General features: G+C 48.6%; 2 protein-coding genes across 7 annotated transcripts; both read right to left on the bottom strand.

The window, feature by feature from the left end:
- Positions 1-12,035: 12,035 nt before the first annotated feature.
- Positions 12,036-31,306, bottom strand: prrx1b (paired related homeobox 1b). Of its 3 annotated transcripts, XM_086224955.1 has the most exons (5): positions 30,587-31,306; positions 23,750-23,925; positions 19,195-19,376; positions 15,387-15,452; positions 12,036-12,833 (listed from the first exon to the last, which is right to left on the bottom strand). In XM_086224955.1, the coding sequence occupies exons 1-5, from the start codon at positions 30,831-30,833 to the stop codon at positions 12,701-12,703; spliced, it is 804 nt and encodes a 267-aa protein (XP_086081081.1). In that variant the 5' UTR covers positions 30,834-31,306; the 3' UTR covers positions 12,036-12,700. The 3 variants fall into 3 exon arrangements, with proteins under 3 accessions (XP_086081081.1, XP_086081082.1, XP_086081083.1); XM_086224956.1 differs by lacking the exon at positions 15,387-15,452 and having other exon boundaries at positions 30,587-31,303; XM_086224957.1 differs by lacking the exon at positions 15,387-15,452 and having other exon boundaries at positions 12,764-12,894; positions 30,587-31,304.
- A 12,147-nt stretch (positions 31,307-43,453) lies between these two features.
- Positions 43,454-55,310, bottom strand: gorab (golgin, rab6-interacting). 4 transcript variants are annotated; one of them, XM_086225150.1, is made up of 6 exons: positions 55,166-55,310; positions 50,760-50,993; positions 50,360-50,681; positions 49,256-49,357; positions 49,015-49,155; positions 43,454-44,425 (listed from the first exon to the last, which is right to left on the bottom strand). In XM_086225150.1, exons 2-6 carry the CDS (start codon positions 50,812-50,814, stop codon positions 44,017-44,019), a joined length of 1,029 nt encoding a protein of 342 aa, XP_086081276.1. In that variant the 5' UTR covers positions 50,815-50,993; positions 55,166-55,310; the 3' UTR covers positions 43,454-44,016. The 4 variants fall into 4 exon arrangements, with proteins under 4 accessions (XP_086081276.1, XP_086081275.1, XP_086081278.1 ...); XM_086225149.1 differs by having other exon boundaries at positions 43,455-44,425; positions 50,360-50,684; positions 55,166-55,309; XM_086225152.1 differs by having other exon boundaries at positions 43,458-44,425; positions 50,369-50,681; positions 55,166-55,305.
- Between the last annotated feature and the right edge of the window lie 13,061 nt (positions 55,311-68,371).

Below are 68,371 nucleotides of genomic sequence, written 5' to 3'. Positions count from 1 at the left end.
GCCCCCCATCAAGAAGGTTGTGGGTGGAGCCCCGGCTGCAGCACGGGGTCTTTCTGGGTGAGTCTCCATGTTCTCCCTGTTCCTGCTGGGTTCTCTCTGGTATTCCAGCTTCCTCCACAGTCCAAAGACATCAAGAGGGACCAGGTTAATCCAGACTCTAAATTGACCGTAGGCGTGGCTGGGAGAGCCAATGGTTGTCTGTCTCTATGTGTTGGCCCTGCCATGGACTGGTGACCTGTCCAGGGGGAAGGCTGCTGGGATAGGCTCCACCCCCCCCCCCACCCTGAACAGGGGAAGAGGTGGAAGATGGAGGGATGGAGGGAGGGATGATGGAGGGATGGATGGATGGAGGGATGGATCCCCCTGCCATAGTGAAATGGTGTGTGCGTATGCACTTGTGGGTACCAGTCACCGTGGAACCAGTCACCATGGAACCAGTCACCGTGGAACCAGTCATCGTGGAACCAGTCACCGTGGAACCAGTCATCGTGGAACCAGTCACCGTGGAACCAGTCACCATGGAACCAGTCACCGTGGAAACAGTCCACTCCACAGGCCAAACGCTGGTTCTACTGGCTCATCCGCAATGCCGGACCTCCCTTCATTCCTCCTGCCAACATGACGCTTCTCTGGGTCCTGTGTTGTTCTCTTTTCATATCTTGTGATTTATTCAACTAAACTCAGGTCATTTCTTGTCCTCCTCCTTTCTCTTTTATATTCCTCACAGCGAGGCCCCCCTCAAGATGAGCCAAACACTGCTTTCATGTCCCCTGGTGGCCGAATGCTGAAACTGCACCCTACTGCTGTTATTCTTAGTTCACTGTCATTCTTGGCATCGTGGAGTTTCTATAAAAGACTGCCAGCCCCCCCCCCCCCCCCCGTGTGTGTGTGTGTGTGTGTGTGTGTGTGTGTGTGTGTGTGTGTGAGGACTTGAATTACTCAAATACTTGTGTGTATGAGATGACGCGTCAGGACACATGTGGGTTCAATGTGTTTTCGGCCTGAGTGATGGAATCAGCCTGCAGACCCAGCAGCTGGTCCTGGTGACGACTCCACATCCACGCTGGTGTTGGTGTAGCTCTCGCGGACACTCGGCGCCATAATAAACTCGGTTCTGACCCTGAAAGTTGCTGTATACAAGTGTTCTATTTTAAAAGATGAGAAGAAAGTTTGTGCAGAAGCAACAGTTCTGGGATCATGTGAAAGACAACTGTTTGTGTTGTTGTGGAATGTTACCATGCCAACCAGCTCGGCCCAACTTACCATATCATGATACAACTTTGAACATCGAGAGGAGGAAGTGAGTCACCGCGACGTCCGGCCTGGTCCTCCCCTGAACACACAGCAGATGGCGGAAAGTGCCTGACATCATGCCTTAGCATGCTACCTGCTAACAACAGTCAAAAGGTGAGTCAGACCAGGAATGCTGGTGCCATTGGAATAGAACCAGTAAAAGACCAGTGTTCTCCTGGAGTGTTCTCTCTCTCTGAGGAAGAACGTTTAAAACAAACCACACAGCTGTTCTCTGGTTCCTGTGGAACTAAAGTTTTAAATTAAATCAAATGATTCACCGCAAGCTCACAGAAACCTCGGGTAGCTTGCTAGCAGTTATCCCATGCTAATGCTAGCTGTTCCTGCTAGCTTAAATAAATTTAGGTTTCTCCTGAAATGAATGATGTCATACCTGACGTGCTCCAGGAGACGTCTGGGAGTGAACGGAGTGACTCAGCATCAGTCGCTGGGACGCTGCAACACTGGCTAACTTAGCCCGGGACGTTTTAATCTAATTCTTTAAACTTTTTTTAAATGCAGCTGATTTTTATTCGGAAGTTTGGCACAGCTAATCTGTGAGATGAGGTTTATCCACATGTCTGATCAGTCTCTGGTCAGGGTTGATGATGAAATTTGACATTTGAGAAGCAGTTGAAGATAAATCAATCATCTTTCGTAGGATATTTAAAGAAGTAGATCGCCTTGATGTGACACGTTTGACTCCAAGCAGTGGGTCAGAGTTGTTTGGATGAACTGCCGTGTTTTCCTTTCTCTCCTCTGCCTTTCGTCCCTGCCTCATTTCTACCACTCCTCTCATTCCTGCTGTCTCTATAGATTTGAAAATCTGTGCTTGCTTAAAAGAAAAAAGTTCCTCCACAGCATAATGAGCGGAGCGGGGAAAATAAAGATGAAGAAGAGTCGTTCCTCCGGGGAAGTGAGGCGTCAGCGAGATTTCATTTGGCCTGGTGATGAGTCAAAAGAAGAAGAAAAACAGAATTCCACAGATAGAACGCTGCGGAGCTCACGGGTTGCGTGTCCAAGACCAGGACAGTATTTAATGATAAGTCGCTGGTCATAATTCATGAGAGCATCGCCTCAAATCAAATCTATCATGTTGCGCTGCCAAGTCGACGTCTGTCATGGAAACTCAGACTTGTAATTACGGGACAAACTGCTGCATCAGAGCTTTTTATGGCAGAACATGAAGCTCAGTTTAGCTCAGCGTGTCGTTCTGAAGCCCTGCGTCTCAGGAGGGACGAACGAGGGAAGAATTACGTGGTCAACACAGATAGAGAACAAGGCCGCGCTGAGGCGACGCCCACCCACGGGTTGTATAACAGGAAGGACGTCACCGCTGGTTCCTGATTCATGTTTTGAAGCCTCGATCGCTCCGGCTTGCCTCCCTACAGCAGGGGTTTCCCATCGATTTTTAACGTTTTAATGCTCAATTTTTAGGCTATGACGAGCATCAGCTTACTTATTAATAAAGTAATCTGTCTGTTACCTGTTTATTAAGCTGGTGTGTCACTGCCTTAACGATCTGTATCGGACCCACCCAGAACCAGCGGTCTGAGACGCTGCATGCGGGTCAGGCCCAGCAGAGGCAGCTCACACATCGGTGGCGTTATTGTTGTGAGAAGTGATCAAAAGTGTTGCTCCATGTGACCCGGGTCGACGTGGACAGCCATGTGAGAGAAGGAAGAAGAGGAAGAAGAAGAAGACAAGCAGACTGCAACCCTCTCAGCAGCTGGGAGCTTAGCAGGCGGAGAACATTCAGAAGAACCTGAGCAGAGTATAGAACCACAACAACCCTGAGACACATTCAAAGTGGGGGCGCCAGGCTGGAGCAGCCGCCACGACCACCGGCTCGGTTGGATGTTCCTACTGACACAATGGTGTGTGTGTGTGTGCGCGTGTGTGCGTGTGTGTGTATGGTTGCTGCACCAGCACCTGCTCAGACTGGAGGGGGAACTCCTTGCTGTCAGGTGACAGGAAATGGCTGGTGGAGGAGGTATGGCCAGGTCTCGCTCGGAAAAGAGATCACCTGATCTCAAGTGACTACCTGGTAAAATAAAGGTTAAAAAAAAAGCGGTGGTCCGCGGCCGGGCATCAACCATGGGGACGGTAGGAAACAGGTGTTTGCAGTTGGGGAGTAAAGGCAAAGCAAACCCTGATTTTTGAATGTGAGGATTTCTTTGCCAAGAAAGGACAAATCATTCACGCCGACTGAAGTCAGGACTAACAGGCCCAACATGATAAATCTGAGTTCATTCACCACAACTAACGTGATGTCGTGCTCAACCAATGTTTCGCCAAGATTAGGCAAGACTTTTGCCTCGTCAGAGGTGCAAACTATGACTTTTCCCTTAAACCGGACTAAATGGCAACAGAAAAGACTCAGTAAGTAGAGAAACAGAAGTCTGCAAGAAAAAAGCCACAGGCAGGATTCAAACCTGAGTCTCCAGACAGGGAGGAGTCCCCATCAGCCACCTTCCCTGGAGCCATCAGTGCTGCTGTTTGTCCTTGTTAGCAGATTTCACACAGAAACTCTGAGCAAAACATTTCTGTTGTAGGCGGCAAAAATTGACCTCCGATAAAGAATTTATCGTAGTTGAAGGTTTTGGTTTCATGCCTGAAATACAGAATAAGCAGGAAGCTGAGCTGACGTTAGCTTGGTACCGCTAACCATTGCATTTACACTCCAAAAATCATCGCATCGCGTCCACTTTTGTTCACCAGAGCGGATTTTCTGATTCAATCATCCTAAGTCACATGGAACAATCCCATTGGCTGCTGGTGGGGGAACCAGGAGATGACCACTTCCTGTTGCTGGAGGAACCAGGACATGACCACTTCCTGTTGCTGGAGGAACCAGGAGATGACCACTTCCTGTTGGACTACAATATACCACATCCCTTACATGGTCACTTCCTGTTGGACTACAAAAACATGTCTATACATGTCAAAACATGTAATGACAGCATTAGCATTGCTAATGTAATTTTAGCACAACATTATTAAAACCTTCTTTTATTTGGAACGGGAGACAAATTCACGGGGGAGCGTTTGTATCCCGAAGAAAACCAGAGACGACAAAATCATGAAAAGCTCCTTCCTTCCTGGATGTTGAGCATAAATCCCGATTAATTCCCCGCCACGAGCCTGAGACTGAACACAGTGATTGTATTCCAGCGTGGCTCTCAGTCTTAATCAGCACCTCCAGAGAATCCCGCCAAGACCTCTCACTCAAGAGTAAAACCCCAACGGCTGATTGGAGGGAAAAGAGCGGCTCTGTAGGAGCAGTGATGGTAGGAGGTGATAACTGGAGCGGCGTCAGAGGAGCCTGTCCACGCCATCTATCTCTCACGAGTGACTCACGCTCACTAATCAGGTATTAGTTTGAACGCCATTGTTTAATAAGGACAACACAAACATTTCCTCTTGGCGAGGAGCCCATCAGGCGCCTGCCACTTACACTAAATGGATAATTGGGAAAAATAAACTGTGGGGTCCACTCGCTGCAGGCCAACCAGACCTGTGAGTATGTGTGTGTGTGAGTGTGAGTGTGTGTGAGTGAGAGAAAAAGAATTGGAGGGGCGAGCGCATGGCCACCACTGGGGGGAAAATTGAAGGCAGATTTTCCACGGCAGGCGTTGGCTCCAAATTGCTCGTTTTGGACGGGGAATTTGCTCTGGCACGAGATGTGACAATGATATTCATTTCAGAGCTCGCCCCCATTTGTACCGAGCTCACACACACACACACACACACACACATACACGCACATACACACACACACACACACACACACACACACACACACACACGCACACACGCAAGCCTCTGCTCAACCAAAACTATTACAGAAAACTCAAACTGCCTTCAAAGGAGAAAGAGAAACATTCCTTGTAGCCTCAAGTTTAGGCGCTGATCAAAAAGCCCAGGCATTAACTGAAGCCTCTCTGCTCTCTCACACTCCTCCATCGCCTGCTCAGGCATCAGACCTGCAACATGCACCCACATTCAGCTGCCGTGATCCAAGCCCGGTGTCGCGTTTCTCCAAATAATCATCTCCGATCGGGCCAATATGGAGCCCATTAGCTCCACGAGAGATGGCTGAGTGGTTCTGCCTCTGTCAGCAGTGGAACATGGGCTGTTGAGGAGGAAAAAGTCCGATGAAGACACACGAACAGAGGGTTTGTGTGAGAGAGCTGCAACGTTCGCAACAGGACCTTTCAACGTTGAGAGAAGCTCGAGTTGATGTCTCAGCCAAGACATGAAAAATAGAGCCGGAATGCAAATGGAACCAACCTCAGATCCCAACGTCAGCGTCGTGTCATGGCCGCACCTCGTAATTTCCCCCAAATTAACAAGGGCGGAAACCTCAAACAGTTTGATCACTTTTTATAACAATTAGACACCCTGGGAACAAAACCTTCAACGAAAACTTGAATATGGCACAGTACAACTTTCAGAGTGATTTTAGAAGAAAAAATTGACAAATATTTACTGAAAACTACAGAGATTTAAAAAAAATGTTGCTTTGGTTACGTGACTGTTTTCTCAGAGAATCCCTCCAGAATCCACTGAGGAGCATTTTCTGGAACGAGATCCCGTTTTCCTTGATTTCAGTGCAGCTTCACATCTCCTGAATGTTTTGGAGACACATATCTTCAACAACACACCTCTGACAGAGTGATGCAGGATTCTGGGGAGTGGAGGGTTTACCTGCTGTCTCCTGCAGATGTATGGACCCTCAGTGTCCAGCAGGGGGCGAAAGACAGCTGCTAATTGAGTCCTGCATGCCAACAACCAGCCAGGGACTGAGAACCACCTGAGACCGGTGCAGCTGGTTCTGGGGACAACTGGGTCCATGTCCTCAACGTGAGCTGAAATAACTGAGACGGAGAGAATATCAGCCCTGAGAAAAGGAGTAAATTCTATTCAGTAAAATACTTCTTTAAAACTAAAGCAACGGTTTCAGTTTACTTCTTATCCAACTGAACAGATGTACATCCCTGATGGACACGAATGGGTTTGGCTCAAAGGTGAACGGAACAGTCCAAGTCATCTTTTGAGATTTAGAAAACTATAATAAATTGGGGTTTTATAAACTTTTGTGGAAACTTTAAGCACTCTTCTACACAAATTGGTGTCTTTGAGGTAGTACTTGATACCATCTTCAAAACATACGTTGCACATCATGTAATTTTATCAGAAAAAATCATCTTTGAGGTGGAAAGATGGCGAAACGCAACTGGAACCTTCTCAGAACTGGAGTGAACTTCATCAACTCCATACAGGCTCCCTGAAAACTAGCAGTGCTACACTTCTACTCCTTCTCAAAGTGTACTACTCCATCGATGAAAGATATATTTCTATAACTTAAAAAGTGTCACTTCTGGTAGTGTAGTTTAATTCAGAGTACTGCAGTAGTGGAGAGTAAGTTTGTCCCCTCATGTACTACTGAGGAACTACTTGAATTTTAATTTTATGCCGGCTGACTTCACAGTATTACTCACAATCATGTAGTAGCAGTATAAACCGGTGAAGTATTCTCTCCATTTATTCAGCAGCACTACTTGGACTTTATTGTTCTAAGAAGGAACCGTACTGAGCTCCAACTCAGCGCCGCATCAAACCGACCCACACGCTGCATGTTCCCACCCTCCAGCAAGGTCTCACCCACTCTGCGTCACATTCCACACATCTGAACATTAATTTTAGTAAATTTCAAGTGATCTGATATGACATCAAAGGTCAGAGGAAAAAGTCACAGAGGCACAATTTAGTCCCAAGCAGATTTCTAGTCGTAGGAGGACGTGTGTAGTACGTCTGCGGTCCAAGTAAACTGACTGTGTTTGAGCAGGGACTCTGCCGCCCCGGCGGTCGTGACGCTGTTGAGAGCCGACACCTTGAACGCCTTTTACTGCGTCGGTCGTGACAGAAACCGTTGAAATGGCAGAGCGAGACAAAAATAAGCTGGGCTGGAGGAACGGTGGAATATCATTCCCTCTGCTCGGGGAATGTTCTGCTCTCGAGGCTTCTCGCATATTTCCCAGGTCGGACACGTGCTCGGCTCCGAGAGGCAGAACTTCCTGTAAGAGGCTGAAAACTTCTCCAAATACTTAAAATAGTTCATGTGCCATGAGGGAGAATGAACTCCGGCGATGATTATACACGGACGATTTCTCAGAGCTCACGTCATGTCAGTCACCATAATTGTTGTTTTGGTTGTTGCCCTACTGGGCCTCAGCAGGACCCAGAGAATTAGGATGCTAATTCATCCAGGACCACGACGCTCGCAACAGCCATTTAAGTGCAGCCAGCAGCGTTTATCACTCCGTAATTAAGTTGCTTCCAGGACGAGACAAACCTATCTTTGTCACCGCGTTACGTGCAGCATGGGAAAATATAGCATGTGACATTTAGGGCCCTGACATCGTGTTCCCTGCATCTCCTCACAACGACCTCTCTGAACGCTGCGAGAGCAGGAGGAGATTTGGGCGACGTGTGACTGCGGCTCATCCTCGCGGGGGTCCGGAGGTGGTGTGGGTCAGGTGGGAGGACATGTCACCCGGACAGATCATTGACGAACACGCAAACCAAACAAAAGTAACCATTTAACCAAATTGTTGCTCCGGTCAACAACTAAACTAAGTACATTTGTGTTGCTGAATACCACAAAAGCGATCCGGCCCCCTGTCATACTGGTGGAACGGTTCCACGCGGATCAGTGGGCCACTTCTGCTTCCATACAGGCAAGTCAAGACACACCAGACGTCCTCCGCCACCGCGACGCCACCGGCACTGAGCTTCAGTTGCAGGTTCAGAGGGTTGCTCTTGCTGGCTTGGACTCCTGGTCCCACCGCTACGTGCTCGCGTCCCCCAAACTCTTTTATCCTGATGTCCTCTTCGTTTTATTTCTATTCAAGGCCACAGGTGGTGGCAGCGGGACCAGGCATCACTGTCAGGCTGCACTGGTCATCTTCCCCCCAGCCACCGAGTCATGGGGGGGGACCGGACGGGTCAGTTACCAGCAGATCATGGGGGGGGGCTGGACCAGTTCCTCCTGAACCCTCACACACCGCCAGGGCGTCCTCCCTCCCTCCCATCTGCAGTCTTTGTTTCATCGTGAGAAGAGACCCGAGGAGGAACCGAGGTTTTTACTCGAGTGAATCATCCGCATCATGGCGGTCGGCAGGAAGTTTGTAAAACTGTTCCCAGAAAAACAAAAAGGAGACGTTTACAGGCGCAGTGGTGATGCTGGAGTCGCATCCCAAAGTCACACAAGTGAAACCATTTTGCTGAGTACCCGTCAAGGACCCCCCCCGGGTCCCTGGATCTCATGTTGAGAACCCCTGCTTTAAAGTTTACAAGCTTCTTAGAATTCAAGGACCTTGGAGGCCATTAAACTGTTGTGAAATGTTGCGTATACTTTCAGAAATACTACATGTAAATCAGAGCGGGCGAGCAGCGTTTTATGGGGAGGGGAGGCCAGATTCCCTCACTTCCTGAGGAGGAGGAAGGTGGAGGGCGCTCGGTCCATATGGTCATCAACCTTGAGGTGGCAGTTTGAAGTTAATTATGTTTCCTTTACAATCCAACACCAGGGTGTATCCACGCCGCATCTGTGTTTAGGAAAAGAGTGCAATAATAGTGACTTAATCACACAAACAGTGCAACCTCTCCGTCAACTTGACTTTGCGTGGAAACGCCACATCTCGAGGCATTCGTTTGGTCGCTCACCCAAACCGCACACTGCTAACAGCTGTGCAGTATTTCACTCCGAGATTTTCTTTCTCTTTCTGTGCCGTTTCCAAAACCACTCATTAATAAAGTATTTGTGATCATGTGGCACTGACAGCAAGACAAAGATCACTGCGGGCGGAGGAGGAGGGCAGGGAGAGGGGGGAGAGTGGCGAGGGCCGGGGAGGGGGGGGGTTAAGAAGAAAAAACTCAAAGAGGAACGGGACAAAGAGGAAAAAGAGGTGGATGTTTTAAGGGAGAAGGGTTCCCGCTCTCTTGCATGCAGACTCCCCGCCCCTTCCTCGCTCTTACTGTCTCCGCTGTAATGAGCTCCAGATGTGCTGCTGAGGATGGGGGTGGGAGCGTGGGGGGGGTGGGGGGGGGTGAGGGCAGAGGGGGACGGGGTGGAGGGGGTGCCTTGCATGTCATGTGCTCAGGCGAGGAGAGACGCTGTCCAAGGGGACGCTGTCATCCCTGATGGAGTGGCTGGCCGGGGCCTGGGGGCAAAGATTGGGGGGGGGGGGGGGAGTGAAAGGGTGGGGGGTCAAAAAGATCTCCACATCTGGAATCACTTCAGGTCAGCCGAGGGCCGGGCCGTGAAAGGTGAGACCGGGCGCCTGGCAGGGGAGAGGGGGAGCGGGTCTGACACTGGACATACCAGAGTCAGAGATCAGCCGTCAGGAAAACAAGCAGCAGCCCAGAAGAAAACCCAGAGAGAAAACAGGAGTACACACACACACACACACACACACACACACACACACACACAACCTTGCTGTGACTGCCACTCAAGTCAAACACAACCTCAAACTCCTTCAATCCTTCATTTTTAAAAACCAGTGCTGCAGTTTCAAACGAGAGCTACTTCTGGAGTGGGAGCGCTGGGTTGAGGTGAACAGCTGCCGGCAGCGCGGAGGAAGGATGGCGAGCACCACGAACTGCTGCTCTCAGATCAGACCAGGGATCGCAGCAGAGCTCCGGTCTGCTTCCTCTTCACCATCAGCCACGCTTGAGGAGCTTCTCCCGTCGTGAGCGTCCAGCTGTCAGAGTAACGGAGTAAAGCTGCACGTAAAAGTCTTCCACCAATGAAAGGAGGTCGTTAATACGGCGGCACCACAACGCTGACCCAAAACAAAATGAAGCAGGAAGCTGAGGAACAACAGGACGCTTGACGGCAGCGCAGAGCAACGTTTTTGTTCTCCTGATTGTTGCAATCATGCAGAATTTGTCACCAAATTAAAACCATCTTGGAGGGAGAGACTACAAACCAGGTCTCCAGCTTCTCCTTGGGTTATAAACTTCTGCTCATGTGGCAGCACCCTCCCCTCCAACGCTCCCAAAAATGACAGAGGCAACGACTGAAGGGAAGTGAAAGTGCTTTAAAACGGGACGTAAAGGAAGCTGGCGACCAGCCGAATGTTAGATGGTGGTAAAAAGAACATCTTTGAATCTGTTCTCCTGAACTGAATGTGCTACTTTTAAGCAGAATTTGCCTCAAAGTGAAACTTGACATTTTTTAAGGGGGGTTCGGTCAGTGAGCAACAAGCAGGTCAAGTTTAGTTTGTGAGCTGTAAACATGTCACGTCTGCTCGTGCGGCAGCAGCTTCCCCTCAAACGCAGCATCCCAAGACTGGGAAAAGTTTGTTTAAAAAACAAAGGACAATCAAGGCAGGAGAGTAAAGAGAAGCTGAACAGCAGCAGGAAGCGAAGAAACGATGGCAAACTGCGCATTCGGAAGACGTTTGTCCTGAAATACGGGATTTACTTTTATAAGGAATTTGCCACAAAGTCCAACTGTTTTCATGGGAGTTTGGACAACGACAAAACACAAAGCAGGTCTTGTTGCTTTCTGAGTTGTGGCAGCACTTTCCCCTCAAAGGCTCCCAAAAATGAGAGGACCAGCTTTCAGGACTGTAGTGAAGGAGAAGAGCTTGAAAAACAAGATGAGGAGGAGGTTAAAATGCAGAACAAACGGCAGTTTAATCGAGACAAAGAACAGCGAGAAGTTGGACGACCGGAAACAGACGATTTCGAAGAGTTTTAAAACCTGAATTAACTGAAAAACAGAGAATTTGACAGGAAACAGAATTCAAGTCGACATCTCTTGAAGGCAGTTTGGTTCCATGACAAAGAAACGAACCGGGTTTCTTGTTTTGTTTTCCCGAGTTGTAAAAATGTAACTTCAGCAAATAAGATTTTCAGGAGACCTTCAACTCCACAACCACCAAACTGAAACGCAAAGCGCTTGAAAAATAAAATGACATAGGAACTAAAATGTTTCAAGGAAGTATCTTTAATGCAGAATTTGGTGGAACACCGACTTGGAGGCCATATTTTTCGAGGGAGTTTGGTTCCACGGCAGGGAAACACAGCAGGTTCCTTGTTTTCTTGCCTCGGTTGTAAACGTCTAACGTCTGCAAACGACATTTCCAGCAGACGCACGTGGCAGCAGCGTCGCCTCGGCTCCAGCCGCCTCATGCGAGCCCGCTTTCACAACTTGTGTGCGGCGCACGAGGACGAGTGTCGACATGTGTTTGTGGACGGCGAAGGTTATTAGGGGCCAAGGAGAAGAAACACCTTGTGTGACAGCCGCAGAGTTAAACGAGGCCCCGGGGCCCTCCATATTAAGGAGAGGATTTCCCTGCTCATAAATATCCCGTTTTTAAGATGGAAATTTCAGGTTGCAGTAATCAGGAAGAAGGAAAACACAGAAGGCAGGAAGAGCTTGAGGTTTCTCTGAAGGAGAATCTGTTCTCGAGTTGTAAATCTCTGGTTTATGGGGCTCGCTCCAGCGCAGAGATCACGTTGCTCTCCAACTATAAACACACTTATTTCTTAGAGTTAATGAAGCAGAATCTATCTGACTGCGTTTGAGCAGCCGTATTTTATTGTTCTGATGATTTAAAAGTCCGACAACCACAAAGATCCGCTGGGTTTGTTTGAGGACACTCAGAGGGAGGAGAACATTCTGTCTCGTGGGCGCTGGGGAGTTGGACACTTGCTTCAAACACGCATTGCTTCAAATGCGTTTTTATTCATATACAATTTTCTGTTACAAATAAAGGATATCATAGGAAATTACGAGAATCTACTGGTGTTGGATTCAGACATACATGAGCCTCTCCTGTATATTGGACTATTACATGAAAATCAAAATGCGTTGAAAATGTTTGCTTGTCAGTGGTATAAAGAAAAAACAAAAAATATCTTTTTTTAATTGCATAAATGTCAGTAACCGCCCCGTTTTACATGGATGAGGAAGTCTGTCGGTTTGTAGTTGATTTTAAAGAAGAAAAAAAGTTGATTGATCCCAAATTTCTTGGTGTGATTTTGTCCAACACCACAGCCAAAGGGCAGAAGGAATTCCACATAGTCCGTACATGAGTCTCCGTGCTGTCGCAAATCTTTTCAGATAAAAAAATAAAGGCAAAAAAAAAAGATCTTTTAAAAAAACTCGGCCTCCATTTCAGTCACAGTCACAAATGTAAAACTATGCGGATATTCGGTTACAGCGTCCAATCGGGTACAAACAAACAACAGCTCCGGCGGCGTGGAGACAAATCCTCCCGTCACTGGATGTCCAACGTTTTGCATATAAGGAGAGGAAGCTCCAGGTAAGGTGAGATGATCCCAGCGGCGCTCCCTCCTCTCCCCCCTCCCCTCCCCCTTCCCTCCCCGCTCAGTTGACCGTGGGCACCTGGTTCAAGCTGTACTCCTTAGCTTTGAGCCGCAGGTTAGCGATGCTGTTGGCCATGTTCATTCCCTGGGACGTGTTGGTGTTGGAGCAGGTGGGGGGGTAGGTCGCCATGGCGCTGCGAGACAAGAGGACGAGAGAGGTTACGTCACCTGCAGAAGCATCAGAATGAGCTGCAGCTGCGGAAAGACAGAAATGACGTGAAAATATTCAGAACAAAGTTTTACTGCAAATAGAATATTTACAAATGTACTCGTGCAAGTCCAAAACTTTCCTTCGTGTATCCACAACTCTTATTTTGGATACGTTTTCATTCAGGCTTATGAGGGCTCGTGTCAGGGGCAGAGGTCGTCCCGTTCAGTTCAGTTCGCTAAGATGTGAACCTCTACGAATGAGAGGCACCGACCTGAGACCAGGCTGCTTATGCATGAACATTCATCCACGATGACGGTCGCATGTTTCCAGTCTGGTTCAGGCGCTCAGGCATGTAGCGTGTGCATGTAATCTTGGTCGGAGCGAACTGAGCTAACCAGGAAGTAGCAGCGACCCGTTTAACGGCGATCGCTGCAGAGACCCAGAGGACCTCTGAGGCCATCGGAGGCGTTTGTGTCTCTGGTATCAGAATCAGAACCACTGGAGCTGTTGGCCAGTGTCCATGGTCAGAACGGAAGTGTGTGTCACAGCCAAAGCCACGCCCACTAGGTGAAGCCCCGCCTACTTGATGCAAAAGTTTGGATTTGCATGAACACACTTGATCATGAATGTATTTCACCTGCAGTAGACATCTTTTAGTGTAGTATTCTTATTGTTAACCCTCCTGTGTGCTTCAGCAGTACAAATACTACAGTAACTCTACCTGAAGGATCACAGCCAGTGTTTTTTTGCAAGTTTTACCTCAACGGCACTCCAGTACTTCAGTAAGTTCAAGCGTCTTACTGCCTTTTTGTTTTGAGTGTCTCATGTTGAACGACACACACAGCCCTGTCACAAGTCCCGTCCTGAGTGCTTTGCTCCCCGCGTGTGTTGACTGGGACGGCGGCAGCTGGCGCTCCAACCTGATCTCAACCTAATCTGACAGATGTTGGCGGCCGGCTCGGCGTGATGGCTGCATCAATCTGACCAATCTTCCTTGTACTCGTGTCTGCGACTGAACAGTGTTGTATTAAAACCTTAAAACACAACACGAGAAATGTCTTTAAAGCGGCGTGTTCCTGACATGCACTCCTCACGGCGGCGCCGGTGCCCAGCCTGCAAACGCAGCTTGCAGGTTTGCTCCTACACAGACGCACAGGCTCCATCGGAGCTGTCAGTCACTCCTCCCGTCTGTTTCTCAGGTCCATCAGGCGGTGATCGATGCGTCCGGGGTGCGTCTCCTCGTCAGGTCGCAGTCATCGTACATTTGTAGTCATTGGACTTTTAACAGGTTGGTATTTTCAACTCTTTTCCTTTGCCAGGACTGCCTGACCTGTTCCATGATCACATTCTCACACAAATCTTCTCTGGCGCGTTGTTGCTCTTTGTTCTGGATGCTCTCTGGCTTCTGTCATAAGCTGGTTCAGGGCTGTTGGCGTGGACGAGCTTCGCTTAGCTCATCATCTTCCTGTCAGACTTCGTTGTCATGGCGTCGCCCTGCTCTTGTTTCTGATCAGGCGCAGGGCGACGCCCCCTCTCTTCCATTCCGTCCGTCTGTGTCGGTTCTTTCCAGCTTGGACGTTAACGAGCATCCAGGATCACTTTGTTGGAGCACATAAATGATTTGCAGGTGCTGAGAACATTTGTCTGCACCAAACAACAAAAATGATCCGCACACTTTTATGTCGTTCCAGATTCTTCATCCTTTTGTTGTCAACATGAAAAACAACTGAATGTGGGGAAGAACTGGGACGTCCCACTTCTTTAAGGAGAGTTTCATTCATCTGTGATCAACAAGTCCTGCAACCCAAGCGGCCGCCTGACTTCCGATGCTCCGATAGGAGCCACAAACACGTTTCCCTCACGTCCTCGGCGGCGGCGGAAGAGTCGCCAGGCACTGCAGCTTCCAAAAAGGTTGTAGAATCGTGTTTTAAGACGCGGCGGCGCTCGGTGGAGGTCCGGTTAGGGTTCACTGCTGTCATGTTTAGGTGACAATTTTGGTGCAGTGTAAGTTTCAGTCTTAAAGTGAGGGTTCACCCTGAAAGACTCTTTGACCTCTCGCGCTCACGAATGGCTGTCCTGGCTCTCAGACAGTTCCCCTCCGGCACTACACCAGTGGCAGCACTGACGGGGGCTGACGGCTGACGAGTGATCGAGCTGTGGATTATTGATCCCAGCTGGATTGAGGAGACCTGGGGGATGAGACTGCACCCGGAGAGTTCAAAGCGTGATGTCATCTTAGTCTCCTCCCTCCCGTCATTTAGGTTGGTTTTTGTTGTCGCTGAGAACTTTGTTCCAAGACAACCCAGCTAACGTTCACTCCCTCTCACCCTGCAGCATTTTGTGCTGACATCATGAATGGACGTAAACAGAAAATTGACAAGAATGCACAAAAACACTGGCGTGGTCCTTTAAAGGCAAGGAGACAAGTTAGCTGCAAAATGAGATATTCACACATCGGAAAGACAAATGGAACAAATGAAAGTCATGCTAAGAAAGACAAGAAAAGAGAAGTAGATGTAGTAAAGTGAAAGCGTACTTGTTCTCTGAGGGCAGCATTTTCTGTGGCACTCGCACCGGCCCCCCCTCCGGCATCGGATACCAGCTTAAGAATAATATACAATGAAGTGTTAGCACCACATTAGCGTGTTCCACATAGCATTATTCCTGCTTGAGACCAGATTTCCCTCGCTGCTATGTGTCCGGCCAAGAAGCCCTCAGAGATGTTTGGGCTGCGGCCGCAGAGGTTTGACATTTTATACCAAGTTTCATAGCGGAGGATTACAGTAAATCATGACCAATGAAACCAGAGTCACAAAAAATGTTGCCCAGTAGAGCTCGCTCTGTGTGTGTGTGTGTGTGTGTGTGTGTGTGTGTGTGTGTGTGTGTAGCGTTCATTATCTGGTGTAGTGTAGCAGAGAGGGGTCGCAGGGGTCAGCAGTGGATTTAATACGGTTTGTTTTCACATTATCACTTCGTCAGGAGGGTCGCGGGATCTGGCCCCACCCCCCTGACGCTGACAGAGGGGAGCGTCGGGGGAGAGGGCGAGGAGAGCCCTGTTTTGATTCACACGATTAGTCTGGAGCTCGATGCGAGCGGGACGGGACGGATCTATATGGAGCGGAGAAGAATGTGGACGAGGCAGGCGGAGGGAGCAGAGCGACGCAGGAGAAGAACAGCAAAGCTTCCTCTTCACGCTCAGAAGTAAATCCTGCTCTCAGACAGTGTGTCACGAAACCGTCGGACACAATTCATCAACCAGCGGCGTTCCGTTTTAACCCTCTGAAGCTCAAAGCCCACTTAGACCGACTCGTTTCCCATCCCAGCCAGAGCGCATCTGATTACCACCTCTCCAACGGTCCTTGAAGGGGTCAAACATTCGCGTCTGTCCGGACATCTAAAATGTAAACGTGCGCGTGTGTTGACTGATTCCTCCTTTGACATGTGGCAACGCTGCCGTATCACCGCGGCTCGGCTGTTTTCTAGAAACTCGTAAGATTTCTGTCTTGATGGGGAAATTAAATTATTTCATAATCTTGTTTTACTTGTCTTTTTGTAAAATTTAGCAAAAAAACAAAGAAAAACAGAACATCAACACTGTGATGCAGCTATGATGTCATGATCCACTCAGCTGGGACCAACCTGTCATGTGACAAAGACTTCCTCAAAGTTGTTCTGAATCGCAGAAAAAAACATGCACTTTTAGGTTTTTTCATCACATATTTTTCATTTTTGTAACACAGATTATTTTTATATTTGTATACACACACACACACATACATACATATATGTGTGTGTGTGTGCATATATATAAATAAAATAATTATTTCCATATTGCACTACCACACCGCTGCAAGACACATTACTAGTTTATTTTGATGTGAGATGATTAACTCTTGCATTCTCCACATTGAACTTGAATCTATATATATATATATATATATATATATATATATATATATATACATACACATATGTATTATATATGTGTGTGTTTATATATATATATATATATACACACACACACACATATTATTATATATGTGTATGTATATATATATATAAAAATATATACACACATATATATGTACATATATATTTACAAATATGTACATATATAAATATATAAATATATGTGTATATATATAAATATAAAATTTAAAAATATTCGTGTGTATTTATATTTACCCACCTATATGTAGACATAATACATATATATAAAATATTTGTGTATATACACATATATATATATATACACACACACACACACACACACAAACACACAAAATATGTATATATGTGAATGCGTATGAATGTATGTATAAACACACACACATATGTGTGTTTTTTGTCCCCATCTTATTCTATTTTTGTATTTTCTGTGTGGATGCTACACTTTCAGGCGGGTCGGCGCTTCATTAAATCCAAGCGTGTGATTTAATTCCAGCTCTGTGCCACCAAACAACCACCGGCTCGTTCAGGTCCAGAGAGGTAAACCCTGTTAATACGTTGGGATTTTTAATTTTGCTCCCATCTAAAACTGATTTATGGCATCGTAACTCTGCTCTGCTGCAGGGGTTCCCAGACTTCTCTGTGGACCCCCAGAGTCTGGTGACCCCCTCTGTCCCTGGAGGTGAGTGTACACACACACACACACACACACACACACACACACACACACACACACAAAGAGCCAAAAAAGGTGATTCAAAATTCAGCCGTTATTGTTCCAGTCGTTACAGAACTATTTTTTTTTCTTTAGGATCAATGAAGCCTTTTTTTCTCCGATCTTTTTATTAAGTCTGGAAATTGGCTCGTGACCCCCGTCTACGTCTGACGACCCCCCAAGGGGACCTGACTCCCTACTTTGGGAACCCCTCCTTGGCTGGGGGACTTTGCGCTACGCCGCCACCGTCAGTGAGACGTGACGGCAGCAGAGAGCAGGAGGTGTTGTGGGCTGCAGAGCTTCGGAGGGTTAAACGCTGCGGTCAAACTCATTTTCACTAAAACAGCTGGTGGAGTTCATCATGGCCGCTCCTGTAAACGTCATTAAAAACACCAACTCGTAAAAATGTGCGAAAGAATGTAGCGGAGGATCTGGTCAAAGTCTGCGTTCCCAACAATCTCCCATATGTTACGTAATAATGGCGAGTGATTTGATCGAGTCATAAATCCTGCATGTGCGCAAAGCGACTGCTCTTCATTCTGCTTTTCATGCAAGACACCAAACATTAGATATTTCAATCATCTGCGGGTTCGGTCACCAAAAATACAGTTCTGGGAAGCATAAAACCCGAAACCACAATGAGAGCCGAGCATGTGATTTACTTTCACATTTTGTATTTAAAGGTTCAAATTTAGTGAGTCAGCTTGGCTCGTTTCAACTCTGCTGTGAAAGCGATCGTAACGTGATGTCATAGCAGAAAATACTCCTGTAAACACCAAATCAGCTGCTTCTCTTCGGCGAAGTCCCTGATGCCGCACACCTGACACTGCTCTGAGAGCAGCATGTGAAGAAGAGACACGTCCAGGTTCATGCCAGCGAGTGTCAGTCTTTGTCTCGTGGCAGCGAAGGAGAGACGGGAAGACGAGAGTGGAGACGCCGGCCGTCAGAAACACGCCGTGAATAAAAACCTCAGTATTTCCCTCTCAGGGAGCTGGAGGGACATTATTCAGAATGACTGTGCATGTGCATGTACTTTCCTGCTCACACATGAAACCATTCACAGCACGCACACACAAGTCCAACACTTCTACACACGCAAATTACACGCTCACGTGTGCAAATGAAAAACAGACAAAAACTATCAGTCACATACTGAAAACACACGAGATGTGTGCTTCTAAACAGTTTGGAAGGTCTCCGCCACGTCCTGCACGCACGTCCTCTCACATACACACCTGCTGGCCTACCGGTACGTCTATGATACAAGTACATGAAATAATTAGGACAAAAGCTGGGGAGTCCTGTGGGAAGGTGGGCAGCAGAGTGGACTCCCTTCCTGAGGTCTAATGTTCTTCAGCAGATAAATCAATTCAGCCTTGACAAACAACGCAAGAAAGACAACAAAGAACGAAATCACTGACAAAGTAAAGACAAAAGCTGAGCGGCCGAGTGAAGACGGGATGAGGACGAGAGGATCAGCTGAGCTCAGAATCACTCCGAGGATCAGAGGAGCAACTATGAGGAATATGTGCAGGTGGACGAGCAGGAAATGAAACAATAACACTGTGTGTGTGTGTGTGTGTGTGTGTGTGTGTGTGTGTGTGTGTGTGTGTGTGTCCTGAGATGCTAGCTGACTTAGATTTGGCTGTACATCGGGTGTTTCTGGGTGTGTGAGGTCTACCTGTAGGGGGCAGCGCTGCCCCAGGACAGGTAGTCGTTGGGGCGCGGTGCGGGCCGCGGTACGATGGGCTGCTCCACGGCCGTCACATCTCCTGAGTAGGACTTGAGGAGGGAAGCGTTTTTGCTGGCCAGCATGGCGCGCTCATTGCGGCGGAACTTAGCCCTCCTGTTCTGAAACCAAACCTGCAATGACACCAACAACCAGTCACTCCCAGAGCGCCTGACCCCACTCAGCCAGCAGCGCAGGAGCGGCCGTCTCATCCGCCCAGCAGGAGCGACCCAGACGGCCCGAGCTGCTGGAGCCGCCATTATGAACGATGAAATACCAGCTTTTAACTTCAACTTTTCCTCTGATGCTAAAAATCTGATGCTAATTTGAGTTTTCAAAACTTGCGGCTGATTTATTTCCGTTCCATCAAGTAATAACTTACACAAGGACTCGAGCATTCAGGCTCAAGTGTTTATCCACCATTTCAGAGAGGCAACAGTCACGACGGAGAACGCCGCGGTGGAGCTGTGATGTAAACGCGTGTCGACACTTATTTCCAGAGGATGGAGATGAATGTCAGTTGCTGAGTAAACAGGTTCTTGCACCCTTGGGCAGGTTTTGAGGGTTTGAAAGTTTAATTAACATTAAATTGTCATGTTTATGGAAACTCCGTGTTTTCTGTTGCGGTCTTCGAAGGTCAAAGATGTGATATCTAACCCTCGGAACACCTCAGACTTTCCAGAGAACCCCGAGTGCATCAGGCTGAAGTTTCGACTCTCGACGGGCCTCAGAATCGTTTGGCCGTTTCCACTAATCCTGCTGCTTCAAATGATACTTCAACGCAAAAGAGTACTTTTCCTTTCGAGGGTTGGCCCTTCCACTCCCAGCGATGCTTCTCCGTCCTGCAGGACGTCTTGGTAAGTTGGACTCATTTGTGTGAGTCCCAGTAACCCTGAGGCAGGACTGTTCTAGTGAGTGGCAGTGGATCCCTGATCCTCCGTCTGGATGGAGTCGACCTGGATTCTACCAGACAACCCGGAGAGTTTGTTAACAGACATTTCTGAACAGTTTAGCTGCTGTTAGCCGTCAGTCTCCGTTAGCTTCAAGCTAAATAAACATGGCTGGCTCCTCCTGCATTCTGGGGTCTGGGCTGACGTTGATTACGACAATGAGTGAGCAGCTGGAAGGTCAAATACACTTCTTAGGTGAAGCACCACCATCACACTGCAGGATTTCACATCACCTCAGTAAACGGAAACGGACCCCCCCCCCCCGACCCCACACTTCCGGACGAACGTGAAGACCCAGAGGGCGCGACATCAACATGCTCCTCTACACAGGAACGTCAGCTCGTATCTAGACGGCTGTCTCCGTAAATTCTTTCTCAGTCTCTCAAGATGCACACACACACACACACACACACAAAAACTTCGATCCATCACCCCCCCCCCCACCCCCACCGAACAGATGATGATGAGACTCGGGGGGGCGCTGGTGTTGTTCCTCGCTGTGAAATCATATCCATTATTAGATGCTGCGGGCGCTCGCGGGGCCTCGCTGACGCACAGCCTCAGGAATGAGCCCAAAGACTCTTTTATCAAAGGATTTCTGCATGGCGCTCTGCTCCACATTAATCACAGATGTGCTCCACCATTTCCTCTCTCCCCTCTGCCCACAGCACAAATACTCGCTCTGGTGTTGAAAGGGAGGCCAGAGGACGGAGAGAGGAGTCCGTGTAGATTTGTGTGTAAGCACACGGAATGTACTTCTTACGCCGTTCATACATAATTCATGTCACTGTTAAAAAAAAGTGCAGCCAAAAGCTTTAGAACAATGACTGCATTAACTTTTCTGTTCTCTCGTTCTCAGTCCCGCTCCCACAGCTGCAGCTTCACCACCACGAACAAACCCACAGTTTGTAAAAACCTTTAATTGCATTAAACCTTAGCACAAACAATATTTTTACCCTGAAATTTGCCTGTCAGAAAACCTCCTCCTCTTCAAGGTTGGACTTGGTGTTTCACACCCGATGGAGTCTGTGGCGACATACTGAGCATGCTCAGTGGACAAAATAATTTCATCGTGTGGCTGCTCTGGACTCCGTCTGTTATCGGACCAAATGAATCAAATTCTGAGAGCAATTCAAAAGCTTCACCCACACAGATTGGAGATTTTCCGAGGAATTTTGTCTCTCAGGACACCAACTCTTCTAATTGGTGGAGCTTCTTGGGACTGAGAGGCAAAACCTTTTTTTTTACATTTCTAATACAAAGCAGCAGGTCCTGCATTTTCTGCTCAGGACCCTCAAACACACTCCAACACAGTTCCTCAGGATCTCAGCAGCAGCAGGCAGAGAAGCTTCAGACCTGAGTACCGACGGCTGGAAATGGTCATCAACATCCAGAAAAACACAGAATGACGGTGCGTCCATGAGTCACCCTCAACCTAAACCCTCACGGGCCTCATGAAGATACAAACCCAACCAATACTTCACCCAACAAGTGTATTCTGCCTTTCAAGTACTCACAAACATTCTTGAGCTTGAACATTTTTCCCTCCCTATTCAATGCAGAGAGAGCCGGCCACATCCGTTTAGCTTGAAGCTAATGGAGACAGACCGTCATCCCCCTCCCGTCTCATCCACGTCCTCTGATCCAGAACTGGAAGAGTTCTGGTTCTGTACCCTGCAGCACTGAGATCAGCTCACGCACTCGGTGGAACCAACTGAACCAGACGTGTTCTAGTTGGTTGGTTTTGGTGAGTTTGTTGCTTTTGTTAGAAGTCAGTCCCCATTAGCTTCAAGCTAAAAGCATGTAACAGGTGTTGTCTTCATTCTGGAGTCACTGGGAAGGCACGCAGGAGGGACAACAGCCTCTGTGGTGAATTATTGGAAGAAAAATGACTTTTTTAGGGTGAAACTTCCCTGTCAGGCTCGGGTGGGATCCTGGCTGTGAATGAAGGCTGTCTTCAGAATCGGGGAGCTCGAGCTGGGGCTCTCGCACTGGACCTGCTCCCTCACTGGCTCACTGAGACAATTCATGGAACAGAGCCATCTTTCATGTTACTGGTTTCACTGGTGCCCTTCCTACAGGGCCAAATGGTTTTGCAAATAATTTTTGTGACACTCAGTACAACGATGCTCCTGACCTACGGCGCACGCGCACAAACATGCAGGGTTTTAGGAAACCGGATAAACCCACATTCCTCGACTGACCCGAATCACATGGGTACAGAAGAAAAGCACAGTGACGCGTCACGGAACCAGGGATTCACACGTCCACCATGACACTTGAACACTGCTTCTAACTGAACAGTCGATGTTCCTGAATCAGCAGATTCACTGATTGATTTGATTTCTGATGAACCCCCACGACTGTTGAAACCAGATTAGAACCGTTTGGTTGGGTGCCCAGCTGGCCGTCATGTGCTGCACACTTGCATCTGGTTTATCAGCGATCTGTAGAAGCGCTCAGGAAATTATGCGTCATTACATCCACTTTTCTGATCAGCTGCAGCCCTCTCGGGAGTCCTCACCATCAGCAACGATGTCATAGATCACGGAGAGACGATGGATGCAGAGAACTTCTTATCGGTTCTTCTTAAATTTCTTAATAGGGAATGTAAACATGCTAATGGGCCGTGATAGCGATCGGCTGCAAAGAGCTAACAGAAGATGTTTGTCCTGTTTGTGTGACCTCCAGAAAAACTCTCAGGAAACGGCTCATTTCAGCTTTTCACAGCTGCAGATTAGATCAATAAATCATGAATCCTTTCATAACCTGAGAACCCCCCCCACCCCCTGAATTTTCTTCATGAGCTGATGAAGTGAAATTTGTACTGTCTATGAAATATCACTTCACCCAAACTTGTATTTCACATTTCAAGTACTCAGAAAAAGCCTTGACTGACATTCCCCGACTGCGTTACTTCTCTGATGCAGGAAGAGCCAGCTACGTATATTTAGCTTAAAGCTAACAGAGGCTGTTGGCTAACAGCACCAAAATCATCTGTTTACAAACTCTCACCTTCTTCATCCGGTCGTAGCTCAGTGACCCACAAGCACGCTGGCAGTAAACTAAACTACAAAACGTCTGGAGCGTCGCTCATTTGTGACTGAAGGGTCCTAGTTAGTTGACTCAAGTTAACTAGTTTGTTCTTATCATGGATGAAAGGATGGATGGGAGGGTGGGCGGATGTGTGGGTGGAATTATGAACCGTGAACTTGAAGGAGTTTGTTTCATGCGCGACCTGCTGCTCTTGGAAAGTGCAGCACTGGCGTGGAGCAGCAGCTCCTCCTGCCTGTAAGACTCCATCCAGGGCTAAGAAAAAGCTCTGATGATGCGTGACAGCTCATTTATGAGTACGAATATTTCATGAATGAGGCCAAATTCTTTGGTCGCTTGATTTGATAAAAATAAGTCTAAAAAAAAATGACGTGATTGATGATTTTCTGTCAACAACTTTTGACCAGGTCTGAATTTGGTTCATGAGGACAACAAACCAGATTCTAGAGGATGAAGAAGGTGAAGAAGGGGAAGAAGGGGAGTAGTGCCGTCCCTGTCCATACCTGGACTCTGGCCTCGGTGAGGTTGACCCGGCGGGCCAGGTCCTCGCGGACGAAGGCGTCAGGGTAATGCGTCCTCTCAAACACCCGCTCCAGCGCCTGCAGCTGGCTGCTGTTGAAGGTGGTCCTGTTCCTGCGCTGCTTCCTCTTCTTCTTCTCCTCCGTGTTCATCTGTTCATCTACGGGGAGGAGACGAGGAGGGAGGAGGGATTAGAGGCCAGAGCACATCAGAGTTAATGAGAAGTAGCAAGTGCAGGCGGATCTACCAGCAGAAGTTCAACTACAGGAGGTTTTATGTGTTTGGTCGTGTTTCGGTGCGCCACAGTAGCCGAGACGAAGACCACATGACTGCAGCTCGGCTCCGGCAGTCAGACCTTCTTCGCTCTGCAGTCGTTTCCTGAAATGTCGTAACAGTTGCTCTCAAATAAAGCCTCCAGCGTCAGAGGGACTGTATTGGCTCCAGCTTTATCGTTCAGATTCATCTGCAATGAGAAGTCTGCTAAGATGGAAAGTGATGATGATTCCAAACTACTGGATCCATACTGACTCTGCGGCGACGCCTACTGGTCAGAGCCAGTTCAGGACGGACGCTGGCGTCCACAAAAGACATCAATCCCAAAACACTTCATGAAGGTCGGCGGGGGTCTAGTTTCCAGGAGGTATGAGCTCATTTTTGCTCCGACGTTCTGCCCTCACTACACAAAACCACCAGTACCCCTGGGTTAGCTAGCTAGTTAGCAACCTACACGCCGAACAGACGTAGTCGGTTCAACAAGGCAGGTGTGCTGGGTTAATCCAGTCATAACTGTAGGGTTCACCACAAATATGAGAACATGAGCACGTTGACTCTGTTTGCCCTCAACTTTAATTTGCAGGTCACCATCACTGCTTCCAGCACCGCCCACAAAGATCATGATTGGGTTACAGAAGTACAAACGACACCAGGACGGGTCCCCTGACTACATGAGACGACGTCACCGCATACATCACGGTCTGGTTAAAGTCCTAACTGCGAAAAGTCACACAATTTTGCTTGAGTCATCATGTGGCTCTTCAAAGACAGTGCTGACGCACAGTCGAAGACAGGAAGTGAGTAGAGGCGGCCACTAGAGGGCGTCTGTCACGTCATCGTAGTACAGTTCATCAGCCCAGTGGTTTGACAGATACGGTCATCCATCAGACAGGAAGCTGGCTAAGGAGGTCATCCTGCTGAAAAAGGTCACGTGGCTGTCGTTGATGAAAGCGTTTTCTTTGCCAATGTTCAGGTGTTCTTGTGTTGCAGAGTTTCATGATATTCATCAAACTGGAGTTCCGTCAAAAACACTGGAGAGGAAGGACTTAACAGCTGATGAGGTTCAGCTACCTGAAGCCACTGCTGGGTTCTAATGGGTTCTACTGTGTTCTCCCGGTGACATCACAATGGCCATTACATCAACATCAAACCAAAGATGTCGCTTGTATGACACAAGTCAGCCCACAGCTTAGCTGTTGTTGCCTTGACTCTTGCTGACTGACAAGTCCTTCACTGGAACAACTACAACAGGAACTTCCACTGCACTGCCAGTGACAACTTCCTGTCCCGGTCCCTCCCCTGCCTTCTCGTCCATGTCTTCTTCTTTGCTGTTTATCTGCAGCGCACAAACAACTCGGAGTCTCAGAGACGTCCGTCTGTCGAAGCCAAGCGTCTCACCTCAAGATGAGCACGTTTCCTGACAGAAGACAGGAAGTTGTGTCATGTGAAAGCGTCGTGGTAGAGTGAACTTTAAGAGAAGTTCCCAACACTGATGTTGATGACATCATCACAACCGTTACCCAGCAACGTCTGCGTCAGTCAGAGATAAAGCAGTTCCAGTTTGATCAGGCTGCAGATTCTCACGGCACATCAGCATGGAGACACGTTTCCTGTCCGCCTCTCATCCAAGTGACGAGAAGATGATCAGCAACGTGTCAATCAAACACTCGTCAGGCAGCTGGAGTGAAATCAGGACAGGAGTCGGATCAGAGCGTGAACGGGGCGATCCTCGCTCAGGATGAGTTCAAGTTACTCCAGACTTTATCAACACTGTGTTCCTTGGATCAAGTCCGACCTCCTTCTGGGTTTCAGAGGAAAGAAGCTGCTGGTGCCTTTTTGAAATGTCATTTTTGGATTCGACTCACACGAAATTCACCCCAATTAAGCTGGCGAGGACGCAGAAATCTCAGAGACAATAAATCCACCACTATCTGTAATTTGGGTGAAGTCACCCTCCCGAGAAACGCTGAACCCGGACCAGAATCAAATCAGTGTGTTGGACCGCGACCTGCTGACCAATAAAACAAACATACAAACGAGGAGCCCACGCTCGCCACCGCACGCTCGCACGCCGCCATCCACCTCCACGTCTTCTCTACACGCTAACATGTCCTCCATCTGCGCACGCCGGCGCCCACCTCCAAATCAGGGCGTTCCTGCTCAACCGCAGCACACACACACAAATACAGAGTCATCAGAACCTGCAGTAAAAATACACAGTCAGTCAGAACCTGCAGTATAAATACACCAATTTACAAAGAACACACAGTTACTCTGATTCTGCAGTAGAGATACACAGTTACTCAGAGCCAACAGAATAAACACACACAGTTACACGTCCTGTAGTATAGATACACTAAGTAACTCAGACAACACAGTAGAAATACACTGAGTTACTCTGACCCTGTGGTATAAATACACCAATTTACCCAGAACCTACAATATGAATACACTAAGTTACTCTGAACTTCCAGACCCTGTAGTATAAAAACACCAATGGAACCTGCAATATAAATACACAAAAATATTCAGAGCTATGGTACAAATACACAGTGTTACTGTGAATCTGCAATATAAATACATAAAGTTACTCAGAGCTGACAGTATAAATACACAGTTACTCATATCCGACCGTATGAATACACTGGGTCAGTTACTGTGACCCTGTGGTATAAATACACCAAGATACATGGAACCTACAATATAAATACAGCAAGTTACTCAGAACCTACATTCCAAATACACAGTTACTCAGAACCTGCATTAAAAATACACAGTTACTCAGATCCTTAAGTATAAATACACCAAATGATTCAGAACCTATAGTATGAATACATCGAGTTCCTCTGAACACAGTATATTCATGTTTGTGGTACTGCAGTACTCCTAAGACCGCGTGTCTGTTGGGATGGATGAAAGTACGATAATCTAGCTCGATCCCTCCAGGTTCACCACTGAGAAACTCGGTCTCTTCCATCCTCACTGAGGCGATGCAGGTCAAAGGTCACACTGACCACGGATCTCTAAAAGAGCGACGGCGTTTTCGCGATGGCAAGTTAGCAACGCCGAGTTAGCGACGGCGTTCTGCTGCACTCATAAAAACTAGAGAATATTGGAGGAACTTAACTAATAGAAGGTGACTTTGACTGTCAGAGCTCAAACTCGGTGAGAAACACTGCTGGACTCTGGTGAACACATGAACGTGAACACATGAATGCGTGTATTCATGTGATCCTCAGACCCGTTGCCGTACCGAGGGAACGTTCCTTGTGTTCTTCTTCAAGAAGCAGAACTGTGACCACTGCCAACTGGACACGTAGTATTTGTCCTCTCCCACTTGTGTATTAAAAATCTTGTGCTCGTACTTCCTCTATTTGTACTTCCTTTTGTTGCCCGTCGAAGGACGACGAACGTCAGTTAGCGTCCTTGCTAACAGATTCGCCCTCACGCGCTCTGATAAGAAACAAACCAATGGCAGCAAAGTTTTTATGTTTTTGTACCTTCAATGTTTTTAGCAGTGAAGATTAGAATTTATTCTTCAATAAATCCAACTGTCAGTGACTTCATTATGATTTCATCTTGTTTTTTTGCCTATTCAGGTGTAAGCAAGCGTCTCCTTGCTTCGTCCTGATTGGCCGAGAAACAAAAGTCTAGGACGCGCTGAAGATTTTTAATTCATTTGGAATAAGACAGGAACCCGGCGTGAGAACCGATCGGAAAAAGATGTTCATTTGGTTGTTGTTCTGTCGCTCATATCCTCAGATGAGAAGGATCAGTGCAATTAAATTCTGCCTGGTGTGTGTGTGTGTGTGTGTGTGTGTGTGTGTGTGTGTGTGTGTGTGTGTGTGTGTGTGTGTGTGTGTGTGTGCGTGTACTGATATCTGTTCTCGTGTGAAAATCCAAAGTGGATTTTTTCCTGGGACGCTAAAAGAACCTGGAGACGAGCGCAGGAATCCTCCCCGCTCCAGCGCAGCGGGACAGAAACGTTCTACCACCTCCACCTAAAACCTTTCACTGAATTTTTTTATTTATCGTTTGGAAAATTTTCTCCTCAATTAAAAAAAAAAAAACTCACTTTGTTGATATTTCCTTCTTTTGATTCTGCTGGGTTTGATTCAAGTTTTTAAAGGCCTTTTCACATATTCAAACATTTTTCACCTGCTGAGCCTGTTCACACACACACACACACACACACACACACACACACACACACACACACACACACACACACACACACACACACACACACACACTCCTTCTTCACTCTAAATCCTAAACCTCTCCTCCACCTCAGTTTGCGAGCAGCTCAACTGAAGACATAAAGAAATAAAACACAAGAGGAATTCCAGTTCCAGGTTTAATCTCCTGTTTACTCTGAAGTACTTTCTTTTCTACTCTGTGTTGGAGACAGCAGTATAAATACATATACATATTCTGTAAAACTGCTCTTTGCATCCTACTTTGTTGGTGAATCTTCAGGTTGGATCAGAAACATTTTTAAAAAGTTCCTCCACAACCCGTTGACCTTTGACCCTCACACTCATCTGGAGTGGAGCTGCTCCTGATTTTAGGGTTCTTTTGAACTCTGCTGCTGCAGATTCCATCAGCCCAGACACGATTTTACATCGCTGCTCTGACTTTGCTCCTGAGACCTGACAATCGGTGAAACCAGCAAATCAAAGGTAGGAGAAGTCGCTGCGCTTCTCCAGGTTCTCCTCTCCTCCTCCGCGTGCTTCAGCAGCAGCTCTGGGATCAGCCCCTCCGCCCCGAGCTGCTGCTGAAGCCTGCTGCTCCTCTGACGCGGGCCGCCGCGGCCCGAGGAGACGCGCTTTGACCGCATTCATCGCCGGAGCCTCCGGCTCCCGCCTCAGCGGCCGCCGCTCACCGCGACGCAGCGCCGGCCGTGAAGCCGTGGAAGCCTGACCCCCCCCCCCCCCCCCCCCAATCCTGTCGCTGCTCCTCCACTTATCGACGATAAACCATGACGTCCTCCGAGCAACCGGCAAGCAAATGACTGATTCACATTTAGAAACGCGTTAATCGTTGATGTTCTCTGTTGTAAATAATTCAAATTAATTCAAAATACAATTCTTATCAATTTTATCAATTAAAGATTCGCCTGGTTTTCGGTTTCATCTCCCTTTTTATATTCTGCTCTTTAACGACGCGAAGAAACTAATTTCTCCTGAGAAACACTGAACGCAACTGTTTAATTCTGTTGCATGAAAAAAATATATACATACATATACATATGTACATATATATATATATATATATATATATATACAAATATAGACAAATACATGTGTTCATATAAAAAATTACAGACAGAATTAAAGTATTCATATTTATATAAATATAAAATGATATACAGAAATTTAAAATTATTTAAATATATATAAATAATTTTAAATTTAAATTAAATTTAAATATAAATATGAATACTTTCAGTCTGTTGCATGAAAATTGATATTACAAAGCTGAACGCAGGGCAGATCAAATTCAATCACATGATTAAATAAAAATACCAGCAAAGTCCCGGGAATCTTCGCCTCATGAGCTCATGCATTATTTGACTTTAATGGACTTAATTAATTAGACGGGTTCGACACGTGACACGGCGGCTCTCTGTGGTCCAAAATCAACCAATCAAATAAATCAATCATCAGTGTCGCTTTGAATCAATAATTTTTTTTCTTTCCAAACACCAAGATTTAATCGGAGTGACCACCGCTGCTGCCGCTTTCCACGGAGGCGGGGAAGCCGAAGAGGCTCGTGAGGCCTCGCGAGGCCGCGGCGAGACGGCGAGTCGATAAGAACACCTCCATCACCCCCACCTCCATCATCATCATCGTCGTCATCATCATCACCTTCCTCATCGCCTCAGGAAATCAGCTCTTCTCACTAAATCCGGGAACTTCTGTGGATTCCGCGTGAATCCGCCGATACCCCGTGAGTGGCGCTTTCTCACCGGCGCGCGTGTCACGTGGTTACTTGATTCCTTAATTGCCGCGGCGAGGACACGCGCGCTAATTATGACAAACGAGTGTGAAAGTGTTTGACAGGCCGGAAAGAGCCGAGAATTAACGAGGTGACCCGACCACTTCCTCCCGCGTGCTTTTCTTTTTTAGCCTCTTAAAAAAAATAACAATAACAATAACAGTCATTAAACGTTCCTGTCAAACGCTCGCTGACGCTTACGTGACGTCACCCGCTCCGACGGGGAAGTTCAGCTTGTTTTTCTTTTTTTTTTTAACCACCGCAACGAGGTGCCCGTCATTTGGCGTGATGACGCACTCACGGACCTTTAACTATCCGGGAGACACGCGGAGCGCGTCCCCGCGACATCCAAGTGTTAACGGTGAATTAACGGCCTGCTTGGGGGGGGGGGGGTCGTCAGGGGTGACGCGTGGCCAAAAAAAACTCACTAAAGGGTTCCTTCCACGCACGAGCATGAAAACAAACGCTGGTCATTAGCGCCACATTAGCGCCACTAGCATCTGCGCTGGAGCTCCTCGGGGTGGGGGGGTCGCCAGATCTGGACTTACTCTCCTGCTGGGTGGTGTCGCTCCCGCTGGTCAGCCCCGGGGACTCCAGCATACTCCTGCCCGCCTCCCCGGCGCCGTCGTCCGCCTGCGCGCCCGCCAGGTCCGCGGCCTCCTCCAGGTCCAGCAGGTGGCTGACCGAGAAGTTCTTTTTAGCCTGCAGGTTCTCCAGGCTCGCCGTGATCGGGCTCTCCAGGCGGCTGGGGATCGAGGCTTGCCTGTCCATTACATGAGCATAGCTAGAAGTCATGACGCGAGTGGAAGACGGCGGAGGAAATGGAGCGATGAGGAGGAGGAGAAGAGGAAGAAGAAGAAGAAGTAGAAGAAGAAGAAGAAGTAGATCCGCGCGTCCAGAGCAGTCCGGAGCCCAGGCGGAGAGCGGGGCTGTGAGTCCGAGCAGAGAGCGGGTCCGTTCACATCCAGACGAGCCGCGGAGGCTCCGACGCTCTTCAGCAAAGTTTTCTCCTCGTTCGCTTCCCCCGGTGGCGCGAATCCATCCAGCGGCGGAACCGGAGACACGCCGCTGCTGCTGCCGAGAGCGACTTTCACTCCAGTTTTCACCAAAGTCCCGGAACCGAGCTGTCCTCCCCCCTGGCCGCGTCCCTCTGAGCAGGAAGAGCCGCTGCTGCTGCCGCTGCTGATGACGACCAGATGCGCAGAGCTGTGAGTGTGCGCAAAGTTTGCTCAGCGGCAGCTAGGCGCGGGGAGGCAGGACGTCACCGCCGCGCCTCCAGGCTGTGGCGCCTGTAGTCTCTCTCTCTCTCTCTCTCTCTCTCTCTCTCTCTCTCTCTCTCTCTTCTCTCTCTCTCTTCTGACTAAATGAAAGTTTGCGGGCCCCGCGAGGGCGGACACACAATCGCAGGAGCCCCTAATTACGTGGCAAAGCCTTTTTGCTGACGCTTCACAGCCCCCACCCCAGCTGCCCCCCCCCCCACCTCACCCCCAACACCACCTCCATGTGGGATCAGTGCCGTTGAAAACCGGGTCCAGCTTGTCCCTGGTCCCCGGGCCGGGACACAACTAATCAGTGCCAGTCGGTCCCCCCACAAAGCGGCTGCTCACGGCTGCAGAGAAAGACCAGGGAAGAAGAATCCACCATTTCAAAGTTCCTCCGGTGAAAACATGCTCCCAGTTCCTTTGCTTCAATGTCGGTGCCTCCCAGTTCCACCAGGCCTCACCTCCAGTCAGCTGCAGGAGTCCCAGCAGTCGAGATGTCACACGACTCCTGAGGCAAAACGTGGAAGCTCCCACAGTGGAGCTCGTTAGCTCCCCTCAAGATGGAGGACAACATGGGGTCAGAGTTCTATCTGGAGGACTCGTGGTCTCCGGGTCCTCTTCAGCACACGAGAAGAAGACGTTTGGACGTTTTGCTCTCAGACTTTACAGTCAAGTAGAACCTTGATGTTCCCCGGTGGAGCACTTAGTTGGACAGAAGTAAGACAACACAGGAAACCCAGGAACTATCAAGAACTAATAAAGATAAAAACAACTTTTACACGCAAACAGGGGGAAAACTATGTGACCGCGGTGTAGTTCCTACATAGGCTACCGTTAGCTTAGCACTGCTAACTGTAGCATCCAGGCTTCCAGCATCATCAGAGGGTTCATTAGTGAAGATGATCTTGATGAACTGAACCTGGAAGATCATCAACTTCTGTTCACCAGAGCTGATTTACTGGTTCAATCACCACAATCACATGGAGCGAGCCTATTGGCTGCTGGGGGAGGAGCCAGGAGATGACCACATCCTGTTGGGGGGGGGGGGACCAGGAGATGACCACTTCCTGTTGGACTACAAACACATCATCCTGGACGGGACCACTTCCTGTTGGACTACAAACACATCATCCTGGACGGGACCACTTCCCGTTGGACTACAAACACATCATCCCAGACAGGACCACTTCCCGTTGGACTACAAACACATCATCCCAGACAGGACCACAAACACATCATCCCAGACAGGACCACTTACTGTTGGACTACAAACATACATCATCCTGGACGGGACCACTTCCTGTTAGACTACAAACACATCATCCCAGACAGGACCACTTCCTGTTGGACGACAAACATACATCATCCTGGACGGGACCACTTCCTGTTGGACTACAAACACATCATCCCAGACAGGACCACTTCCTGTTGGACTACAAACACATCATCCCGGACAGGACCACTTCCTGTTGGACTACAAACACATCATCCCAGACAGGACCACTTCCTGTTGGACTACAAACACATCATCCCGGACAGGACCACTTCCTGTTGGACGACAAACACATCATCCTGGACGGGACCACTTCCTGTTGGACTACAAACATAATGGAGCTTCATCATATTACAGCTTTTGCTCGCTGCTGAAACTTTAATTAGAAATGTTTTTTATGTTCAAAAACAAAGAGATTAAATAGATCAACTGCAAAACACACAACGCCCACATCTGGCGAGCAGGCTGAGTTTTCTGGTCGTGTGTAAATGGCTGAAAATAGTTTTATAAAGAAAACTCCAGACACAGAAACTTGTGTTCATCATGAAAGGACACAAAAGGAGACAATTAAACTGAAGACTCACCAAACGTTCAAAGATGCTATCTGGCTTTCTTGTGGACAGGCGATGCTACATCCCTCCTTGTACCATGCAGTTGATGGAGCTGGTGGTGTTGATGGAGTTGGAGTTGATGGAGCCGATGAAGTTGGAGTTGAATGGACCCGATGGAGCCGATGGAGTTGATGGAGCCGATGGAGTTGATGGAGCCGATGGAGCCGATGGAGTTGATGGAGTTGGAGTTGAATGGAGCCGATGGAGTTGATGGAGCCGATGGAGTTGATGGAGCCGATGAAGTTGGAGTTGAATGGAGCCGATGGAGTTGGAGTTGATGGAGCCGATGGAGTTGATGGAGCCGATGAAGTTGGAGTTGAATGGAGCCGATGGAGCCGATGGAGTTGGAGTTGATGGAGCCGATGGAGCCGATGGAGTTGATGGAGCCGATGGAGTTGATGGAGCCGATGGAGTTGATGGAGCCGATGGAGCCGATGGAGTTGATGGAGTTGGAGTTGAATGGAGCCGATGGAGTTGATGGAGCCGATGGAGTTGATGGAGCCGATGAAGTTGGAGTTGAATGGAGCCGATGGAGTTGGAGTTGATGGAGCCGATGGAGCCGATGGAGTTGATGGAGCCGATGAAGTTGGAGTTGAATGGAGCCGATGGAGCCGATGGAGTTGGAGTTGATGGAGCCGATGGAGCCGATGGAGTTGGAGTTGATGGAGCCGATGGAGCCGATGGAGTTGATGGAGCCGATGGAGTTGGAGTTGAATGGAGCCGATGGAGTTGATGGAGCCGATGGAGCCGATGGAGTTGATGGAGCCGATGGAGTTGGAGTTGAATGGAGCCGATGGAGTTGAATGGAGCCGATGGAGTTGATGGAGCCGATGGAGTTGATGGAGCCGATGGAGTTGGAATTGAATGGAGCCGATGGAGCTGGAGTTGAATGGAGCCGATGGAGCCGATGGAGTTGATGGAGCCGATGGAGTTGGAATTGAATGGAGCCGATGGAGTTGGAGTTGAATGGAGCCGATGGAGCCGATGGAGTTGATGGAGCCGATGGAGTTGGAGTTGAATGGAGCCGATGGAGTTGGAGTTGAATGGAGCCGATGGAGTTGAATGGAGCCGCGTTTCACCTCTGAAACATCACATAAACAGGTGTCAGTCCTCACTGAAACTATGCTGGGTGAGTCCATCGTAATTGGCCGCAAAGAGGAACCAGCTAGCTAGCTAATTGTTTGTAGCAGTCAACGAGACTCAGTCCCGCTAACTTGAGAGAGGATCAAATGATTTCATCTCACCAAGAGTGACAGTTCCTACTGAGTTTCTACTGCACGGACAAACTGGCTGGACACACTGATACCAATTATGTGTCCTAGGAGTCAAAATGGTGGTAAAGACAGGACACTGTGTTGTATCAGAGGGGCGGAACCAAGGACACGCATGCGTACGTCTGAACAATCCCCCAAATAATCATACAACAATGAACAGCGGTCATAGTGGATCCAGTCAAAAAGCCAACGTCATATCCAGTCATAGTGGATCCCATGATGGATCCAGTCATAGTGGATCTCATAACGAATCAAGCTGCAGTTGATCCAGTTGTAGTGGATCCAGTTGGACAATGAAATGGATGCCAACATTTTTCCCAGCCGTCCTCTAACAGTATTACAGCCCTCCACACTGATTGGTTGGAAGCACTCCTCCAAACCTGTAGATGGCGCTGCTGATATTTGGGTGCACATTGGTTTCTAACACAAACCAGGAAGTAACTGGACATCAAGACCGGCGCGTCACAGCAGGTTGTAGTTTAAGTTCTGTTTTGAATTTTCGAGGTAATTATCCAGCGTACTGCAGTACATAGTCTTATATCACAGTACTCATGATGTGGACTGTGAGGTCCGAGCCTCAGGGTGTTGTGGAGCTCTGATTTTTTTTGGGGGGGGGGGGGGTTGGGAGTTTGTGTGTGTAAACCTGATCAGACCACAAGGACACTGTGTTGTATCAGAGGAGCGGAACCAAGGACACCCATGCGAACGTCTGAACGACGGCTGAGGAGTTGAACAAAAATGTTTGAGGCATGAAACCTTCTGACTTCAGTGTCCGACCACAAAGGCGCCGAAATGTTGGCGAAGGTAAACATTTGTAAGAATCTGCACCGGCTGCATGACTCAGATCTGCCCCAACATTTCCGGGGTTCTTGCTACGCCCCTCCAGCGAATCCACCCCTCCACGTAGTGTTTACGCCATCGCAGGAATAAGCAACATGTCTTCTAGAGTTAAAGTTAATGAGAGTTCATGAAAGAATGAAGGTCCCCGAGCCTGGAATGAAAACTGGGTCCTGGACGCTTCAGGTTTGTTGGAATTTTCATGATTAAAATGGCACGAAGAGAGAAGAGTAATACCCCCCCCTCCCCCGCAGCGGAGAAGACGTATAAAGTGTCCGACTAGAATGAAGGAGCTGCTTCTGAAGTGCAGGTTAGCTGGATGAGAGAGGAGGTGGGGCGATGGGGAGGAATGAAGGGATGAGTGGGGGTGGGGGGTGAGTTCATGTGCTCAGATGGCAGGAGTCGACTCCGGGCTCCGAGCTGCCATAGACATCCCGTAGCTTCCAGCCCCCTGATCTGGGAAAAGAACACTTGATGCCATCAAAGGGACGCAGATTGAATCCAGATGTGCTTCTCTCGTTCTTTCCATGTATTTAATGAAGGCGCAGGGATAGAGTGGACTTTTTCATCATTAGTTTTCCCCCCAGATTCTCTTTTCCTGCCTACAAGTCCATTCCGGTGCCAGCTAGCACAGAGAAAAAAGGGAAAAAAGGCCTCCCCATGTCTCAGACTCGAGTCCTCTCCTCCAGGGCCCCTGGTCTTTGTTGAGAACGCCATGTGAAAGTGGCCTGCTTGCTCCGGCGCGTCTGTGGCGAATGGAAACGTCCAGAGATCTCGGACAGGAAAATGTCGTCCTTGTGAGCCCGGGTGAGCAGGAAGATGCTGTACGTCTGAGAGCCGGTTCTGGAAATGGAGGCTCGGCTTGTACCGCCATTCTACCCTGCGTTCAAAAACCTTCCACCTACATACAATCTGGTGTCATAGGCAACGCCCATTTCCACCTGGAATGCCTCTGCAAGTTGCTAAAAACGCCAAATGAACTTTGCCAAATCGTCTCAGAATTGATGGAAGAGACAAAATGAACAAGAAATCATCAAAATACTGTTGATTTTGTGAAAAATGACAAAATTATAAAAAGTGGCCAAAACAGGAAGCTGGTCTCTCGCTTGCCACTGATCGACCACAAGGTGGCGCTTCTGTAAATCAGAGACTGGAGACGCGATCTGGACGAAACTTAGCACAAATATCAGAACCTCTTTTGGGAAGAAACGACCAGCTGATGAGAAGGTCAAGTGATGAATAGTTCCTTTCATACCAAACTTGGTCGAGTGCACCTGACTGCAGTGCGCAGATCGGGGTTGGGCTAAGTGTGGGCGGGGCTAAACCAGTTTTGAATGTTTCGGTTTAGCCTTAGGGTCCGAACGGCTGCAGCAAGTGTGTGGAGTCAAACGTTTAGCTCCACCCATGTTGAGCCACTCCTCGATCTGCGCACTGCAGTCAGGGTTTACTCAACTCAGGTGTTCCTCTCCCCCAGGTGGCGCCATTACAGACAATGAAGGTAAAAGGAATGTTGGTGAAACTTCATCTGTGTAATGTTGGGAGCCTCCAGATATGAAAATAATTTGGATTCAGATGTTGGAGAGGAACAAAGAAGCAGTCGAACCTGAGGTGTTTCTTACCTTGGAGAACTACGAGTTCATTTAAGGCAAAGCTTGGATCCAACGGTTCCTTTGACCGGCGCAGTTCTAGTTCTCACCTGTCAGCTGCCAACATTTCAGTTTTGGGTTTTGTAGAATTAAAGAAGTTCAGCTGACTGATGGACTCGATGATCAGATCACACCCATGAACGTTCTCACTCTATGAGGAACTCATTTGTGTGTGTGTGTGTGTGTGTGTGTGTGTGTGTGTGTGTGTGTGTGTATCTTATTGAACCTGCAGCAGCCGTTCCTGGAGTGTTCTGTCGGGGTAACAGGCAGGTTCTGGGCTCTGAGCTCACTCTGATGAGTGTTTGGCAGGAACCTCTGGGCCTGGTCGGCACTCCTCTGTTCCACTGAGGTTCACAAGCCAAAACCAGGAAGGACAATAAATTAATACCGAGCTTTGTAAAGCTAGAGGTTAAAGCTCGAAACAGGACTGGGTGACAGAAGCACGGGACTCCACAGTAAAGGTCTGGACTGGGATAATGAAGGGTCTCTACTGGTCTCTACTGGTCTGTGTTCTGGTCTGGTTTGACGGTGGGTGGTACTGAAACACGCCGACCTCCTGAGGCGACGCGTAAATCTTAATGAGCAGGTGAGTGAGCGAGAGACAGAAAGAGAGAGAGACAGACAGAAAGAGAGAGAGAGACAGAAAGAGAGACAGAGAGACTCAAACTCAAAACTTCTTCTGCTCTCATGTTTCTTCTGAGTAAAATGTTAGTTTGCCATTTTAGTTTTCAAGAACAAGACAAGAGGAGGGAACCGGTCCTGCACCGATGGGAACGCGTCCATCAGTTACAGAACCCAGAGGCCCACAGTATCAGTCAGCCTTCTTGGGACTGGTACCAGGTCAGAACCCCCTTGGCCTCCATGACATGATTGGGACATTTCATTCAAATCCAAACGAGTCTGGTTCAGGGAGGGTGGCAGTCTGGCAGACATCAACACCAGCATGCGCTTGAAGGTCATGTGACCTAAATTTGGTGAGAAGTTTGGGTTTGTAACTCCTCATCTGTCTGATCCACCGACCAAGACCAACAAACATGAACAAGAGGAGGAAGAAAAGTGTTTCTGACTCAGTGAGAGCGTCCAGGTGTGTGAGTGCGTGTGTGTGTGTGCGTGTGCGCGTGTGTGTGTGTGCGTGCGTTCTATAACGACAGTAGTTTTCTTCTGTTGTGTATTTTCATCTGTTAACTTGTTGATCAAAGTTTATCGATATGAAAACTTTTTACAAACCAAATACTTCATCAGGACTGACATGACTGATCAAAGCTCTAACCGTCGAGTTTTCACCTCGCCAGCATTAAACGACCGTCACTGTAGCTGGTAAAATGAGACTGTTGCTAGCACGCGAGCGCTAACAGGAAAACCCAAGTCTTTACCACGACTTCGCTCACTGTGACGGATTTCAGAACATCGATGGATTTAGTGATCTCATGTCGATGTGTCAGCTGGCGAGGGAGGTTGATCATACATGTCGATGTGTGTCAACTGGCGTGGGAGGTTGATCATACATGTTGATGTGTGTCAGCTGGCGTGGGAGGTTGATCATACATGTTGATGTGTGTCAGCTGGCGAGGGAGGTTGATCATACATGTTGACATGCACGGATGTGAGATGTGTAACGAGTCTCCCTCCGTCCCGTGTCAGATTAATTCATCACGTCAAGCTATTCTGGAGCGCTGTGAACGTCTTCACTCTCTAATGTCAGTCGACAGGCGGCCCTCACGTGAGACACGCCGCTGATCCTCCTCTCCTTCTCTGAACGCAGGACTTTTCCTTGAAATCAAGTATGTTTACAGGGTTTTAGTACCCAAAGGACTGAAGTACTTCTACTGCACCAGAGCTGTCAGTCAAATGGAAGCTCCCCGTTGGTCTTCATGTTTTCTCTTCCTGCTGATTCGGTGTCAGCCGGGTCCCTCAGAGCAGTCCTGGCCCCGGGCTGATGACGGTCCAGGAGCCCCAGCCGGACCGCCGCCGCCGCCACCCTGCCGCCGCTGTCCAGTGACCCTCAGTGCTGATTGGAGTAGCGCTTTGGCCCCTGTCCTCTTTTATTTCCCTAATTGGGAGTAAACGGCCGTCTTGTTGACATCCTGTGCAGGGAACCATATGTTGCAGACCTGCGCCTGATTGCGGCGGCTGCACCGGGACTTCTCGCCGTCCTGACTGCTGCAAATCTCTCCCAGACTCAGGGCTGATTGCAGCTGTGAGAGGAAGCGTTGAGGGGCCGAGGAGGCAGGAGCGGCGCTGGTCCGAAGCACAACCGCCTCCAACCGTCAGCCAGAGACACACAAAGACCTGATACACTGATCCGACATCCAGCGCTGGAATCTAAACACACTTCCTCAAACACTGCGTCGACAACCCTGCACCGCACCACCGCTCACAGGAGGACCTCCATTGTTACTCCAGAATGTGTTGAAGATTGTATGTCACAAATGTCTCTGCAGTCCAGATGCACTTGGCTGATGTTTGCCATCTTAAAACACCAAACTCACAGTGACACTCCCTGACTCACAACATGACGCAGTCACACTAAACTGCACACGCACAACCTCTGCCAGCGCGTTTGCACCGACGATGAAAACACAACCACACCTGAGTTTGAGGAGCAGCAGAGAGATTTTAATTCCAGTGCTGTTTTTCATTGTCTTGATTTGATCACATTTTATCGTAACCCTGCGCAACAGAACGAAGACGTGGGGACGGTTCCATCACAAACTAAATTTAATTACATGAATGTTTTGAAACCTTGACTTTAATCCCATTAATTTGGTCAACAGCTTCAACGGAATCACGCTCAGGTGGTCAGAAGCAAAACTGTGACGTTGATAGAACGAATGAAGGTAAATTAAGAGTCGAATTCAATGGAAAATAATCAATCATTTGTGTTCTTTAAGCAAAAAATTGCAGATTTAACTCGACTTCCTTGACTCCAATGTTAGCTTAGCATCTTTATACTGATCCTATTTTGTAGGACAATAAATGTTTCAGCTAAAGGCCACACCCACATCCTGCCTGTTGTCCAAATATGGCGGATATTTTTGGCGAGTATTGATCGCGTGGAACAACTCAGCAGTATATTGATGCACTTTTACTTGAGCAAGCTTGCAAATGCAGTACTTTTACTCGCGGGGTCTGACGACTTGCTGGTTGCCATCTTTGGTGGCAACGTCTCATCTGCTGGTCACTTTATTGTTTCTGCTTTTGTTTGTTGTCAAAGTGGAAAGATTTGAATTTTTAGTTTCTAATAATAATTAATAAAAATTGTTGTTGAAGAGCCTCGTCTTTTTAGCTTTATTTTTTAATTGCCTGCAGGAGGACTTTACTGAGCATTTAGATGAATTTTTTATGTGGCTGCACAATTAATTCCCCCATAAATGGTTATTGATTAAATGATGTCGGATTTAAGAAAATATATATATACAAATTAGTGTCTGTGTGTGTGCATCGAATATCAGCATGAAATAAACAATTTCGAGATCATCTACGTCATCATTTCTTACATTAATTTCTCTGCATTTTAAGAGTGTAAACTGGTTCGTCGTGTCGGTGGAGGTTCACGGGCCCCGCCGCCGCCCGGGGCGCACGTGATCGGTCAGTGCTAAATTCTAATTACAATCAGGCTCGATCGATTGACTCGATCCCTTCTCAGCTGCGGGTCCAGAGGCCCGATCGATCTGGACCCAGTTGCTCTTATTTTCCAGTTAATAGTGACTCGATTAATAAATCGGAGGCGCAAATGGGACGAAGCCAATAATTCTGCAGTTCGATAAATTGATTAAAGTCAAATAAATCGATGTAAAATAGCGGCGAGGATGAAAGAGTGGAGAATCACCTGGTTCGATCCGCGCGCGTCGCTGTGGAGGCCAAGGATTCGGGTTCTGCTCGGGTTTCAGGGTCCTCCTGGTCCTGACGGGGGACGCCACAAACACACACACAAACCCCGCTCCGAGTCGCTGATTCGTGTCGCGGCCCCAGTATTAGGGGAGACCCGGGTCAGCTGGAACCATTCCCGCACTTTGGCTTTTTTAATTGATGTTTGTTAAGTCGTTCAACGGCATCAATTTCGAAGCTACAAAAAAAATTCTTTTACATTTAAATCTAACAAAATAAAACGTAAAACCCTGCAGATGAAATTGTTTTTTTTATATACTTTCAACATTCAAATTATAATTAGAGATTGAACACAAAAGCACCAAGACAAACATTTGTCAATTAGAATTTGGATTTAAATAATATTCTGTAAACTAGAATTTGTGAATAAAAATGTAAATGCTGATGAAGCTGGCGTGTCCTCACGTGACCCACCAGCGACGACATGGTGCGGTTGTCACTCACCTCACAGCCCTGTCGCTCATCAACATGGATCAGGTTACTACACATCCAGCAGAAGCAGTTTTGAAGTACCTGTACTTCTTTTATAACTTTTAATGGCTGTAAGCTGAAACGTGGCCTTGCAAAGCGCAGGCGCTTCAACAAGAGTGGGAGCAGCAGGACGCGTCGATCGTGAGTTTCATGGCCGCGGTGGCGCTGCTGAAGGAGAAGCGGGCCGACCTGTCACGTGATTGTTTTCATCCCAGTTGAGGCCCTGAACTCGGGAACATTAATTAAATGATAAATAAACACCATTTCTAATTTCTAATTTCAAGTTTTAATTTTTTAGGTGATTCGGTTGCAGGCAGGTTTCCACTAAACCAGTCTGAGGGTCGAGGCGCCAGCGGAGGAGGACCCGGGTCCGGGTTCCTCGAACCGGCCTAACGCTCCTTCAACAATCAAAAACAATTCTTTTCCGATCAAATTCTGTAAATCACTCCCGATGCTGTGGCTGTTTTGTGAGGTGAAAGGTTCTTTAAATATAGGACCCGTGATAATTATCATGATATTAACATTAATATTGATATAATTTATTGCAGCAGGAGATGGAGACTTTTGCGTCCTCCCGGTTCTGACAGGAGCGAGTCGGGCAGACGGTCCCTGCTCCGGTTCGGTTCAGGGCTGCGACGCCGCAAACCTCAGGGAGGAAAGTGCAGCCGCAGACCAACTGCACCTGAACTCGCTGTCGGCGCTGTCGTCCAGCTGATCGGCTTCGACTCGGTTCCAACCGGCGCGGCCGCGGCTCCGCGGGCCGAAGGCGGTCGCCTCCTCCTCGACTGATTACCAAGGCTGGCCTGACGGCGCCTCCTCTGGGCGGCCGGGGCCTGAGCCCCGCAGCGCTCCTCAGCGACCCTCGTTGCGCTCAGAACCCGAGAGAAGAAGACCCGAGGAGCCGCGGGCTGACAGAAGCCCGTCTGGTGTCGGTGGGTGCGCGGCTGACGTCATCGTGTCCTCCGCCGTTCCGACACCGGCAGCGTTAGCGGGGAGACGCATTAGCCCAGCGCCGCCTGACAACCTCATCCACGACGAAGACGGTTGGAGGGAGTGACCGGTGCCGCTCCCGGGACACAGCCATCATCCGCGCTGAGAGAACTGCAAGGAAGGACAGCCGCGCTGCAGAGAACCTCACTCCCGCGTGGGAGCGTTCACTGCCTCACAGTTCTCCTGGGACAGACGGAGCCAGCGTTCTCAAATGTTGAAGGTCACAAACACGAGCAGATCTTTGTCAAATGCTCTGACAGTGGCAGCGTGTTGACCTCCTCAGTGAAAAACATGGAGATGAAATATGACGCCGGTGAGGAGCCACACATTGAGGTAACACCACTAGCAACTCTGTTACTCTCCTTCAACCCCGGAGACAGACAAGAAGATAGAGACCGTTCTCCCGGAAGCTGAGACCCAGGCTAGTTAGCTTAGCACAATCACTGGTAGTGGGTGGGAAGTGTTAGCGTAGCTCCGTCTCTGCCTGCATTAATATCAGGAGGGTTGTGTGTAGCCTTGGTGATGAATACCAGTTTAACATGAGGAGACGTTGTAGTGGTAGAATCAGACACGTAGCCGGAACTACTTTCCTAACTGGGAGCAGTGATTTGACACAGCACCTCCAAAGCTCCACTGGAACTTGGGTCAACAGAACCAAAGGTTTGTTGAGGACTAGAAGAGCGACTGCTGCTACTGATGATAATGAGGAGGAGGAGGATTCCTGCTGGACACACCAGCATCCTGGACCTGAGCTAGCTGATGCTAACACTTCCACCCACTACCAGCCATTGGGCTAAGCTAACTAGCCTGGACCTGAGCTAGCTGATGCTAACACTTCCCACCCACTACCAGCCATTGGGCTAAGCTAACTAGCCTGGACCTGAGCTAGCTGATGCTAACACTTCGCACCCACTACCAGCCATTGGGCTAAGCTAACTAGCCTGGACCTGAGCTAGCTGATGCTAACACTTCCCACCCACTACCGGCCATTGGGCTAAGCTAACTAGCCTGGACCTGAGCTAGCTGATGCTAACACCTCCCACCCACTACCGGCCATTGGGCTAAGCTAACTAGCCTGGACCTGAGCTAGCTGATGCTAACACTTCCCACCCACTACCGGCCATTGGGCTAAGCTAACTAGCCTGGACCTGAGCTAGCTGATGCTAACACTTCCCACCCAATACCAGCCATTGTGCTAAGCTAACTAGCCTGGGTCTCTGTCTTCCAGGGGATGAAGTATAAGAGGGTTGTACTAACAGTATATTTGACAAGTCAGCGCCCGATCATTCCCCTGCTACGTTACGTCTCCTTCATGCAGCCAGACAGGAAGTGTGTCACCAGCAGCCTGCGTCCTCCTCAGACTTCAGGGTTTTATTGACATCCAGAATTTGTTCCTACTCAACAACTTTGGTGAGCTGCATCTCGTACACACAACACTGATGCTAACTGGCAGTGAAGATGAAGTAATGGTGCTGGATGGAATGTAGCCGTTACCACAGCAACCAATGGCTTAACTGATGAGACACTGCTGTGAACACAATCAAGGCCACAATTCTGTCACGAACCGTGTGCTGATGCATCTGTGTGTAGTATTTTGGTAGTATTGCAGTTTGGTACCCGGCCAGATGAAGGCAGACCTCAGTGTTTTAGGTGATGAATCCCTCAGAGGGGAGAAGGTCAGTTTTACAGAGCAGCTGACAAACATGGCGTCCCAGCTATCGGAGCATCAGGACGCCACAGTGTCACTCTGAGAGTTTTCAAGCATTTTAGAGTCGTGTTCAGGTTTTTCTCCAGACTGGACGTGTCCTCCCGTCCCCTCCCGTTCACACACGTCCTGGCTACTGCTGTTGGTTGATTGCAGGCTTCCCTCCTGGACGCCATTCCCATCTTTCTTGTCTCTCTGCGTCTCAGAGTTTTTCTCCTCCTCCTCCTCCTTCTTCTGCCTCTCCAGCTCCTCCTCGCTGGCCTGGAGCTGCAGCTGCTGCATCAGCTCCTCCAGCTTGTGAGCTTTACGCAGCTCGTTCTGCTGGATGATGGCGCAGAGGTGCTCCGTCAGCTGCTCCTTCACCTCAGTCTTCTTGTGGAGGTCCAACTTGGCCACCACGTACTCCGCCTCCGCCTTCTCATAGCGTTTCCTGAGAGGAAATTAGAAAGAAAAAGAATCAGAGAATAAAAAGACAATCTGCTTTCCTGCTGTCCGCCACCTGATCGATTATCCTGCCTGTGTTCGGCGCCGCCACACGACTGACATTGAGTTTATCGAGGTTTGCCATCAACGTCAGCAGAGATTCTGGTTCAGTCTTCACCCACCTGGCGCTGGATCTGACGGCTGCTTGGATCAATGCTCAGATTTCTCTCAGTTTCTAGCAAAAATCCTTAAAATGTGAGTTTCAAACCATCGCTGAGATTTCATTCCAGTGGTCCAGGTAAAGCAGGGCGTCGACAAGGAAGAGTACAACTCCAGAGGAAGACCTCAGCCCCCCCCAATAATAGGCTGTGATTATGCTGTCATGTGATCTACAGTTAATCAGTTTCAAATGGACCCGACGGTACTTAGACGGCACCTTTTTTTAATCTGATCACTGAATAATAAAAGACCCTCATTAAATGCTTCTTTGTTTTTCTGATTCCAGAAGTTCATCTTATTTCTTGTTTCAAAGTGATCCTGTAAAATGACTGGCAATTACATGGTTAATATCCTGGCAATGAAGGAGGATCTCAGCAAGACAGGCTGCCAATCAACCTGATGGAATGAACATAAAATGGATGAAGAGCCGATTCGGAGTCTGCATCCTTCGCAGCTTGACGCACACAGCGGCGTTTGAGCCCGCCACCATTCAGCTGGACCCCTCATCTTCTCCCCTTTAATCTGAAACAGCCCCCAATGAAAAACCTTCATTTTGGTGATCTGATGAGAAGTGAGGACTCAAGCTGAAGGACCCGCCGAGGACGCACGCAAGCGTTCCCACAACGTCTCAATGCTTCAACATTGTTTTACTTGTGAAAAACAGAACACCGCAGGCTCGGATGATGTCAAGCATTTCCAAAAGGTCCGTTTCTCCTCTGGGTTCTTTGTGGTACCTCAACAAGTGATTAAATCAACAGAATCGGAACAGAACCCAGCGTAATGAACGTGTGAAGGTCAGGTCCGGCTCTGCTTGTACAAACATCTGTGAGGAGGCCAGATCCTGACAGGGAGCTGCAGTCACTCGCCTCCTGCACCTTCTGTTGGTTAGTACCTCACGAGCTTGGAGGAACTGTGGATACTGCTACTACTTTCTTTGTGGTATTCTTGGGGTGAGTGTGGACTGTAACACGAAGCCTGGAGCACTGGTTGGAGGCGGCCTTCCTGGTCTGTACTCCACCTCCACACTGCGCTGATTCTGTTGTTTCTGGGAGTTTCTCCGTAGCATCAAATGTCCCGTGCGTTTGTCTCAGCTGTGACGTCACTGTGTTTTCAACATCCTCGTATTTTACAGCCTCAACACAAGAAAGAATCACAGACCACTAAACGTTACGAGTGTGACGCTGAGAAATCTCGTGCCACTCACACAAACCGTCGCTGCACAACATGGTTGGACACGCGAGCCGCGCCTCTACGATCACACAGGCCTGTTAGCACAGGCTCACTTCCCCTCACACGCTGTGCTATCCTCCATCACACGCCTGTGACGGCACACCGGGTCTGGTAAGCGTGGGGCACTCCTAGACCAGTTTTCATCCTTGGCGGTGGGAGGTTCCTTCTTACAAGCTTGACCGCCAGCGTGTGGGACTGATTGACAGGTCCCGGTCCCTGACTGGCCTCATCAGGCGTGTTTAGATCGTTCAGCGTGCAGGCCTGTAGCTCTGAGGACAGAGTTTATTCTGAGTGTCAGAACTTCATTCAGCTGCTCGTGAGGCCATAAACTCGCCTCATCACTGGAGGACTACCAGACACCAGCTGTAGGGGGCGGTGTTCCCTGGCTTTCCAGCCTCACCTGCTGACCCTCTCATTTGATTCCACCATTAACGAGGATTTACTCCTCCGGATACTTTAGGGGGTGTTTCCTCATGTGTCTTTGTGTCAGTGCCACCGTCTCCTCACCCTAAGGATGAATCCAAGACCTGGACCCTCTCGAGTCCACATCAGAACACCTGGACAGAGCTCTGTTCATGACAGATTGATGAGGCGTGTTGTGTTAACACACCAAACAAGACAAATTTAAGACGCGCTACCAACACCTCTCACTGACAGATGCACTTAGGAGTTATGAGGGTTAGTTTTCAGCAGACAAGGTGAGACATGAGAACCGGGGATGTGACAACATGTCGACGGCAGAAATTGTCCTGTCTTCTCCAGGCTGATCCTTGATCATCTGCTTACATTTTAGTGATCTCGCTTTCAAAATAAGAGCAGCCAAGAACCCACGCAGGCACAGGGAGAACATGCAGACTCACCCAGAAAGACCCCAGAGCTGGGACTCGAACCTGGAACCTTCTTGCTGTGAGGCGACAGCGCAAACCACTGCACCACCATGCAGCGCCCTACTAAGAGTCTTACTCTGAAAAACTGACTGTACTTTGGTGCTAGCTTGTTGGTAGCTAAGCTAACATCCCACTGGGCTCTATACTAACATGACTTAACTGACCGATTCTATCCTTAACGGCTCCAAAGTTATAGCACCAAATCCCTAGAGAACCTCCCTCCTAGTAGAGCAGGGTTAGAACCTCCCTCCTAGTAGAGCAGGGTTAGAACCTCCCTCCTAGTAGAGCAGGGTTAGAACCTCCCTCCTAGTGGAGCAGGGTTAGAACCTCCCTCCTAGTAGAGCAGGGTTAGAACCTCCCTCCTAGTGGAGCAGATTTAGAACCTCCCTCCTAGTGGAGCAGATTTAGAACCTCCCTCCTAGTGGAGCAGATTTAGAACCTCCCTCCTAGTGGAGCAGGATTAGAACCTCCCTCCTAGTAGAGCAGGGTTAGAACCTCCCTCCTAGTAGAGCAGGGTTAGAACCTCCCTCCTAGTGGAGCAGATCTAGAACCTCCCTCCTAGTAGAGCAGGTGTAGAACCTCCCTCCTAGTGGAGCAGATTTAGAACCTCCCTCCTAGTGGAGCAGATTTAGAGCCTCCCTCCTAGTGGAGCAGGGTTAGAACCTCCCTCCGAGTAGAGCAGGGTTAGAACCTCCCTCCGAGTAGAGCAGGGTTAGAACCTCCCTCCGAGTAGAGCAGGGTTAGAACCTCCCTCCTAGTAGAGCAGGGTGAGAACCTCCCTCCTAGTAGAGCAGGGTGAGAACCTCCCTCCTAGTGGAGCAGGGTTAGAACCTCCCTCCTAGTGGAGCAGGGTTAGAACCTCCCTCCTAGTAGAGCAGGTGTAGAACCTCCCTCCTAGTAGAGCAGGTGTAGAACCTCCCTCCTAGTAGAGCAGGGTTAGAACCTCCCTCCTAGTGGAGCAGATCTAGAACCTCCCTCCTAGTAGAGCAGGGTTAGAACCTCCCTCCTAGTAGAGCAGGTGTAGAACCTCCCTCCTAGTGGAGCAGATTTAGAACCTCCCTCCTAGTGGAGCAGATTTAGAACCTCCCTCCGAGTGGAGCAGGGTTAGAACCTCCCTCCTAGTAGAGCAGGTGTAGAACCTCCCTCCTAGTAGAGCAGGGTTAGAACCTCCCTCCTAGTAGAGCAGATCTAGAACCTCCCTCCTAGTAGAGCAGGTGTAGAACCTCCCTCCTAGTAGAGCAGGTGTAGAACCTCCCTCCTAGTGGAGCAGATCTAGAACCTCCCTCCTAGTGGAGCAGGGTTAGAACCTCCCTCCTAGTGGAGCAGGGTTAGAACCTCCCTCCGAGTAGAGCAGGGTTAGAACCTCCCTCCGAGTAGAGCAGGGTTAGAACCTCCCTCCTAGTAGAGCAGGGTGGGAACCTCCCTCCTAGTAGAGCAGGGTGAGAACCTCCCTCCTAGTGGAGCAGGGTTAGAACCTCCCTCCTAGTGGAGCAGGGTTAGAACCTCCCTCCTAGTAGAGCAGGTGTAGAACCTCCCTCCTAGTAGAGCAGGTGTAGAACCTCCCTCCTAGTAGAGCAGGGTTAGAACCTCCCTCCTAGTGGAGCAGATCTAGAACCTCCCTCCTAGTAGAGCAGGGTTAGAACCTCCCTCCTAGTAGAGCAGGGTTAGAACCTCCCTCCTAGTAGAGCAGGTGTAGAACCTCCCTCCTAGTAGAGCAGGGTTAGAACCTCCCTCCTAGTGGAGCAGATCTAGAACCTCCCTCCTAGTAGAGCAGGGTTAGAACCTCCCTCCTAGTAGAGCAGGTGTGGAACCTCCATCCTTCTATGAACCTCCACCCAACAATCTTTCACGAACAAGCACATCTGAGACAGCAGAGATGAGAACCTTCGTTTACCAGCAGGAAGGTGGAGCAGATCCAGGAAGCGTGGCAGAGAACGTGTGCAGAGACAAAGACGTATCAGGTTTCTGTAAAACCGCCTGGTTGACATGGATCACTAACTTGATCATGACTCTTATTTCTGAGTGTTCTGAGCTCACAAACGTGGAACCTCTGAATCTTCAGCTCACATAGCCAATCTGAACTTTTAATGTGTCTTTTATTTGCAGAGGTTTAATTTCCAATATTCAAGATTTGGGGATTTTTAAGAGTTATTTTGCCAATTTAATACCAGATGATGAAGAAATTCCCGACATATTCCAGACCTTGAAAATACAACAGTTCAACAGTGTGCATGCGGTCACCCGGCGTGCGTGCGGTTACCTGGCGGCTGTGTAGTCCCAGCTGGCCTGCTCTATCCTCCCCCTCAGGATGCCGATGTCGTTGGACACCATGTCGTCGAGGGCCTGCAGCTCCTTCTGGATCCTCTTCAGCTTCACGGCTTCGGCTTGAGTCTGTTTGGACCTGCGAACGAGAACGTCACTGAAACTACAACCTTTTGTTCTTAAATCTCAACTTGCGCCATCCGTCCTGATGACATGGAGCTGACCACCATGACACTTACTTTTCAGCAATAGTTTTTGCTAGGAGGGCTTTCTTGCGCCTGTTCCTCTCCTCCATGATACTTTGCTCCTGCTGCAGTTTCTCCAGACGCGTCTTCTCCCGTCTGTGAGCAAGTAGAACATTTAAAAAGCACATTAAGGGCCTTCTGGGCGAGTGTGAGCTCACAGCTCAGCTACACCTACAGCAGAAGTCTGGGAGTCAAGCTGAAGAGTCCAGCTTGTGTCCAACACCTTTACTACGTGACATTCAGGCTCTGACGTGTTGACCAGAGACGTCCACAGCCGCTCAGAGGTGAGCTGACACCATAAAGCTGCCCCGGTCGCTGCCTTTATCGTGGGTCTTCAGTCGTGTGAGAAGTAACAACTTTTACCAGAGGAAAGCTCACAGTTTCCCTCAGTCACTTCCCTGCCAGCAGCGCACCGCTGAAGGAGAAGCCCACGAACAGTAGACTAATGCTTGTTTTGTCACCAACAAACATTTTAGGACTCCAGTCACGCAGGAGTTGCCTCCAAGATGGCGGGAAGTGTCTCCACTCTCACATACACAGTGAGGCCGACGCAAGTCAAACAGGTCAAACATCCATTTCATAACTGCTCGTTATTAATGTTGCTAAAAAATGAGAACATTGAGAACTTCCTCCTCAGGCACTAATATTGGCGGAGCAGTGACCTCCAGCAGTCTCAACAGTGGACCCGGTGTTCAAGTCACCGCTTATGAAGTTGCAGAAGCTCCAACGAGTTTTAAATCTGACGTGTGGAAGAATTTTGATTTCCTGAGTCCCCAACTGTCACACCAGGAGGAGCCCTGAGGCTCGTCATCAGCCTGTAAAGACCGACGAAGAGGTGAGGATCAAACCCCGCTGAGCTTTTGTAGTTTTCAATGTTCCATCATCTTTAGCCTAAACAAGCCCAGTGAACACAAACTGGGATCTGCAGTGTCACATTGCAATTAATCAAACTGCTAGCAGTCATTTGTCTTTTCTAGTGATAGCACAGGAATGTCCTGGCCTTGGCAGCGAGGGAATACTGCACACTGATATTTGACATCATCACATCCCAGTCAGTGGCGACTTCTTCCTTCAATAGAATCTCAAAGGTGACCAAACCGTACTGACAGCTCCACCTCTTGTTTCTCCAGCTCCTTCACCGTAGGACTCGGCTCCTCGGCAACTGCCTCCTGGCTCTCAGGCGACTTTCTTTCGCTGAGACTCGGCTGCTCTTCCTGCTTGCCAGCAGGAGCTCCAGCTGGAACCGCGGGCTGACGCCCATCCTTCGCCGGCGGTTTAGTGAGCTGCTGCTCGGGGGGAAGTCCAGGAGACCCGGCTCCATTGCTTCTCTGGGCGACAAGCTGGAGAGCCTTCTCCCGCTGGAGCTGCTGCCGACTCCTGCCGGCTGGAGCCTGCTTCCGACCGCGGCCGACCGCCGACTCTGCTAATGGGACAGAGTCGTAACCAAAGTGAGACGGGCGAGGCAGATGAGCTGAACCAGCTCGGTCACACCTGTTACCTTTCTGCTGCAACCTCCGCAGCTCGTCGTCAGAGAAGCCGGCCCAGCCGCTCATCGTCGCCGCCACTCCGGGACTCTTCCGCTCACCGGGAGGATTTGAGCGTTGACGTCAGTAAATAATCATCCTACAGCTTCAACTTCAGAAGAAAACGGCGAGAAGCTCGTCAACCGCCATCTTTGTTTATGGATGCCACGTCAAGGACCCACGAAGGACCGGGGCGGTCGCAGTTTCGCCTGAGCAGAAACAAACACGAACGCGGAAGAAAAGGAGAGCGAAGGACGGGACTGACCTGCGGGTCCTCAGACTCTCGAAGTTGATGGATGTGAATGCATAATTACCGGGACAAAAGATAGGAGCTCCACAGTCATGAAGTGTGATGGAATTGGCATTTGACTGAAAGGGTTTTAGTACCGATTAGATCCGATAACTCTAATAATTTAATGTCATGAAATTGATTGATTGAAATGATTACAATCAGCCTGCTGGCATCGAATCCTTTCAGACAGAACATTCATTCATGAGGGAACTATTCAGATAATACAATTCGTTCCCTCCATTTTCAAGCCAATTTTGACTCTTCAATTGTCTCTGGGTATTTCAGGAGACACATTGCCTGCAGGGTCATAAAGGTCAGAGGTTAATCAAAGATCTACTTCGAAAGAAAGCGCCATGAAATTTAAGTATCTTTCCTGGAAAGTGAAAGACAGGCACATTCTGTTGTTTGTCTGGCATTAATCTTAGTGAATTTCCTCTATTTTAATGTCAGACAGGTGAAAAAAAAGACTAATTTGTGTTAGCATTTATCATCATTTTGACTCGTTCAAATTCTTTCAAATGCATTTGAAAGGCAGCTTTGACTCAAGTAAACGCCGCTGGATGAGTGAGCTGGGCCCAGCCCACCTACGTTAATTGCAACTGCTTCTGCTCTGGCAAGTCAGAGTTCGTGATATTGAACCTCGTCGCTCGTCTCTGGGCCAGGGGTTTTGGTGAAATGCCTAAAATAAGGACTTTGATTAACACAAGCTTAAGATAACGGTTTTATGGGTCACAAAGGTCCGTACGTGGAAACGGGGTGTCAGAACAGGTTCAAGCATCCGTCACCTGCTGGGGTTCGACCTTCTCAGCAACCCGCAACACTGTAAAGCTCCTTATTCTCGTCTTTCTTGTGAACATGAACTCGTGCAAATTGACAGCAGACATCTTCTGGCAGGTGAGGCAGGTGAGGGAGTCATGGCGTTGGCGGTGGCGTTGATGTGTGGACAGGCAACAGAAAGGAATAGAGAGATATGATTTTTTTTAATTATAGCTTTACTGTCCGTTACTCCCCTGATTCTCATTCATGTGCTGAAATATCTTCATTTATGATTGTGCATCGGGTCCATATGTATTTTTTTTAACATTCCCCTCAGTAGTTGGTCGAGCGACAGATATAAAGAGTGTCTTTTTAACCTTGGCTGTGCCGGGGAGTCGCAGTGATCCTAAAACAATGACCTCTGCTTGGCAACTAATAAAATCTGGCCTCCACATCTTTTTTGCATCTGGGGGCCAATTATGTGCGAGTTAAAAGGCGAAACACCTCAGGAGGGCATAAATCGCCGGCAGAGTGGAGACAGGGCAGGCATGGAGGCCAGATGGCAGCGAGACAGCCACTCTGGCTTCAGAGCGTGTTTGGCTGCCGCCGGACGGCCTTGGATCCCTGATTAGCGAGAGCCAGAGGGGACCACATGGCTCATTACTGAGATGACCTGCTGAGGCACATCAGGGTTAGAGGTGGGGGAAGTGCATGAATCCCCTGTGGGAAGGGCTGGTACGATCGGAGAGGAGGACGATAACGGCATCCCGGTTCAGGAGTTCAGCGTGTCAGATCTGTCGTCCACTTGTGTCGAGTCACGCCATCTAAGAGGCGGGGAAAGTTCTTCCTCTGTCAATTTAAAGTTTACACATGTCCAGTGAAAGTAACTGGGACAATAAACTGTGTGAAAACATGGACTTCCTCCAACAGTGCCATCGTTTCGGAGCTCTGACCTTCACACCAGCGAGTCTTTGGTGTCGTGTACGGCCTGAATGTTTTGGACCCTGTTACTCTCGGGATTCCTGACGTCGAAGGTGACAGACAGACAGACAGACAGACAGACTACTTTATTAATCCCTTTCGGACGTTCCGCCAGAGAAATTGCACTCTCCTCAACATTCATTCACAGCACTGTTACCATAGAATAGACATAAATGAAACCTTAGCGAAAAATAGGTCCCCACCTACTGAAGTCTGATGATGAGTGAACACCAGATTGTTACTTGGATGGCGGTGAGAACACTATCAAAGCCCCGCCCCTTACATTCTGTCAACACGCTGTACCAAAAATGATGCTCACTGACAGTCAGGAGACGTAACAGACGTCCCTTTCGTCTAATAATCGATCTTTCATTTGTTTGTCGATTTATTTCCCAAACACCTGATTTGAGATTTGAAATTAACTGGGCCACAGCACTGGGAAGGAGCAAGGAGGGGATCGCTCCAGCTGGTCGCGCTGGGTGCTACCATGAGCGCCAAAGATCCGCAAACCAGAAGAAGAGAATCTCTGGTACACAAACGGAAATCCACCGCAGCGAGGAAACGGCTGGTGTTCCGAATGTTACTCACACAGATGCGTCAGTATTGTTCTTGTTGGTGACAACAAAAACTTCTCTCGTTAAAAATTCCCCAAGTATTAATATTCATGGCCCTGAACGTGATCTGGATGTTGAGAGATCTGGGAGTTCATCAACCTGCTACGACTCCTCCCGTCGGGGGTCCACATACTTTTGTCTGATAATGGATGCAGGAACGTTTGTTTGGAAGCTCGATCTGGTGGATGATTTAACACGTGTAGTGAGTGTGTGCGTCACCTTTGACCTCCCTGCTATTCATAAAAGACACACCGCCAGCGGTGCTCAATCAAACAGGAAGTGCTGTGAGAAAATAAGCAGCCAATTGGAGGAGGCGTGTATCAGGGAGTCAGCCTGACTGAAATTGAGGGTGATTGGAGGTCAGGCTGTCGCCGTGGCTTTGAGCAGAAACTAGGAGGAACTTCTAATTGCTGTTTTAAAATCTGTACGCCGCCAACCCCTCTGCGTTCCTCCGCCATCCCGGGCAGAGCGCCTCCTCGACCTCTCACCTGCTGTTCTGAATTTGTTCTTTAATTTCCATCCCTGACCTCTCGTCCCACCATCTGCAGCCTGTTTGAGCGCTAAGCAGCTGCCTGACATCATGCACACCGTTTCCCTTTATCTCTCACTTGCCTCACCCTCGACTTACATCTGTGCCCTCCATGTTTCTTCTGGAAAAGAAACTGATTCAACCACCTAGTTTTGCTTTGTGTTGCTCAGCTACACCTCAGTGTCACTGAAGTCTTTCATCAAGTCTTGCTCCTCCAGTGATAAAGAAACCAACTGTGGTGTCTGAGGGAGGCGAGCAGCTTCAGCGCACCTGGTCCCTGATTCCCTGGCACGCTGAGGGACGGCTGAACTGGGCCTGAACCGACTCTCACTTACTCAGAAAATCACAGGTCATTGGCAAGCGGCAAGGAACGCTAACAGTCTCTGCTAGACGCCTGAATTGTAAAGTTTTGTCCTGAATATTTGTGTTTCCTTATTTTTCACAAGAGGCATTAAACACTCCAATAAGAATTCCATGATGAAACCAGCCAGCACAACTGCACAAAACGACTCGTCTAACAGCAGAAATCATTTTTGAATCTATCCATCCATTTTCTACCTCTTATCCTGTTAAGGGTGGCGGGGGGTGGAGCCTATCCCAGCAGCCTTCAGGTGAGGGTTGGGGTTCTGGACTACGGGAGGAAGCCGGAGTACCAGAGAGAACCCACGCAGGAACAGGGAGAACATGGAGACTCCACCCAGAAAGACCCCGTGCTGCAGCCGGGGCTCCACCCACAACCTTCTTGCTGGGGGGCCACAGGGAGGACCACTGCTCCACCCACAACCTTCTTGGTGGGGGGCCACAGGGAGGACCACTGCTCCAGCGCGCCTCCATATCTTTAAATACTGAAAGTAAAGTCAAGGCCTTCACCAAGGTCAGCGGCCAGCAGTTCCTCCAGAATAAATTATGTGAGAGAAACAGAGCAGAGAGGGACAACCTGCTCCCCTCCAGCAGAACGCCTGTTCATTGTTGAACGTCATCAAACAGAAAGGAAGTTGCATGCAGCAATCAAACTTGAGCGCCACCATCGACCATCATTACCATTCCTCCAGACGCGGCTCGGCGTCTGTCCTACCAGCCTGGTGCCAAGTTTGCAAATGTTCTTGGAGAGCGTCCGAGTCCATCTGAACAGAGGTCTGTACTCCGACCTCTGAGGAGTCCCACCTGTGAGGAGGAAAAACTGGACCAAACAATGTCTCCCTGTCTCACCTGCCTCCCAGCTCTGTTTCCTCTGGCAGCTCCTTCCCTGTGTGGGCCCTTTTGTACGCACCGGTGAGCTCTCTGGACGGAACCCAGGCTTTCAAAGCATTTCAACAGGCCCTTCGGCCACTCGACAGCTCACATTCAGGCTTGTCCCAGGCCCTGAGCCCCAGCTGCAGAATAGGAGAGAGTCGGCCTGTCAGGATGTGTTGAGATGAAAAATGCAAGCACTCAGATAAGACAAACATTGGGAGGAGAGACACGAGGGAAGCGGGACGCCTGGAAATGAGGCTGAAGAGGAACATCAGAGCAGGAACGTCAGGGGGCCTCAAACTCACTGCAAATTTTACTTTCCAGGTTTTGTCGCTGTGTTTCTACAGGAATCTGACATTTACAGAAATAACGGTGTTTCCATGCAGCTTGGAAACTTCTGGGTGAAAAATTCACACAACAACAAACAGGCAACATGGCCGCCCCCATCTGTTCTTTCTACAATTCTACAATTTCATTTAGCAGAAGCTTTTGTCCAAAGCGACGTACAACACAAGCAAGAATTCAGACTTAATTCAGACTTTCTGCTGTCAGAACACGGAAAAGTGTCAATCTCATCATCATATATGTAACGTGTGTGGATCACTGACCACATGGCTGGATGAAACAGACCCGGAATATCCCAGACCACCTGGAGAGTTGGTGAACAGACATTTTTAGACAGTTTAGCTGCTGTTCGCCATCAGTCTCCGTTAGCTTCAAGCTAAATATACGTCGCTGTCTCTTCCTGCATTCTGGAGTCACAAAGAAGTGAAGCAGGAGGGAAAAACATCCTCGTGAGCTCAAGACTCCTAGTGGTGAGTACTGGAGAGGTAAAATACACCTTTCTTTTAGTGAAGTATCACTGTAAGGAACTTTGTTTATTTAAGATTCAAGTGTGGAGCACTTTATGTGACTTGTTGGTGCTTGAGAACATGGCGAGAGCTGGAGGTGCATGTTCATAAAGAGGGGTTACTGGCTTTGAAGTCCTCTGACTTCAGACTGACCCGGACTGAACCTGACTAAACAGAGTCAGAACGTTAGGAACTTTTAAAGAGCCAATCACATGTGATGACAGCTGATACATCAGGCTTTGCCCAGAAAAGCCCATAAAACCAACCCGATCGAAGTCTCGCAGAGGCTCATTAGGAGGGAAAATATGTGGTTTCACACACCAGAGCTCAAATAAAGATACAGCTGTCTCCGGCGAGGCCTCGGACCGCTTGGCCGCTGAATCAGATTTTTAATGAAATTATTTTTAGCTACGGCACATTTAATCCGCTGTTGTTTTATTCATTAGCCGTTCCACCAATTTATTGTGGCTCTGGCGGCCTCGCTGTGTCTCATCTTGGTCCACTCACACACACACACACACACACACACACACACACACACACACACACACACACACATCTGGTCCCAATCAGGGAGAGAAGGCCTGTTAGCCGGCTCGTTGTATCAGTACACCGTGAACAGCGGGGTCTCGTCTCCCCTGGAGTTTCTGGGTCTGGGTGTCATGTGATTTTAGACAACCGCCCACTCAGCCTGTCTGCCACACCCCTTTTTCCTGACATCATTGCTGGAGGTTAGTCACCTCAATTAGGAGTATTAATGCACAGAAATGCAGAGCCTGCACTGAAACCGCAGTGCAGTTTGTTCAACACATTAAATCCAAGTGTGTGTCGTGTCTGTGGATACGCAGCGTCATAACGACGCATTGTTCCACATTAACCTAATTTAGAGCTCATGTTGGCTGCCAGCTGTGTCAGTGAGGGATCAGATTATTCTCTGAATGTTGGGAGCCCTGCATGTGGATATGAATTCCACAGACTTGAGACAACTCAAGGTCAAAGGTCAGGGTTACTGTCACCTCACGTGTGTGTGATCCATTCTCATAACGTGATACCTGACAAACACCTTGAGAAAATGTTTTCCAAACAGTCACAAACCTCCGCTGGGATGAAACCAGCGGTGCTGTGACTTCTGTCAGCGATAACGTGAGAGGCAACAGAACGTCATCCTAAAGCGCAACTCATTTGTGTTCACAAGCCACTGGCTGGAGTCTCTCCAGTCAGCTGTCCTCAGAGGAAGCCCACGAAGGCCTGAGGAGAAGCACAGCAGAGTTGCCCGACTGGAGGCTCAGCAACAGCTTCCAGCCTCTGTAAAGCTCCGCCCCCACTTGAAGTGTGACACCTAGTGGGCCAAGAAGAATCAGGTCAGGTGAGAAGAGAAAAATCTCCCGCACATTCTCCTCAGCACTCGAAATCAGAGGGATTTTTTTAATCAGTGACATTTCAGTGCACAGACTTTCATAAAATCCATTCGGATGGTCCAGTGAGCCACACAGCTGAGAGAACCTGAGGAAACTCAGAGCAACACTTTCAAGAGACTGCTGGGTTTTTGACTCCGTAGTTGTGCTACTAGTACAGTCCTATCTATTGGCTTCCAGTACTGCTACTCACTGAACAAAACCAGAGGAGGGTATCTGAGGAGATGAAAGGGTCGAATGTAAATTCTCACACACATAAACACTGATCAAGATCCCACAAACACACAGTTAATCAGATCCAGGAACCGACCCGCTGTGCTGCTCTCCTCAGAAACCACCTCCATATTTTGTGGGCCTGATTCGAAACATCAGGATGCATTTTGCTCTGGGTGACAGATTCCTGAGCCGCATCATCAAACCAAACAGACCAGCTGATCCTGGTGGACTGGGAACGTGGTGGTCTGATACCATGAGAACCAGTGACAAAGATCAGCAACAAGCATTCCGACTAGCAAAAAGACCAGAGACGAAGACAGAAGAAGACAAATGCAACCAGATGCTCAGTTCATCATGTTGATATTAGTGTAGGTACTTAGAACACACATAATAAATATCCATGCAAGTGTGTATATAACCAGCTTGAAACTGGGGCTAACAGAGACACCGGAGCTGTGTGCTTTACAGTTACGTAGTCCCCTAAAGTGCCAGTGACTGATGGAGAGACTTCAGTGTTTGAGGCAGGAATACACAATTAACATCATGTCTTGTGTAGTGAACAACTTTGTGTTTCAAATATTATTTGATGGTGCACAACATTGGGATTTTTAGGTTGTGATATCAGACCATTGATCGAGAGAACACTATTTAATGGAGCTCTTAACAAATCAAAGTTTGGAAACTAAACCCAATAAAAACTGTAAGACCAAATCTGAGCAGGCCAGCATGACTTGTGGAGTTCCCCAAGGCTCCTTACTGGGACCTCAGCCAAACCGGACAAGAAAAATGCAATTATTTGCTTGTCATTCTGGTCAGACTTCTTTCTTCCAAACAGCAAGCCTGAGGAAAGTAGTCCGGAGGGTTTCGATACATCATACGACCAAGTTTCAGTGATGCCTTTGTGAAGAGCTTGAAACATTCCCGGCCGTCTTGACTTGAAGCAGCAGTGGAGCATCATCATCTAATTTGAGTTACAGCCTCATAAATTTATCTGCTGTCGCCACCGCAGCAGTTTTTCTTAACACCCGTCTAAATGTGTTCTTGAAATGAGGCGTTTGAATGTGCGGCCAAGCACTCTCATCAGTGCGTTTGTTGATGTTGATCCTGTCTCAAAGGGCTTCTGCCTCTCTCTCTCTGTCTGTCTCTGTCTGTCTCTGGGTGACATGATCACCACCACATCAGAGCCGCTGCGCTGCTACACGCCGCTCATTTAACGCAAACATGATGGGTTGCCATGGAGAGGCTGGCACCGCATACATGCCCACTTTCTTTCCGCTCATCATCATTATCAGGACCTCGAAACGTTACGCAAGGCTCTGCTCTCCACCCTCGCGTCCTCCTGAGCCGACATGTCCACTGATTTCGAGAGCGATCCATCCAGTCACAGAGTCTTGGTGAACGCGGCCTGAGCCGACTCGGTCACACCTTCTCACTTGTTCCGCATTTTCCACGCATTTACAAACATTTCAAGATTTGTGATGTACCAGTGATGGGTTTTCCACTTCATATATTGGGACTGTTTTCTTCAAGTCCCAAAAGGGGAACCAAGACAATAACAGCTCAAATCTTTTCGAGACGCCCCCTGAAAGTCGGGAACCCCCCCAACAACTGAGACTCATCATGCCCAGAAGCTCAGACACGCCACCATTTCCTCGTTTGGGTTTTTGCCCCTTGAGAACTGGAATCCACCAGAATTCTCCACTGGAAAAGAGGAAATGAATGATATTGACTGTTTCTGTAAATCTGAAGCCTCCCTTAGATGAGAATGGTGATTAACCCTTTAATCTGTGGTTCAATCTAGAAAAAGCCTACAATTTCCCAACCAAATGTTAAACTGCTGTGACGGTGACCTGTCCCCACTGACCCTGCACGCAGCAGCTCCCCGGCCCGACCCGTCCCCCTCTCAGCAGGAATCAGAGTACGTTCAGTCTTATGGTTTTGTCGTGTGTTCATCTGACTCCATATTTTGTAGATTTTAGGCCATAAGTGTTTCAGTCCTGCTCCGGTGTGAACGCGGCCTTATTTGCTCACCTTTTTTCTCTTTACAGCAGCTAACAGGATTCTGTCTCTGTTCCAGCCTCCTTTCTCTCATCACTCAGGTCCCCCAGAGCTAATAAGCATGTGTTTGTAATTACGTTCCTGTAGCCATTGCTGACATCGAGGTGCCCTGGCACACCATCACTGGCCGCCGGCCCCTCCCACCCCTCCGAAACCTCTCCGCCAACCCCTCGGCCCAAAATAGCTTAATGAGGAGCTTTTTAATGTCTCTATTATGGCAGAACCTGGCACTGTGTACCGAATCCAAACGCCACGCCGCCCGTCTCAGCTCGAGGTACCGCTGCGTGAGCGCCTCGCCTTCAGGACCAAGGAACATTTAAAGCCTGTGATGCCATTTTGTTTTTACTACGTTCACTCTTAACCACACACTCATGCATCTGCAACAACACACAAACACACACAGGGCAATCAGGCGTCCTCGGGGGCAGTGATTTACTACCTGGGACTATTTTATTAATCTAATTACACATTTACAATCATTCTTCTCAGAGGAAAACAGGGAGAAAAGTGCTGCCTGTGTGTTTTTTTGCGGAGGCAGCCAATCTTGTTTTATTTTATGGCCGAGAGAGAAAGATGTTTTATTTTACGAGAGGCCTCGAGGTTTCCTTAATGTGTTAAAAACACAAAGGGTGTGTCATGTAAAGCATGAGTTTTAATGCTGCTTTTGTTTGTTTGGTGTGTTTTCTCTTTAAGAGGGAAACAATCACTCACTGTAAATTTCTGAAACAGGCTGAAAATGTTCATCCTGAAACAATCTGCAGTCACCTCACATTTCGTATGCAAATGACTTTGTTTCCCACATGACAGGAATAGAAACAAGCCGTGGTTGTCGGTTCACGTCACACGCGGCTTCTAAAGTTTCAACCAGCTGGATCAGTACAGAACCCTCGCCATCAATTCACCCAGGATGGTGGAATCATCGATTCGTCCCGGTCAGCGAAGGAAACACAGGCTTTTTAATCAATAAAGTCAAACATTTCCACCCCTCTGTATTTGGGAGGTGCCCCCTCGTCATTTTTGCCCCTGTCCCTTGCAGAACCTAAACTCCCCCTGCACACACACACACACACACACACACACACACACACACACACAAACACGCACGCACGCAGCCATTATCAGCACCATGACCATGGATTTGATTAGGACGAATAAGACAGTACGTGTAATGATAGCATTAAGGCTTGTTCTGCATATATTGAGTTTCAAGGAAAAACGGAGACAGATGCTTCTCCCTCGCTGCTCTTTCATGTCAACAGAAATAAGGCAAAAACACATTCCTGGTGGCTCCGCCGCCTCTGCCTGTGTGTGTTCCGTAGTACTCGAAGGGCCCGAATAGCAGCCGATGCCGGGTGTCTTGACTGGAAGCCGAGGCTCCTTTCCATCGTCAGGCTGCGACCTGACTAATGAGCTCTGTCAGACGCTGGCGGCGGGCTGATGTTTTCCACCACAGATGAACCTACCCGAATGCTAACAGCCACATGCTAATGACAGATGCACTGATGCTAATGGCGGCAAAGCTGACAGCTGAAGAGAAAGGTGATGAGATGATTGGCAGGACGTGCCAGTCACGAGCAGCGGCGTGAAGAAGGCGTGCTGCGTGTTCGTGGTCTGAGAAGTCACACAAGCAGAGCGAACGTCTTCAGGAGAAGCAGCATACACCACAAGCTCTCTCTCACATGCACGCACACACACACACACACGCACATGCACAAACACACTTTTCTTACTTTTTCATTCAGGTATCACCAGGTCCCCCTAAAACTACTTAGAGCCTGCACCTTAGACCCTGCACCTTGCTCTTCAGAACCCTTAAATAGGGTCCAAAACCTCCCACACGTCCCTCTGGGAATCGGCCCATCCAGGCAAACGTCATGTGTGGAAATTCGCCATAAAATGATCTGGTCAGTGCCACGAACACAGCGGCGTACATGTGGATGCTGGAGCGGTGCATCAACACGGCTGCCATATTGGTCGGGTCCAGCTGTGCCCCTGACACGTGTATGCAGCTGAACGCAGCATCTCCATCCACGATTAACCTCCCCAGAACCGGTTGAGTTTCAGCCGGTTTGCTTCGTTATCAATGCCGGACATGTCCGGATGCTTCAGGTACAGGAAGAGTGGGAGTCTCCACCTGAGTGATTGAGCAAGGCATCAATCATTGTTGTCTAATACGGCTCTGAATAAACAAATCCTTTTCTCTCTGCACATAAATACTCACCATGATGTCACTTTGTAATGATGGAAGTAAAAGCTCATTTCATTTCTGGAACATCATTCAACAAATGCAGCAACCAACAGTCATTAGCAACTAACGTGAACGACAACCAGTCAGGTGAGGAAACGCTGTCATTCCCAACTTCATAACATTTCATAACTTACACAGTAACACCTGCCGCCACACAATGATGATGTCATCCTCATCATCTTCATCTCTGTTCTGCCTCCATCTTACACAAGCTAGCATTAGCATCAGCTACTATCAGGACACTCATTCACTTGATGTTAGCTTCAAAAAGTGCCGCTACCACGGCAAGTTGATTACGTGTTGACATGAAACACAACACAGCCGTAAAAGTTAGACAGACCAAACTCTTTCTCACCTGGGAGACGCTGAACGCGTTCCTTAGGTTTGGCTTTTTTTATACAAACATCCAAAAGCAGGGTTACAGGCTTCAGTGTGTGAGTGTGTGAGTGTGTGTGTGTGTGTGTGTGTGTGTGCCACTCATGGTTCACATCCTGGAGGATCAGAGGCTGAGGGTGGACCACATCAGAAACTGAGCCAATTCTTTCAGACCTGCATTTCACCATTTAGAACATATTATTTTCTACACTAGTGTTGCACAACAGCTGAATAGTGACGGTGCTGATTTCTCCTGGGAGGGCCTGATCCTTGAATGGGCAGGCCTGGCCCCCAAGGGCCCGCCCTAAACACCGGGACTGCATCCAAAGACAGAACACTGCAGCAAACAAACATGGAAATCTGAGCCAAGCAGTTGGAGCCAAACCTGGAGGCGTGAGAACCATCGAGAGGAGCCATCATGACTTCATAAAAGCGTTTAGTTCTTCCCACATGTCTCTGATGGCGAACAAGCTGCTTCCCTCAACACGCAGAAACAAACACAAACAGACAGAAGGTGCACACGAGGTCCTCCGTGATTGAAGCAATTATACAACTACGACACCTGTTAACATTCACGTCTGTTACTGTGTGTGTGCATGGCCCGAATTATGGTGAGAGAAATCATTTCCCACCACCGCTGCCGCTGCGCTTTGTACAACAACTCCACTAACCTCTGGCCCGCAGAAGGCAGATTATTACGAGAATTTAGCTTAATGAAAACAGACACGCTCACATTAAGCCATCACGGCTCGCTACAGAGATTACAGCATCCTCCGTGAGTCAGAAGTGTGATACGCTTCATGTGGACGAGGGAGAGCGAAAACACATGGATCCACTTGGATGTTATAAATCTGGAGGCTTAACGGTGTCCGAGGTCAGGACACGCACTCGCACAAAACACACAAACACATTCTGAACCCATAATCAGACCTGATTTGTGCCATCAGATATTTATGATTGTACACACTTGCAAACATCCAGCTTGAGCGGAGTGTAGCTCAGTGTGTGTGTTTGGGGAAGCTTCCAGATGAGACTGTAATTGAAAACAAATCCAGTTTTTGGTTTGTTTGTTTTTTTAGCTCTAATGAGGTTAAGTCATCGTTAGTGTCGTCCAGTCAGAGTGAAGAATCACGGGAAAACAAGAGTCGCCACCCTGCGTCCGGGCCGCTCCTCCGTCATGGGAGAATGAAGCGGGCATCAAACCTCATCCATCCATTCAGCTGCTGGACGGACACACACACACACACACACACACACACGCTCACAGTGAGGTTGTCACCTTCAGCAGATGAGGGTCCATGTCAGTTAAAGAAGTGATTTTTCATCCAAAAACCCTTGGGAGGTTTAAACCCCACAGATCTGAAGCTTCACTGCTGCTGAGACAGACGCGCCGAGCTCGGGTCACCGGGATGCACCAGAACCACAACTCTTCTGGTTTGTTCATTTTTTCTCTCTTTTGAGGACCTGGATTACACATCAGTGAACCGGAGAGGTAGTAAAGGGGCGTGTCTGGCCAGCGTAGCTGTTGTTCGCTTCCCGGCGTCGTCTCTCCTACAGTTCAGATTCAGATGACTTTATTTATCCCGAGGGGCAATTAAAGTACGGTACAGTACAGGTACGGCTCACTCTTTTTCTCCAAGCAGGACGAAGAACCTTGTGCTGACGTTTTTATGTCGCCAGAGATTCTGTATCATAGCAACCGAGGGCTGAGCCTCCACCACTCAGAAACGCTCCCAGCTGGGCGCCACTCCGGTTGACACCAGGCCCGAACCTGGATGGCAGTTATGACAAAATGGCGTTTTCCAATCAAGAGGTCAAAGGTCAATGTGGCGTTATTAGGATGACTCTTTTCTGGCTGTATTTTAATCACCGTTATCTGCTGTTAACATGACCCTCCTCTAGTATTCAGGTGTACAGATAAATGCAGTATTTTTACTTTGTCACCTCCCACCTCTGCTGGTCTTTTTGTGAATATTTAATATTTTTATGCATTCTATTTTTTTACATTAATTATTATTAGTAGTAGTAGTTGTAGTAGTAGTAGTAGTTCTAACTTGCGACCACCGACCCAAATAGGGTTTTAAAAGGAAAAAATCTGACGTTATCGTGGTAAGAAAAACTTTTACCCAGTCACAGCCAACTGTGGTCCATGACACCGCACGCACACACACACACACACACACACACACACAGTCCCAGCCTTTTATATTTGAAGTGAATGTGTGTGTTGATGTCAGCAGGAACAAAGTCTGCTCAGACAGCTAACAGACGAGTCTGCTGGGAGTTTCCTGGTCACCACATCTCCAGCGAGGTGGCGGATCCTGCGGTATTCAGCCTCGGTGCAGCGCATCATCACCAGAAACCTACAATGTCTGGCAACCTCGCAAAGCACAGCGAGAGCGTGCCCTCCAACTGTAGCACAACAAAAGCTTTAAGCTGTCAACATGCACCCATCTGGAGCCAAAGAGAGAGGCCTCATTGTTCTCCCTGCCTCCGCGTCTCCTCGCCGACCCCATCTTCCTGTTGTGCTGGCTTGGCGGCGAGAAGGGGCTTTTTATTTTGGTTTCTCTGCTGGAGGTCAAAGTTCCCTGGGATGTGGAATCAGAGGAGATGTTGCCATTTTTTCCCCATCCCTCATTTTTTCAACCCTTCCCAGCATCCCCCTCTGGGATGGGGGGCAGCGCATTTCATCTTTCTTGAGAAACGTCAGCGTGGGGCTGCGTGATCACACAGCGTGCCGCCGGCTGCAGGCACGCAATCCCACGAATGACGAGTGAGCGCACGTGGGAGCGCACGTGCTGCTGCTTCATACAGTTGCTCAAGTTTCTCTAATAACTTGATTGAAATGATAAATGTTGCCATAGTTTGACTCAACGTAGAGAAGGAGGGGCCACCACCTCACTGCCTGGCGGCGGCAGCACGGCACTAAGAAGAGGACCGGGCAGGGGTCCTCTGGTGGACCCACAAGTTACCCTGGTCAAAGTGAACCAGCGGACTCGCGTGGTTGTCACAACAAGCATCTGACAGGTTCCAGATTCCGGGATGGTCTCATAGAACCAGATGGTTCTAAAAGGTGCCAGCACACGAGCGCTCGCTTAAGCTCTGGTTTGTATTTCTGTCAATCATAATCCTCGTGGGCGGTGCTAAACCAGGATACAGCCAGAAAACGTTGAGGGAGTAAATTCTATTTTTTCAATGAGTATGAACATAAATATAAACAAGTGTCCTAGAAAAATGGAACAGACCTGCATTGGTTTACGATCCAACCCTTCATTAAAACTTGCCTTTTTCAGTACATCGATGCTACCAGCTAGCTAGCGTGGTCGTTGCTGCTGGGGGGGGGCTGGCATTTCAAGAGCTCAGTGATTAGCGATGTACTGATGTGGTACAACAGTGAAAACGCGTCGATCACCTGTGACTGCATCATGACACTTCCTTTGTTTTTCTGTGTTAAATGTCAGAATGGTGGCTGGGTGGAGTTCACGCTGCTCAAAACTGGCAACAGCTCACCTAGGAGGGAGAAGCTGATGTTATTCTAGAGAGGTGTGTGTGTGTGTGTGTGTGTGTGTGTGGCTCTTAAGGGGCCTGGGACAATTACAGTGAGGCCTTGAGACCATTTTCTCCAAACACAATCAGACCAACATTTCTTTCCTTGTTCTGGTTTTCTGCGGCTCGTCTGCGCTCTTTCCTCTTGACTCAGATGTTTTGATGACACACCTCCATGCGATGCCAGGTAAGCATCTGACGCAGCGCTGAGTGGGCAGCAGATGTGTCCATGAGCGGCGGCGGAGGCGGCGGCAGAAGCTGAGATGACTCTCCCTTGTTGTTGTGCAGCAGAATGATGAGTCATTAGGAGTTTTTAGGAGGCCTTTTTCCTCCTCCCAGCCCGTCCTCCCGCTCGCCGGCTCAGACCGCCTCCTCATCGTGAGTTAGGGGAGTTTAATATTTTCCGTGCGCTGTGTCCAGGACATTTACAGTTGGCGTCAGGGTACGCTGTTGGTCTGAGGGGAGGCACTTTGAAGTGTTTGTGGTTTCGCCACATCTGCAAGCAAGATGTGGGGCTGGGGGTTCGGTGGGTGGAGGGAGGGGGTGGCGGCTCAGAGGGGGAGGAGGAGGGGGAGGGAGTGTCTGTCAAGTCTCCTAACGTCACGTGACAATGAACAACATCCCTTAACTCTTTCCCAGGATCTGCGGGCCGAGCGGAGCAGCCAGTCGTTAAACCCTCATTTCTCAGAGGGAGAAGCGAGTTTCTCTGGCTGTGTTTGTGTACTCAGGAAGAGGAGGCCGTGAGCTGAGGGGGACTTTCCCAACATGTGTCTGTCAGGGAGGTGTCCACGCTAATGTTGATAAATGCCTCACATTACGGCACCGTTTAGGCTCCGAACGAGAGCCGATTAGATGCTTGTTAGTGCTTTGCGGGATCATTATTTTCAGTTTGTTTCACACGTCTAAAAATAGGCAGAATGGCTGTAAAATCCAAACGTCGATATTTTAAAAACCACAGGGCCGGGGTGAAGCCAGGGTGGAGCCGCGGTGCCCCATTAACCACACCACAGGGCCCGTTAAACCTGCTGTCACACGACAGTTGACGCTTCACCCTGCAAGCGCCAAAGCAAAGGGGAGCGTCTACCCAGAGTGAAGCCGCCGCCGCCGCCGCCGCCGCCGCAGGGACATCGGTTTAATCATCAGTTTATGGAGCTGAATTTCGCTGAGCCCATCGCTGCCGCGCCCACAAGTATTTGCACATTTCATTAGCTTGCAGGCTGTGCGAGGGTGGCGAGCTGGTGTTGATCCCAGCGCTGGAATTTGGGCTTTATTTTCCACTTTTCTTCTCACCATAGCTCCCAGACGCCAGCGCTGCCATTTGCTACCATTATTAAAGTCATATTTCACAGTTCGGTTCATAAAATCACTTGCTTCAAATTAGCAGCCCCCCTCCCTCCCCCCCTGTTCGCAGCAGGCGAGGCTGATGAGTTAGTGCTGGTTTTCACACGGCCGATGCCATCGAGCTGTCAGCTGCCATCTCGGGTCGGGATAACTGGGCTGCTCCAGGTTCAGGTTTGAGTCTTGGCCTCTGAACACATGGCTGCAAATTTCCTCAAGCCATAAATACTGAGATGTTCTAGACCATCCATGAAAGAGAAGGTAACGCCTGCGCACGCCGTCCAAGCCACAGACCTTTAGTGATGACGACGTTTCGACCTCATTTAGTTCTTTGTGAGTTTACAATATTTAGAAAATTGAAAACACACCAGTATTTCAACCTCATTTGCGCCAACGTGCCGACCGGCTGCATGGTGGCAGGTGTGGTTAACCACGGCAACCCAGTGACAATTCCATTAAATACATTTTTAAAAAGTACATTGAATCACTCTTTATTTTGTATGATATCTCTACAGTTGATTTTCACATCTTATAGAACTCACATTTTTGGTGATACTTTTGCCGATGTTTATCACCAAACAGAATATTTGGCATAGAAGGTTTGAAATTGACTTCTTGAAATGTTGTTGACATCATTCCATATTTTTGTCTTCTTCTAATAAAACCTTTTCATGGTAAAACAAACGTTACATTAAATCAGTGACAGAATTCAATCCAGAACATTGGGCCACAAGAATTGAATATTAAAATACTGAATATTAAAATACTGAATATTAAAATACTGTTGATTTGTGTAACAGCTCTATTGTTTTTTCAAATAATGGCAACAGGATTCCTGCCGGCTTCGTCAGATTCACCTTAACACTCGACTATTTTAGGACCTCCACAAAGGAAAAGAAAGAATAAATGAGTCCCATAATTCCTTCAACAAGAAAATATTCAGTCATTCACCATTTATCTGTTTGTGTCTGTTCCTGTCCCTGGATTAAAACTATTTGGGGATTTTACCGCTCAAACTGCTTCTTTTTCCCTCAGGAATAAAAGGTGCGAGGGCTCTGGCGTGCAGGCTGTCACGGCATCACGTTTCCCACGTTAGCCAAACATTTAAATATCTTTCACGTGAGAAGAAAATAAG

The sequence above is a fragment of the Aulostomus chinensis genome, chromosome 14 (assembly GCF_037954235.1).
Source record: "Aulostomus chinensis isolate RoL2024-O1b breed Wild chromosome 14, RoL_Achi_v1.0, whole genome shotgun sequence".
NCBI classification, from domain to species: domain Eukaryota; kingdom Metazoa; phylum Chordata; class Actinopteri; order Syngnathiformes; family Aulostomidae; genus Aulostomus; species Aulostomus chinensis.
This window is presented reverse-complemented; position numbering and strand designations above follow the sequence as displayed.

What these genes read in the sequence shown, in the direction of transcription:
- prrx1b (XM_086224955.1), bottom strand. Translation starts at nt 30,833, where the DNA reads ATGACTTCTAGCTATGCTCATGTAATGGACAGGCAAGCCTCGATCCCC. An exon ending in CGACACCACCCAGCAGGAGA is followed by an intron (nt 23,926 to 30,586) that starts GTAAGTCCAGAT and finishes TCCTCCCCGTAG; the next exon opens with ATGAACAGATGAACACGGAG. An exon ending in ATGCTGCCCTCAGAGAACAA is followed by an intron (nt 12,834 to 15,386) that starts GTACGCTTTCAC and finishes CTTGTCTCGCAG; the next exon opens with CGCCATGGCGACCTACCCCC.
- gorab (XM_086225149.1), bottom strand. Translation starts at nt 50,814, where the DNA reads ATGAGCGGCTGGGCCGGCTTCTCTGACGACGAGCTGCGGAGGTTGCAG. An exon ending in GAGGTGGAGCTGTCAGTACG is followed by an intron (nt 49,358 to 50,359) that starts GTTTGGTCACCT and finishes ACTTGCTCACAG; the next exon opens with ACGGGAGAAGACGCGTCTGG. An exon ending in TGGGACTACACAGCCGCCAG is followed by an intron (nt 44,426 to 49,014) that starts GTAACCGCACGC and finishes ATTTCCTCTCAG; the next exon opens with GAAACGCTATGAGAAGGCGG.